Source organism: Pan paniscus, chromosome 2, assembly GCF_029289425.2.
Source record: "Pan paniscus chromosome 2, NHGRI_mPanPan1-v2.0_pri, whole genome shotgun sequence".
NCBI classification, from domain to species: domain Eukaryota; kingdom Metazoa; phylum Chordata; class Mammalia; order Primates; family Hominidae; genus Pan; species Pan paniscus.
The window spans coordinates 182,026,819-182,091,808 of NC_085926.1; the positions used below are offsets into that span (position 1 = coordinate 182,026,819).

Consider the following 64,990-nt stretch of genomic DNA (forward strand, 5'->3'; position numbering starts at 1 on the left):
TCCTGGACTGCAGAGGAGTCGCCGATCCCACTTGGGTCCGGAGTCAGGGCCTTCAGGGGTCCGGGAACGCCGCCATCCCGGTGAATCTCCCCTTCCGTTTCTAGGGACCCGGGACCGGAGCGCCGCGGCCCGGCCAGTGGGCGGGAAACCCAGCCATCTGCCGCGACGCCGGCGCCTCTCCGCGGCGGCCGGGGGCGGGGCGCGCCGGGGCGGGGCCGCGCCGGGCCGGAGGAGGGGAGCGGGCCCGGACGAAGCCCTGGGCCGGGAGGGCCGCGGCCACCGGAAGAGTCGCGGTCGCCAGTCCAGTCGGGAGAGTGGGGAGCGGAAGTGGCGGCCGCGGCGGCGGCGGGCGGCGCTGGGACCCGGTAGCGGCCGGAGAACAAGGGAGCTGGCGCCGCCAGCAGCCGCCGAGCTGGGTTGAGCCGCTGGGCCGCGCCGCGCGCCGCCGCCGTCTGGGAGGCTCGGCCCGGCCGCCCGAGCAGGCCGCGCGCGGGCCGCCGGGCCCGAGGCCGGAGCCATGGGCGAGACCAAGATCATCTACCACTTGGATGGGCAGGAGACGCCGTACCTTGTGAAGCTGCCCCTGCCCGCCGAGCGCGTCACCTTGGCGGACTTTAAGGGCGTTTTGCAGCGACCCAGCTATAAGTTCTTCTTCAAGTCTATGGACGACGATTTCGGGTGAGGATGGCCCCCGCCCCGCCTCCGGGAGCCCCGGCCGCTCTGGCTTCTAAGGGACGACGCGGTCCGTTTCGACTTGCCTCGCTACACCGGCTCCTAGCCCCGCTCTGACTTCTAGGGGCGACTCGGCCCATTTGGGCCCCTTTGGTTCCAGCCCCAGTAGCAACTCCCGTTTACCTCTGAAGAGGGGACGTTGGCCTCCCTTGTTTAAGGGGACGTCCAATTCCCCACTAGCAATCAGAGTTCCTGCCGGTGCGGTCCCCTTACCTCTTCAGAGAGCAGTGGCCCACAGAGACAGACACACCCCCCCTCCACCTAGTTTCAGAGCCCGAGTCCCCCATCCTCCTCCTGCCGAGGAGCCAGAGCCACCTTTTTCCGCACAGACTTGGGTCGTGTGGCCCTCGTTCTTCGCCCCCTTCATCTTTTCAGCAGCACAGCTCCCAGCCATATTTGGAGTATGCTGCATCTGAGGGCTCTGCTGGGACTTTGAGCTGGGGGAGGGGTGTCGGGGGTGCTCGGGCGCCTGGCCGCGAGCGGGGTCTGCAGATCTGATGTTTATCTAGCTGCCTGCCCTCTCCTTTGTGGGCTGTTGTGGGTGTTGTCACCGGAACAGAGAGCCTGACCCCTGCGGAGTAGTCCTCACAGACCCAGGTGCTGATCTTTCCTCCAATTCGGGCTTTTTTCCTCCAGTTGGTGGCCAGTGGGGAGACGTTGGGAAGGGCCTGGGGCCTGGGTGGGATAGCCAGGAAGAGTTTCTTGGTGTTCTCTATCTTCCCCTCCCTGGTGGGGTCTTCCCTTCCACCCAGCTGCAGAGATCTGGACAGGCACAGTTTGGAAGCAGTCACTTTCCCTTTAAGAGGGGATGGAATGTTGGAGCCGGAAGGTTCTGAAGCAGCTGGCCTGGGAAGAGGGGGGCCTGGCTGATCCCCTCGAACCCCCCCCAACTCCCAGGAGACTGGGGGAGGGGGAGGCGCCCACACTTGCCTGCCGCCTCACTAACTGGGCGCTGGGCCTGGAGGCGGTGGGGAAGGCCCCTTCAGGCCTGAAGGCTGCCTCTCCAGCCCGAGCCTGAGGCCTGCACTGCTCTTTGGAGCTGAGGCCCCACAGCCAAGAGAAGACATTCTTCTCCCCAGTGTTCATCTGTCTGGCTTCTCTCCCAAGCCCCTGGCCCACCTAGCACTAGGAAGCAAGCACCTTCTGTCTAATGCCTGGCATGTTTTGCTGTCACCTTCTGCCCTGGAACTCAGGGTTGGATGAGCCCCTGAAATCATGTGTGTGAGAGTGCTTTGTACAGTGGGCAGTGCTTTGTAGATTCTAACTATTCTTGTTTCTGTTGTTGTTCCTGCCCTGGGGTGGGGTGCTCCTGTGTGATAATGATTGTCTGCCTTCAGCCCAGAGACAGACACCTCTAATTGGAAGATTCTGAGGAGGGATGGATCTAGAAGGGGTCTGGGTGAGGGGGTGGATACTTTGGCCTGGCAAGAGAAGAATAGGGTTAGAAGGGATCAAGCTACTGCCTCCACATAAGGAATGGGGGAAGATGAGCCAGAGTCCAGTGCCCTGGGGCCACCTCAGATCCAGACGCCTTGAGGGACGAAGATAGGCTGTCTCTCCACCCTGTACTTATCTCCAGACCCACTGGACCTGGCCCCTGCCTCCTAAGCCTGGACAACTCTGGGCTGCTCTCCCAATCCCAAGGCCTAACTGCAGTTTTAAGAGGGCCCCCATTACATCCAGTCACTGTTACTTAATATTTTTCTTTAAATCCATTGTCAGTCCACTTACTGTTTTTCTTAGCTTGAACCAAGCAATAATATGAAACCATAGGTCTGACTTTTCTGTTTATATTTCTTTCTAAAATATGTTTAACATAAATATTTAATGATTGAACTAAGCAATGTTAATCTGTGTGCCACCTGAAGCCATCTTGCAAACATCGGTGGTACTTGAACCAAAATCAGAGTTGGACCATTTTAGCAGGGTTGAAAACAGTATTAAAAATGAAGTGGAGGAGATGGACTCTGTTTGTATCCCCAGAAGGATAAATGAGCAGGGGACCTGATAGGGCTGTCTTGTCACAGAGGACTAATAGCTGAAGAGCGTATATATATGTTTCATTTATTTAACACACGCCTTTTATGCTTAGTGTGCCAGGGACTAATCTAAATGCTTTTCAAATCTTCACTCATTTAATCTTCGAAACAGCCTTATGAAATAGCATAATAGTATCTCCAGTTTACAAATGAAACTCTGTGAGGCATGGTGGCTCACACCTGTAATCTCAGCAATTTGGGAGGCTGAGGTGGGAGGATTGCTTGAGGCCAGGAATCTGAGACCAGCCTTGGCAACATAGCAAGACCCCATCTCTACAAAAAAATTTTGTAATTAGCCAGGCATGATGCTTTGTGCCTGTAGTCCCAACTTGGGAGGCTGAGACAGGAGGATCACTTGAGCATAGGAGTTTGGGGCTGCAGTGAGCTGTGATGGTGCCACTGTACTCCAGCCTGGACAATAGAGTGGGACCCTGTTTCAGAAAAAAAAAAAAAAAAAAGGAAACTAGAGCACAGAAAGCTTAAGTAACTTGCCTAAGGTCACACAGCTAATAAGAGGCAGAGCAGAGCTTGCTTTGACATCAGGAATCTGGATCCAAAAATCTAAATCCTTAATCGCACAATTTTAGGTGTCATTATTATCACCATTTTACTGATGAATCCTCTCTGAGGGAGGTGGTAAGCCTTGGAAAACTTAGAGGTGATAAGGCCACCATTTCTCCGAGCCCCACAAGAGGAAGGTCAGGCGGAGGTCAGTGACCCTAGCTGACGGAAGGGAAAGTGGGTCAGAGGAGGAAGGCTGCTGTCTCTCCAGTTTCTCCACTCCTGGCTCAGCCTTTGAGGTGCTGGTTGTGAGGCTCCTCAAGTCCCATCTGGTCTCCAAAAGTATTTGTCAAGCTCAGGGTAGGCCCAGCCATCTTTTTAAATTTCTTTTCTTTTTTTTTTTTTTTTTTTTTGAGGAGTTTTGCTCTCGTCACCCAGGCTGGAGTGCAGTGGCGCAATCTCGGCTCACTGCAACCTTCGCCTCCCGGGTTCAGGTGATTCTCCTGCCTCAGCCTCCCAAGTAGCTGGGATTACAGGCATGAGCCACCATGCCCGGCTAATTTTAGTATTTTTGGTAGAGATGGGGTTTCACCACGTTGGCCAGGCTGGTCTGGAACTCCTGACCTCAAGCAATCCACCCACCTCGGCCTCCCCAAGTGCTGGGATTACAGGTGATGAGCCACCGCGCCTGGCCTGCCATCTTAAGTTATTTGAGACATGGAGGAAAGATAAACATTTTCAGCATTGAGGGCATGGTGGATGGTTCATAGAAGTAAGGTACCTACTGCTAGTCTGGCCTTGAGCTGTGAGAGAGGGCAGCATGGCGATCAGGTCATTAGCTGTGTGGCTTCCTGCTCCACTGTCCTCCCTCTGGGCCTTCCACCTGCAGACTCTTCTTCCCCTGTCTCCTCCAGGTTCAAATTCTCCTGTCTTCTGGGTTGAGCTTTTCTGTGAGAACTGTCATGGCACTCTCTTATTTTATCCTTTTTTTTTTTTTTGAGATGGAGCCTGGCTTTGTCACCCTGGCTGGGGTACAGTGGTGCGACCTTGGCTCACTGCAACCTCTGCCTCCCGGGTTCAAACGATTCTCCTGCTTCAGCCTCACAAATAGCTGGGACTACTGGTGTGTGCCACCACACCTGGCTAATTTTTGTATTTTAAATAGAGATGGGGTTTTGCTACGTTAGCCAAGCTAGTCACGAACTCTTGACCTCAAGTGATCCACCCACCTTGGCCTCCCAAAGTGCTGGGATTACAGGTGTGAGCCACCGTGCCTGGTTTATTTTATCTTTATATCCTGACACATGTGTAACACTCAGCAGATGTCTATCCATTGAACACATGTGCTGCTCCTACGGCTCCAACCACTTCCTGGATTGCAGTATATTTCCATGAACTATCCACTGGACCATAGTCTGTCTGAGAACAAGGCAGGCTCTGGGTCTGATGTTTCATGAGAAAACCTACAATAGCAAGCTCAGGACCTGAAACCCACTGGGCCCTCAGCCAAAGCATTTTATTTTATTTTATTTTTATTTTTTTATTTTTTATTTTTATTTTATTTTATGTTTTTTTGAGAGGGAGTCTCGCTGTGTCGCCCAGGCTGGAGTGCAGTGGCACGATCTCGGTTCACTGCAAGCTCCGCCTCCTGGGTTCACGCCATTCTCCTCCCTCAGCCTCCCAAGTAGCTGGGACTACAGGTGCCCGCCACCATGCCCTGCTAATTTTTTTTTTTTTTTGGTATTTTTAGCAGAGATGGGGTTTCACCGTATTAGCCAGGATGGTCTTGATCTCCTGACTCATGATCCGCTCACCTTGGCCTCCCAAAGTGCTGGGATTACAGGCCTGAGCCACCGTGCCCTGCCAGTCAAAGCATTTTAATTGGATGAACAATGAACGATGAACAGGTTTATTTGCTTTGCCCTTAAAAATGTATACATAGTTAGAAATAGTGTATGGATCCTGCTAAAAATTGACAATATAATTAGCTTTTACTGTATGCCTGGATCATGCCAGGCATTTAAGGATCCCTTTTACCAGGATGAGACAAAGGCTTGGAGAAATTAAGAAACTTCTCTAAGATAAGAGGGCCAGTAAGTGGTAGAATTGGAATTTGAGTCATTATTTGTTTGACTCCATTTGGGGTGTGAGTGTGTGTGTGTGTGTGTAAGTGCTATGTAAACCCCAGCCATTCAGCTCCATGGTGGGAGAGTAAGACCTGTCTGAGGTTCCCCAAAGCTGCTGAAGATCAGCTGATTGTTTTGAGTCAGCAGAGCCTTGGTGGCCTGTCGATGACCCCCAGAAAGAGAGGAAACATGTAGTGTGGAGCAGTGTGGTGGGGCCTGCCAGGGGAGCAGGGAGGTAGGGACTCAGCAGCAATTTCCCCCCGACAGGCAGACCCTATCCAAAGCAGGCTGTGCCATGTGGCCCACATATTCCCTTTTCCTTTGAGCCCTGTGGGGCTGCCAACCTGGAGTACCCTGTGGCCAGAGTGGCTGATGGGTCTGAGCTACCTCTGTGTCCCTTCTTTCTAGCCTGTTCTTTCTACACTTTCTGCCATGGTGGGCCGCAGTAGGATGATTTGGGCTGCTTTCCGAGGGTCGCTGTGGCGCTGGGAATGATAGAGGAGCCAGAGCTGGATGGGAGTGGGGAGGGCAGGCTTGGCCTGTGAACTTGGCTGTGAGTCCAAAAATGTGAGCATCACAAGGGAGCCAAGCACATTCCCAGCTCTGGGCAGAAGCTGCTCTAAAAACAAGGGGGGCCAGGCACGGCGGCTCACGCCTGTAATCCCAGCACTTGGGGAGGCCGAGGTGGGCGAGTCACCTGAGGTCAGGAGTTCAAGACCACCCTGGCCAACATGGTGAAACCCTATCTCTACTAAAAATATAAAAATTAGTCGGGCGTGGTGGCAGGCACCTGTAATCCCAGCTACTCGGGAGGCTGAGGCAGGAGAATCACTTGAACCCGGGAGGCGCAGGTTGCAGTGGGCTGAGATTGCACCACTGGACTCCAGCCTGGGTGACAGAGCGAGACTCTGTCTCAAAAAAAAACAAAGAACAAGTGGGGACTGAACTTCCTAACCTCCTCCTTGCTGTCTTCCCTCTCTGCTCAGAGCTCCTGGCATGCGTCATCTTACCCTTGGTCATGTCTTCCCATCTCTGTACTCCTGGCATATTTGACAGTCTGAGGGTCCTCAAACTTTTCCACTCCCCTTCCCAGCCCCAAACTGTAGTTACTGCCTGACTTCTTGCCTCACCACATTCCCCAGGCCAAACTACATGCCCCGTGACCACATTCCACACCCTTCATGCCTCACATCATTGTCCTCCAGCACCCACTCTCCACATAGACCCACGTTACCTCTGTTATTATATAGGAAAGAATGTGAAATACAGTGGAAAGAGTATGGATTTTGGAGTCAAGCCTGGGGTGAAATTCCAGCTCTGACATCTACCAGTCCTGTGACCTTGGACAAGTTAACTGAATACATCTCAGTTTCCTTATTCATGAAATGAAGATCATAGTCTGCCCACTGAGGCTGATGTGAAGATTATAGGTTCTAACTATAGGAAGATAAGGTGGTGTAATGGTAAGAATGCAGATGTTAGAGTCAGGCTAACCAGGATTCAAATTTCAGCACTTTAGGAGAATTACTGAACCTATTGAGCCTAGTTTCCCCATTGTACCTGCTGCCTTATAGCATTGTTGTATTAAATGAAATTATATAAGTAAAGTGTTTAGCATAGTGCTTGGCCCATAATACTCATTTATGCTCAATAAATGACAGAAATTTTTTTTTTTTTTTTGAGACAGGGTCTTGCTCTGTCACCCAGGCTGGAGTGCAGTGGCACAATGATAGCTCACTGCAGCCTTGAACTCCTAGGCTCAAGCGATCGTCCCACCTCAGCCTTCCAAGTAGCTGGGACCACAGGCACACGCAACCACACTTGGCTAATTTTTGTATTTGTTTTGTTTTGTAGAGCCGGCACCTCGCTATGTTGACCAGGCAGGTCTCAAAACTCCTGGCCTCAAGCGATCCTCCTGCCTTGGCCTCCCAAAGTGCTGAGATTACCAGCGTGAGAAAGAGCAATTGTTACTGTTAATTATCATAATGGCATGTGGAAAATGTTCAGTAAATGCCTTCTCCCCTTCTCTTTTTCTTTTTCTTTTTTTTTTTTTTTTTGACACGGAGTCTCACTCTGTTGCCCAGGCTGGAGCACAGTGGCGTGATCTCAGCTCACTGCAACCTCCACCTGCCGGGTTCAAGTGATTCACCTGCCTTAGCCTCCCAAGTAGCTGGGATTACAGGTGCACACCACCACACCCGGCTAATTTTTGTATTTTTAGTAGAGATGGGGTTTTGCCATGTTAGCCAGGCTGGTCTCGAACTCCTGACCTCAGGGCGATCTGCCTGCCTCAGCCTCTCAAAGTTCTGGGATTACAGGTGTGAGCTATCGCGCCTGGCCTCCCCTTCTCTTTTCTAATTTTCTTAAATTCTTTGTCCATACCTCCCACAACAATGTTAGGATTCCCACTTAAGAAAGGAAGGACAGTTATAATTGTATGCTTTTTTCCAATTAGGGATCAGAGGGAAAGAGAAAGTCTAACCCAGGAGAGTCATGTTGGGGATGGGTAGAACACTTTAGAGATTTTAGGGAGTGGCATGGGGGACAGTGATGTGTCAGTTGTAATTTGCAATCACCTGATGACTGAGAGGATGCCCCAGGTAGGTATCTGGCCTAGGCAGGGCTGGTGTCTTCCTGGTGGTGCCAAAGAGCTGTCCCTGGGTCTCCCCAACCTCTGCTTTCATTTGAACAGTCTTGTGCTGGTGGTTTGATTCCCAGTTTAGAATGGAGGAGCCCCTGAGAGTTGGGATTTGAGGATCCTCCATTTGCACCCTAGAAGGTTCTCTGTGACATCCCCCTTTCTCTGCAGAGTGGTGAAGGAGGAGATCTCGGATGACAATGCCAAGCTACCATGCTTCAATGGCCGGGTGGTGTCCTGGGTAAGGAGCCCTCAGCCTTCCATCCACCTGCATCCCTGTGCTGGGCTGGACGAGGGAAAGGCATCACTGAGATTGTAGCTGGTGGTTTTAAGCTTCAGTATCTGAATCTTTCTTTAGTTTTGCAAATGAACTGCTTCTCACCCCAGATTCTGTAACCTTGATGAAAAGTGAGAAATCAGTGGGAAGGGGGAAGAGGGAGAGACGGAAGCACACAGTGGAGACAGTAACGTTTCCTATGCCTTTCAGACACTTGCCTCAGGTTTCCTTCTGCCATCTGCTCATCTCTGCCTTAGACCTCTGAGCCTTGTTCTTTGTCCCCATTCCACTTCACCACCCCATGCCTTCCAACAACCCCATCAATAGCAGGAAGTGGCAGAGGGGCCACTGTTCATCTCAGCCACCCTTGCACAGCCCTGTCTTTTCTCCCTCGATATTTCCTGCTTCCTTCCTCTTAGGCCTTCATGCCTTGCTGGAAGCGAACTATCCCCTTCTCCTTGATGCTCCTGTAACATACTACTCACTCAGTTTCTCCCTTTCAGCTGGTGTCAGCTGAGGGCTCACACCCAGACCCAGCCCCCTTCTGTGCTGATAACCCATCGGAGCTGCCACCACCTATGGAGCGCACGGGAGGCATCGGGGACTCCCGACCCCCATCCTTCCAGTGAGTGTGACCTGAGGGTGGGGAGGGCCGCATCAGTTCAGCCCAGGGCTGGGGGAGGGAGCCCCCAGCCTGCCCCCTCCCCCATCAAGTCTCTTCCCTGCAGCCCTCATGCTGGTGGGGGCAGCCAGGAGAACCTGGACAATGACACAGAGACGGACTCTTTGGTGTCTGCCCAGCGAGAGCGGCCACGCCGGAGGGATGGCCCAGAGCATGGTATATCTTCCTGAACACGGACACTGTCCGCACCTCACACCCTCCCCACAGTTTCCACCCAGCTACCCACCTTCTTGCCCTACTTCCCGAGCTCAGGATATGCCTGGCCCCAGTGCAGCCCCTGGCTTGCCTCTCTCCCTCCTTCACCCCTGCACTGGGCACTGTGTAAACCCAACTGCTTCCATCCCCTGCAGCAACCCGGCTAAATGGAACTGCGAAGGGGGAACGGCGGCGAGAACCAGGGGGTTATGATAGCTCATCCACCCTTATGAGCAGTGAGCTGGAGACCACCAGCTTCTTTGACTCAGATGAGGATGACTCCACCAGCAGGTGGGGCTTGAGTTTCATGGGTATTGTGGGGCAGGTGACCCTGGAGGAGCCCTAAACCCTGAGGATGCGGGGCCCCTGGGAGGCTTATGGGCTTTGTGTTGGGGACCCAGGCCCTGCAGTGCCTCCCCTCATGGGGGCAGGGCTGGGCCAGCCTGGTGGGGAACGACTGTGGGCCCCACAGGTTCAGCAGCTCCACAGAACAGAGCAGTGCCTCACGCCTGATGAGAAGACACAAGCGGCGGCGGCGGAAGCAGAAGGTTTCTCGGATTGAGCGGGTATGGGGTCTGGGAGGCTAGGGATGGGTGGAGGCAGATTGTGAGCCCTTCCTACGCAGGGCCAAGGCTTGTTCTTCCTTAGATCCCATCCCCCTAGTGCAGTGTTGAGAACCTTGGGGCTGGGGGCTGCACCGGGGACTCACCTTGAGGAGGAGTCAGGTGGGAGTGAATTCCTGCCACCTCCACCTGCTGCTCAGGGCCTCTGTCTATTCCAGTCCTCGTCCTTCAGCAGCATCACGGACTCCACCATGTCACTCAACATCATCACGGTCACTCTCAACATGGGTGAGTCTGAGGAAACAGCACTCTCAAGCACCTGCTATATGCCAGACACTGGGCAGACTTGAGGAGTTCAGAGAGCGTAGAATATGTTCCCTGCCCTCAAGGAGCTCTCTTTCGTAAACATCAGCTGATACATAAACTGATCATTTTAGTATCTCACCATCAGGGCTATGACAGAGATAAGCACAGAGAGCTGTGGAAGCAGAAAATGGTATCAGGGAAGGCTTCCTGGAGGAAGTGATTTCTGAGTGCCCACTCCTTCACATCTCTCAGCCATTGCATCCTTGCTGTCCAATTTCTGCCCTAGGTACTCTCTTTATGAGACAGCTGGATATAGTAAAAGGAGCCCAACTATGGGATTTAAATCTGAGTTTGATTCCTGGCTCTGCCACTTACTGGCTTAGAAAAGTCATCTTCTAAGTTCACTGAACCTCAGTTGCCTGCTCTGTAAAATGGGACTGAGTCCCTACCTTATAGCCAGCAAGGATTCCATGGAAGCATGTTTGAGCATGCTGAGTGCAGTGCCTGATTCAGGATCAGCAAATGTCAGTTCAGTTCCTGTCCCTTTCCATTTTCTAATGGGCTGGGAATGCGGGTAGGAACCTTGCTCCCCCTTAAGGTCTTAAATTACTCTCTATAGAAAAATATAACTTCTTGGGCATCTCCATTGTGGGCCAAAGCAACGAGCGTGGTGACGGCGGCATCTACATTGGCTCTATCATGAAGGGTGGGGCCGTGGCTGCTGATGGACGCATCGAGCCAGGAGATATGTTGTTACAGGTATCAGTGCCCATCCTAGGCGGTGGTGTGGATAGAGGGCAGGGAGGTGTCCTACCATCTGTACCCTGCTCCTTCAGAGGCCCCTTCTTGGTTGGGGGAAGACTCCCTGACCTACCAAGTTGAGTTCCCTTTTCATCCTCCCCAACACAGCTGTTTATCCCACTCCTGGTCCTTTCCCAGGTAAACGAGATCAACTTTGAGAACATGAGTAATGACGATGCAGTCCGGGTACTGCGGGAGATTGTGCACAAACCGGGGTATGGATGGAATGGGGCACTGGGCAAGGGGCTTGGTCTGGCCTATACACATCCTGCCTTCACTAGGACACCCTTGTTTTCAGGCCCATCACCCTGACTGTAGCCAAGTGCTGGGACCCAAGTCCACGTGGTTGCTTCACATTGCCCAGGAGTAAGTGGATGGGAGAGACTCAGTCCTAAAGCTGGTGCTTACATACGTGAGCACTGTCTCTCCTTTCTTCTCTCACCCAGAACCCCCATACCTATCCTGTTGGGCCCAGCAGTGGGTGGGGTGGGTAGCCCATGACTCCTCATCCTCCCTGCAGGCGAGCCCATCCGGCCCATTGACCCTGCGGCCTGGGTCTCCCACACTGCAGCCATGACCGGCACCTTCCCTGCATACGGCATGAGCCCCTCCCTGAGCACCATCACCTCCACCAGCTCCTCCATCACCAGTTCCATCCCTGACACAGAGCGTGAGTGTCCAACCCTGTCTCCTGGGCCCAGCAGACAGGGCCAGGTGGGGGGACTGATGAGGGTCCATGTGGAGACTCTTGCTTGAGCATCAGAGAGGGCCGGAGATGGGGCTCGGCTCATTCCAGCAGCCCCACACTGCAACTCCCCCACAGCGGGCACTCCAACCCTCACTAAACAGTGTTTGCTTCTGAACTCGTATGAGCACCCAAGGCGCCTCAGTTTCCTCTTACAAAATGGGACTCACGATATAAACTTTACCAGGTTCCTGTGGGTTTAATGAGAGGATCTAAGTGAAGCACCATTGCGATGTGTGGTGTAAAGTAAGCATTCAGTAAACGGCAGCCATTTCGATTATCATCACATGCACATCGTACACTGGCCAAGCACCTGCATTTACATTATTTAATCCTTTATTCAAATAGCCTTGTAAAGTAGATATTAAAATCCCCATTTTTTACAGAAGGGGAAACTGAGTGTCCAAGAAATCAGTAATTTTCCCAGCATTGATCCCATAATTACTAGATGGTAGAGCTAGAATGCAAACTCTTGTTTACCTAACTCCAAAGCCCCTTTCTGCCTCACCATTCTGCCTCCCACCCCCAGGCCTAGACGACTTCCACTTGTCCATCCACAGTGACATGGCTGCCATCGTAAAAGCCATGGCCTCCCCTGAATCAGGGTTGGAGGTCCGTGACCGCATGTGGCTCAAGATTACCATCCCTAATGCTTTCATCGGTGAGAGAGCCCCATGGTGGGATGCAGGGTGGGTGGGGAGTGATGGGGCAGGGCAGGCCGGAGGGCCCAGGACTTCCCTTGGACCCTTCCTTTGATCTGGAGCCAGCCCCAGCCTCATAGCTTCTGTGAGGCCAGATGAGTCCAAGTCAGATGGGCCTCCCCATCAACTGGCAGCCTTGTCCCCAGGCTCAGATGTGGTGGACTGGCTGTACCACAATGTGGAAGGCTTCACGGACCGGAGGGAGGCCCGCAAGTATGCCAGCAACCTGCTGAAAGCTGGCTTCATCCGCCATACCGTCAACAAGATCACCTTCTCCGAGCAGTGCTACTACATCTTCGGTGACCTCTGCGGCAGTATGTGCCTCCCTCATCTTCTTGCCCTGTCTCCTGGCTGGGAGTGGGGAGGTAGCCAGGGAAGTGGCAGCAGACTCTGGGGAACCCAAACTGGGGGACAGCAGAGCCAGGGGCCCAACTCAAGGCCTGAGAGTTCTATGGTGGAAGAAGAGTCCAGTTTAGCCTCTTCACCTGGCCCACATCTCCCTCTTGGGCCTGGCATTTTCCAAGTGCCTGCTCTGCCTGGTACCATGTTGGTTGTTCCTAAAGCATCATCTTACTCAATATTCACAACCTCCCAGAGGCCCAGCTCAGGAGGATACTGCCAGAATAGGCCTTTTCCTTCTCACTCGTCAAGGTCTCAGCTAGGGGTGTTGCAGGCTTAAAGGGAAGAACTGGAGGCCTAGGTAGCCCCGAGGAGCACACAGTCATTCCCTCAAAACAACAGCCTGGAGGCTCACGTCATCACCAGCTCTGGGCAACAGCTGACAGACCACTGCTTTCCTCCACCACCACTCCCCATGCTGGCTGCTGGCCTCTTGACAGGTTGATGGCTGCAGGCTCCACAGGCAGCCTCAGAGCCCTGTCTCCTGACTTCTCTCCTGGAAGGCTGGGGCTGGCTCTTCTGAGGGCTGGGAGGAATGTCTCATCTTAATAGGGCCGGTGGCCTCAAGGGCAGTTGTAGCTCTCTTGGAGCTCTGGGACCTGGTACCGATAGTGTGTGAGCAGAGGGTGTCCCAGGCAGGTATTCAGTCCTGGTGGCTCCTTATATTCTCTTCAATGTAGTTCCAACATTGCTGGGAGTAGCCTTGCCCTTAAGGAATGTATAATTTCCCCGGGGGCGCCAGGATCGTGAGATGAGTAATGTTGGTGGAGTGAGACAGTGCTATGAAGAGCTAGGCCTGGCTGGGAACGGGGTGGAGAGCAGTGGGGGAGGCACCTAAGTTGTTCTTTCCTTCTGGCCCCTTCCCACCCTACTCACCCTGCCCAGCAGCACTGGGAAAGTATAATCAGGGCCAAGTACCTTCTATATAGGGAATCTCTGGAAGGCCCTGCACTCATTCTAGGCTTTTAGTGGGTATTTAGTTCTAGGTGAAGGGGTGGGTAAAACTTTACCTAAATTTCCCAAACTGCTCCTTGTCCTAATTAATGACCTCATCTGAGAAGGTAAGGAGAAAGTAAGCTACTCTTCACTTCTGTTCTGATTAGTTTAGGCTGAGCTGAAGGTAGTGTTCGCTATTGTGCCTCATGAACTTCAGGTGCGACATACCTGGTGGCTGTCTAGTATTTCAGCCTTCCAAATTCTCCAGTCTTGCACCAGCTGAGTGAACGGAAGAGAAAATGGCCACATAAGAGTTTTGCAGGCCGGGCGCAGTGGCTCACGCCTGTAATCCCAGCCTTTTGGGAGGCTGAGGCGGGCAGATCACCTGAGGTTAGGAGTTGGAGACCAGCCTGGCTAACGTGGCAAAACCCTGTATCTACTAAACATACAAAAAAAAAAATTAGCCAGGTGTGGTGGTGCAACCCTGTCAGGCGGCTGAGGCAGGAGAATCGCTTAAACCAGGGAGGAAGAGGTTGCAGGGAGCTGAAACTGTACCACTGCACTCCAGCCTTGGCCACAGAGTGAGACTCCGTCTCAGAGTTTTGCCGCTTCTAGCCCACTGAGGCCAGCAGAGAAAGTGCAAAAGCTTGGCCAGGGCCTTCAAGGGATTGGGAGGTACAGCTTTGGCTGATAACCTAGAATGATGACTCAGGGTTGTCCTGAGAAGGGTCTCCCCAGGGCTGGCTCTGGTGGTGGCAAAGGGGGTCTGCAGAAGGGGGGAGCTCTCTGGGCTGTGCCTCCTCTCATTCTAGCCAGAAACTACCACGGTCTCTCTCATCCAGAGCCCACCTGACCTAGGCTAGGGACCTCTCTCCGGAAAGACCTAGCTCCATCCGGCCCTCCCCTTCACAGACATGGCCAACCTGTCTCTCCACGATCACGATGGCTCCAGTGGCGCCTCTGACCAGGACACACTGGCCCCTTTGCCGCACCCGGGGGCCGCCCCTTGGCCCATGGCTTTCCCGTACCAGTACCCGCCACCCCCGCACCCATACAACCCGCACCCGGGCTTCCCGGAGCTGGGCTACAGCTACGGCGGGGGCAGCGCCAGCAGTCAGCACAGCGAAGGTAAGGTAGAGGGGCCGTGGAGGAAGGCTATAGGTGGGCCCCAGGCTTCCCCCGCCCGCTTAGCCTGCCCCACCCCGGCCCTGTTTGCCTCCTACAGGCAGTCGGAGCAGTGGCTCCAACCGTAGCGGCAGCGATCGGAGGAAGGAGAAGGACCCGAAGGCCGGGGACTCCAAGTCCGGGGGCAGCGGCAGCGAATCGGACCACACCACACGCAGCAGCCTGCGGGGGCCGCGGGAGCGGGCGCCCAGCGAGCGCTCAGGGCCGGCGGCCAGCGAGCACAGCCACCGCAGCCACCATTCCCTGGCCAGCAGCCTTCGCAGCCACCACACACACCCGAGCTACGGTCCTCCTGGAGTGCCCCCTCTCTACGGCCCCCCCATGCTGATGATGCCCCCGCCGCCCGCGGCCATGGGGCCCCCAGGAGCCCCTCCGGGCCGCGACCTGGCCTCAGTGCCCCCGGAACTGACCGCCAGCAGACAGTCCTTCCGCATGGCCATGGGAAACCCCAGTGAGTTCTTTGTGGATGTGATGTGAGCAGGGCCCCTCCCCCAGCTCCATTCCGCTCCCACCCCAGCCGGCTGCGTTCCTCTCTCCATCCGTCCGTCTTTTTTACTTTGTCTGGTACCTGAAAGGGAAATAAAAGGAACTAAATCCAGGTGCGCTAACTGCTCGCAGGGTGCTGCGAGGGTGGGGTGCACCTACCGATTGGCTCTGCAGCCCCCTAACCTGCCTCTGGCCCCAGTTCGTTTCCTCTGCCCACTAACCCCTGCGCAGGACTTCCCAGGACCCCTTTTGTCTCTGGGACCAGACTTGTTGGTGCTACCCCTTACTCCCCTCTGCAACCCCCATTTTGGGAGTTGACCCCAGCAATGACCTTGGTGGCATGCTCACTCCCTCATTCTCTCGTTTCCCCTTTAGCTCCCTTTCACCATTTATTCAGCTACATCATCCCTCTATTAACCCCACCCCATCAGGCACGTGTGCAAACCTCTTGACTTTACCCCACATTACTGAAACCAAAATATATTTGCTTCATCTGCCCCTACTAACCATCCCCCTGCCTGCTGCCTCAGTCCTGCAACCTAAAGCTGTAGTCGCCTCCAATAGCCATCCATGCCATCCCTGCCTGTGCCTAGATCAGAGGCCCAGAGGGCCCCCTCAGTTGCCTGAGCAGCTGGTGGCTTCCAGGGAGCATCTCTGCTCTACCCCTGCCCCATGCCTGCCCTGCGTGCTGGTTCCTTCAGACCCCTAACCCTACTAACCAGCAGGCTCATCTCACCTCCAGGCCTGAAACATTTCTTTTCTTTCTTTTTTCCTCCCCCAATTTTCCCTGGGCCTGGAGCAGCCAAGAATTTCGGGCTGTTTGACTTTCTGTGAGCCCCCAGCGAGGGGAGGCCCAGCCTCCGAGGAGACCAGGAACCCTGCTTCAGCAGCCCCTCAGGGCTTCCCAAGGATGTCCAGCCCCCACACCCACACGTTAACATAATGAGTCACTAGGCTTCTGGGGAGGGCCCAACTTCACCCATGCATGAGAGACTCTCCTCCTTTCCAGAGAGAATCGGATCGCACCACGTGTGGCAGCCTGCGGCGGGGGGAGGGGGCCTCTTTAGCTCTCTTTATCTTTCTCTCTCACTCATGTACGCATACATGCACAGAGATGCACACACAGGTGCCTATGCAAGTTCACTTAAGCCTCAGGGCTGGTCCCTGCCCAAAGGGCTGGACCCTCCTAATCCTCTCCTAGGTTGTGGGGCTGGTCCCCTGACACCCTTCTCCCCTTCCTGGTAGACCTTAAACCTCGCACACATGTCCCCAGCATTTTCTCACCTGGATAAAGCCCGTAAGCTGGGTCTCAGGCTGGGCTCAGCAAAGGACCCGCCTTGCGACCGACAGGCCATTCCCACCCCCACACACAACCTCCCCTGTTTTCACATTCACCATGGCATCCCAGAGCAAGGACACAGGAGCCCACAGGCCAGTTGAGGTTGGGCAAGGAGACTTCCAGGACTTCCAGACAGAGTACCAGGTTTTATTTTTCACCTTATTCTCTACTTTAAACAAATCATAACTTTCTCTTTAAGCCTCTGCTATAAATTCTCCTGGCTCTCCTGGGCTTCCATATTTTGGGGACTGGGGTGTCAAAAGTGAGATGAAGTTCTTAGCTCCAGGTTTTGGGGTAAACCAAGGTAGGAACATTTTGGCATTTATTTCAATTAACAATACTTCCTTGGACGGGTGCGGTGGCTCACGTCTGTAATCCCAGCACTTTGGGAGGCTGAGGCAGGTGGATCACTTGAGGTCGGGAGTTCGAGACCAGCCTGGCCAACATAGCAAAACCCTGTCTCTACTAAAAATACAAAAATTAGATGGGTGTTTTGGCACCTGCCTGTAATCTCAGCTACTCAGGAGGCTGAGGCACAAGAATCGCTTGAATCCAGGAAGCAAGCGGAGGTTGCAGTGAGTTGAGATCGCACTCCAGCGTGGGTGACAGAGTGAGATTGTGTCTCAAAAGCAAACTAACAAAGAAAAACAATACTTCCTGGGGTTTTGGTGTGCAGAGGGCTTTGTTGGAAGTGTGACTCAATCTTGCCTGCCTTCTGGGAGCTCTAGAATTGTTCCCAACCCAGTCCATGGCTTCTAGCCACCACTACAGGGCTGTTTCATGTACTTCTCTCTCTGACTCTGTCTTGTCCGACTCTCTTGAGAATTTCTCGACGATTGCTCATGCCTGTCAGTATCAGTGCTTCCATCTTTCCATCTTTGATTCACTTCTCTTTCCTTTCTATTTACTCCCAAAATGGAGTCATTCATCCTGATGTCCTCAATTGCTGCTGATATGCTGGTGATTCCCAAATACGTAGCTCCAACCCCAACTTCCCCCAGACTTTAGATCTGTATTGGTATTACCTACTGGACATCTCTATGGACAGTTCCGTATAGACTCAACTCATCTGCCCAACCAAGTATGTTCCTCCTGAATTCCTCTCCTGGTTACTTCATCACAATCTACATAGGCTCACCAGCTAGAAACATTTATGAGCTTACATTCCTTCTTCCCATATCTTATCAGCATATCATATCCATTTCACTCCAACACTCTGTCTTGAATTTGGCCCTCCCTCTCCCCTCTCTACTTTAATTCATTGGAGCATGGGATTTGGAGTTAGGTGGTTTTGGGTTTGAATTCCAGCTCTACTATTTTTGGTTGTGTGATAGAGTTATTTAACCTCTCTGAGCCTCAGTTCCCTCGTATGTAAAATGATGATAATAATACCTACCTCACAGGGTTGTTGTGAGGATTTAAATTAGATATTGTACGAAAAGTGCCTAGCACAGTGCCTGGCACACAGTAGAGTAGGTGCTCAATAAATGGTAGCTATTATTATTATTATTTTATCATTATTATTATTTACTCTAAATTGGTAGCAGTTTAGGGTATTTTTGGAAGATAAAGCTTTTGCAAAGGTAGGAGTGAAGCCTTGAGTGCTGGTTCAAAAATTAGAAGTGCCTGTATTCAGTCACTTAATGACTTCAGGCCGTGACTATGATGTGAGAGAGGTCAGATCTTCATCCTGCCACATCGTGGCTTCTGGCTGGAGGCTGGGAAGGACTGTAACATTTGCAACCAGATCTGTCCTTTCTTGCCCTTCCTTCCTCCCACGACAGGCGTAGTCCTGCCCAAGGAAGGCAGCAGTTTATCTCTGCCTACAGAAAGAGAAGAGCCCACAGATTTTCTTAAGACTCTGCAAGAACCAAGCAGGCCTTTCATGTTTGAGGGTTGGGTCTGTCTCCTCAGCTTGGATGTAAAGATTCTGTTTATCAAAGAGGGGATTTCAAATCCCATGTCAAACTAAATTCAACTCTTCGAACGTCTTCTAAGCAACATATATGCCTGTCACTAGAAGGCATACACAGTCGCATCGGTATAGCTAAGGAGAACATCGGCTCGTTCATGAAAAGTTGTAGCTGACCTCCAGGAAGAGTGTACAGTCATGGACTTATTTGTGAAAAGGTTTAGTTTCTTCCAAGCAGTCGCCTCCTTCCTCCCCGCTCCTCTCCTTGGGTCTTGATCCCTTGGAAAAAGCTCATGTCCGGAACAAATATATGAGAAAAGCTTGAGAGAATCAGAGGTGGTGTTAGAAAGCAGTAAATTCAGCACAAACACTTCTACTGCCCAGTTGTATTTATTTGTGTGTAAAGTGAGGACAGCCAGTCCTGGGACTCTGGAGACAGAAAAAGCCTACAGCAATCCAAGGCTTAACAGATGTGCTTCCACAAATGGCATTAATATCCCAAAGCTCTCCAGAACACACATAGGAACAGGAGGAAGTGCAGGGACTACAATTCCCAGAGCGCTCAGTGAAAAAAAAAAAAAAAAAAATGAGGCGGGTGGAGCGGTGTATGCTGGAATGTGTATTTCTGGTAGGGCCGACTAAGGCCACGCCTACCCCTTCCTGAGGCGGGGGCGGTTTCTCGAAGGCAGTCGGTAGTTGTAGTTTTGCTAAACCTAGAGAGCTTCAAATTGCAAGCAAGGAGGCCGCGAGGCCTGACGGGATTTGTAGTCGGCGCTAGACGCCGGCGCGCACGCGCAGCCGGGGCCGGGGCGGGGCGGCGGCACTGCGGTGAAAGCCGAGGCAGCGGGCAGACGAGCAGGGGGCGGGCGGACATCTTGGGATCCGGAGAGTGGCCGGGCCGGCAGAGCAGGGGGCCGCGGACACCAGGTGAGCCGGGGATCTGGCCTTATGGCGTGGGGGAGGACGCTGCGGGTCGTCTGCCTCGCCGCGCAGCTTTGTCCTGCCCTGCACTGAGCTGGCGGAAAGCTGCCCACACCCGGGAGTGGCTTCAGCCTTCGGACCCGGGAGCTAGCTGACGGTGGGGCGGGGGCGCCCGGGGCGCGATTGCAGGGCTGGCGGGGAGCGGTGCCCTCCACCTGACCCGCCTGGCGCCTCCCATGAGAGGGATACCGCCTGGAATCCTCCCAGAGCAGGAACGCTGCGCAGCGCCCCCTCCCTAGGATCGTGCCAACCCCTTACCCCTCCGCGCAAGGACAATTTCCCCGTCTCGTAGGACAGTGACACCCCCTTGTGCCGCCGCCTTGCACCGTGACAGGTCTCACGCCATGCGGCACCCCCTCCTCTTAGTTCAGTGGCACCCCGCGGCTCTTCTTCCTTAGACCTGTGACAGCCCCCGCACCCCCATGGCACCATCTTTTCCCACAATGTCCTCCCCAAGGCGAAAAGCCCACCACCCTCTCATTACTCTGCACCTGAACCCCAAGCAGGCTCTGTCTCCCCAGCTTTCCCTTATTCACCACTGTCAGTTCCCCCGGCCGGTTTTTCCTTCTTAAAGCCTTGACCTTTTCCATACTGGAAACCCTTACCTTTAGGTGCACTCCACCAGCCCAGTTTGCTGCTGTGGGCTCACCTGAGGACGCTGCCTGGCTTTCACTGAAGGTCTTTCCCCTTAACTAAATGTTCCATTCTTGCCCAAGGCCCCCCTCTGGTTCTCGGGTGCCCTTCGCTACCTATCACTCGATACCTGTGGACTTGGTTCTTTGCCCCAGGCTCTACCTCCATTTTGCATCTCCTCTCCCAGCCTGTTTGGGACTGAGGGATGGGATGAGTCCACCACCTTGAGAGACCGCTCACCCCTCTGGAAGACCTTGACAGCCACAGGAAAAGGCTTTATTTTCCAGTTTAGAAAAGTCCTCTAAAGTACTCCCTGTGAAATTAATACCAGGGCTAATCCAGGAAATCTAAAACCAAATTAATGCCTTTTCTCAAACAGTCTAAATTAATTTGACCCAAATAATTTGGATAATTCAGGCATCCTGACATCCCTGCTTCTTGCTTATAGGCACCCAGGCCAGAAATGAGTTACTTCATGGGCCTGGAATCACGATTTCAGATGGAAGGATTTCTTAATTTTATGAGCCTGCACCACCCCCACCCCCCAGTCCTTATTTTTATTGCATTCCAGAGCTTTTTGAAAGGGGGGTGGTAATCAGAAATAACTGTAATAAGCAGCTTGGGTGATGGAAGTGTAGTCTGCCAGCCCTAGGACCTTCCTCCTGTGCCCTTTGCCTGCTTATTCCACTGCCTGGAAGAGGTTAAGCCACACTCCCGGGTCCACATTAGGGCCTAAGGGCTCCCTTCTCTTCTCCTTATACCCTTTCCTGGAATGTTTGAATTCTGTGAATTAGAGTGCCGGAAGTTCAGGCCCTGCGACCTTCTCTGAAGGGTAGTGGAGCCCAAGAGACTGGATGCTGTAAAGGTTATGCCTGGGGGCCCCAGGCCTGAACCAACTGGAGTAATTCCTACCGCCATTCCTGCAGCCGCAGGCAGGCAGGCAGGCAAGCCTTAGTGAGTCACTGGCGGGAGCCCGAGAGTCTGCACAGGAGGGGGCCGAAAAGGATCATTCCTGAGCTCAGTGCTGGGGAGAGGGGGCGGGGGTTACTGATGCTCAGCCCCAGGAAAGGGAGGGTCAAAATGGCCTTAGAATCCTGGGCCTAATCTCTCTCTGTTTCTTTCTCCCATCTAGTGTGGAATAAACAGGAACTGGAGCCTGGCTGAGGGGAGGGGCATGTCTGGGAGGGCTGCAGGGTCACTTGCTAAAGGGTTGAGTCAGGAAAAAAGCTCCAGTGACCTGCACAGCTCCACAGGGGATGTTGGCAGCGATTCTGAGGTCTTCTTTTACCCTGCCCCCGCCTGTCCTAGGTCTGTTCTCAGAGCGATGGGCTGCGGAGACTGATCTGCCGCCATGATTGGAGGCTTATTCATCTATAATCACAAGGGGGAGGTGCTCATCTCCCGAGTCTACCGAGATGACATCGGGTGAGTCCCCTGGCGGAGCCAGCTGTGCCCCACCACTCCAGCCCCCCAGCCCCAGCATGCAGGATTAGGTCTTTTCCCACCATTGGCTTGACTTGGGCCACCCTGACCCCTGGCTGCACCCTGGAAGCTCAGCTAGTGTAGCCTGGCTCCCATTAGGTCTGGTGGTATTGGCCCGGCAGCCAGCCTGCCAGCCCCTAGGTGGGACCTGTGGAATGGCATGGTCCCACAGCTTTAGGAACTCCTTCCCTTCCTGCATCCTGTTTCTCTAGTTACAGTGCCTTTGCCCAGGCTGGTGAATTCCTTCTTTGAGGAGGAGAAGGAGAACTGTCTCCAGTGGGTGGGGTTAGTGGCCACGCTGGAGGCACTAATCAAGCCTTGCTCTCAGAAGCCCTTCCCATATCAAACGCCTTCACTGGATTCTGTCGAAAGCCCCTCCAAGCTGCCCAATCCTCTCCTGCTCCCTTTCTCAGGAGTCGTCAGGCTGCTGACTCAGCTGTCTTCAGTTCCTCTGGGCCATTCCCTGGGGAGAGGCTGGGAGGAAGCATGAGGCACTCTCTGGGTCACTGTGGGAGGGCAGGGAAGCCATGCTACCCTCTCAGTAGACCCAGAGCAGCTCCATATCCTGGGCCTTCACACAGAGCCACAGCCTGCCTTCTCATTCTGCGCCCTCTTGCACGCCCTTGTTCTTTGCGACTGAAGGGACCTATCCTAGCCTCCGAGGCGCTAAAGAGTAGGCTCCTCTGGTTCCTGCTGCCTGTTTTTCTTCCTCAGAGAGCTTGAGATAAAGTCACAGAATGGGCCTGTGGCAGTGCTCTTCATTTGGCTCCCTGGCTGATGGGCTGGCTTGGCCCTTGCGGGCGTTTGTCCATTGGCTGGTGGTGTGGCATGAGCTAGAGCTGCAGCTGTGGCAAGGCCTGGCCTGTCTGAACCTGGCTGGCTACACCCCCCACCCCGGACCCCCTCCTGCCTTGGATGGACTGGGCAAGCCAAGGCCAGGTCACACGCCGCCTTGCCTGTCTTGTCTGCTTCTGCCTCACGGTGTGTGCTGCCCTCCCGGTGTGTTGTGTGTCTAACCCTCTCTCTTGTTGCTGTCACTCTCCTCTTCTTGCTGGCGTCATTTCTCTCATCCCATCTCATTGGCTGCCGTAGCAATAGGTAAGCGGCCTCTCAAGCTGCTGCCCAGGTACAGGTGGGTGGGGGCCTGCCCCCATCGTTTTCCTGCATCCTTTTTCATTCCCTCAACTTGCTCTGGAGTTGGATCCTGGGCAAGAATGGGTAGCACAATTCCATGGCCCCTTGGTACTTCTCCCTCCTTTGTGACTTCTGAAGCTATGCTGGCTTTGTCTAACATCTGGAGGAGTCGGCCCTCCCCACTGGTGGGATCACTAGCGGGAGGACTGAAGAAGCAGTGTCTCTTTCTGTCCTGGACCTGGGAGCTTACAGGGAAGCTAGATAAAGCTGGGAAATTAGGGCCAGCCCTGGGAGTAAGGAATATCTGTCTCTAAACCTGATGAACCTCACTTTATTAAGGTTACATCAGCCTTAATAGTTGACTTCCCTATTTCTTGTGGCCTTTAGACACTAGCCCAGCTCAGGCGCTCTTCCCATGCCTCCACAGGGAGTCATAAGAAGGGAACCACTCCAGTGGTTTAGGCATTGGCTTTCTTTAGAGTGTGTGTGTCAGACTTCTGCAGAAAGGAGGGTGGGGCTGTTAGCAGCTGTGGTTGATCCTTATGGGGTAAGGTTCGCCTGGGTGCTGAGTAGGCCCTATGCACTCTTTTCCCTCAGGAGGAACGCAGTGGATGCCTTTCGGGTCAATGTTATCCATGCCCGGCAGCAGGTGCGCAGCCCCGTCACCAACATTGCTCGCACCAGCTTCTTCCACGTTAAGCGGTCCAACATTTGGCTGGCAGCAGTCACCAAGCAGAATGTCAACGCTGCCATGGTCTTCGAATTCCTCTATAAGATGTGTGACGTGATGGCTGCCTACTTTGGCAAGATCAGCGAGGAAAACATCAAGAACAATTTTGTGCTCATATATGAGCTGCTGGATGGTGAGGCTGGCGGGCTGGCACGGCAGCGGGCGTAGGGTGGGAAAAAACCAGGCTGGGCCTGGCCTGAAGGTGGGTGTAGGTCCGAGGCTCTGGTACACTCTGAACTTTCTTTCCTGAGTATCTGGTCTCTTGGGCTAGGATCTCTATGCCCCTCAGAAGGCCAGTTCACATCCAGACCTAAAGGCTGGTCTGAAGTAGAACACAGAAATAGGCCAGCAGGTGATCTTCCAAGGGGCTAGGAACCTGACTCAGGTTTGGTGGCTGAACCTCCTGTATTCATCCTCTTTCCTTTGTGGCTTGGACCTTAGTTCACTAACTGTCCACCCAGTTTTCCATCTCAGCAGCTGCTTCAGAGCCTGGGGGAGAGTGAGATATTACAAGCCTCTTGGGGTGCACTGTTATCTCTGTTCCTCTGTAGAGTGTGATCTAAGAGAAGGTGAATACTTCCACCTTCCCAATGTCTATTTTCTGGAGAAAACGGCTCAAAGCTTCTTGACTTGCCACCCACTGGCCATGTGACTCTTCTATTGATTTCTTTTTTTTTTTTTTTTTTTTTTTGAGACAGGGTCTTGCTCTTGTCACCTACGCTGAGTGCAGTGGTGCAATTGCAGCTTACTGAAGCCTCGACCTCCTAGGCTCAAGCAATCCTCCAGCCTTAGCCTCCTGAGTAGCTGGGACCATAGGCACATGCCACCATGCTTGGCTCATTTTTACTATTTTTTGTAGAGCTGGGTCTCGCTATGTTGCCCAGGCTGGTCTTGAACTCCTGGGCTCAAGTGATTCTCCCACCTTGGCCTCCCGAAGTGTTGGGATTACAGGCATGAGCCACTGCACCTGGCCTTAATTTCTCTATTTGAAAAAAATCAAACATTTGAATTGTTTTCCTGTAAAGCACAAATCACAGAATAAATGCTACAAAGCTAGAAGACTTTGTTGCGGATGATCCCACATGGGCTTTGGGAGCTGTGCCGGTCAGATGTGTAGGCCCAAGTAGGGGCTGGAATGAAGAAGCTCTGTCCAGGGGCTGATGGTTCCCTTCTTTTTGCAGAGATTCTAGACTTTGGCTACCCACAGAATTCCGAGACAGGCGCGCTGAAAACCTTCATCACGCAGCAGGGCATCAAGAGTCAGGTACTTGAATTGTGCAGACTATAGTCAGGGTGGAGTCCAATCTCCCTTCATCTCAGCTGGCCCCTGAGCCTTGTCTGAGCTGACTCATGAGCCCTCCCATGACAGGAAGTGCTGGCCTGAGCCTCCTGCCATGATTGCAGGCCTATTTTGCTCTGTGTGGTCCTCCCACTGCAGGAGCAGCCAATTCAGCATCTCTATTACCAGGAATACAGCTCAAGCAGTTTCCTTTTGCACTGAGGGGTGGGGGAGGAGGCCTGGTCTTGAGGCCTGGTGTTCCTCAGGAGGAGCGAGCTTGGGCCCTCTCCTCTAGGATCCAAGCCTCATAGCTTTCTCCTCCTTTTCTGCCTCCCTTGCTGCTTCATGTGGGCACCTCGTTGGCCCTGCGGCCTCCAGCATCAGGTAAGCTCTTCCCTCAGCTTCCACCCTTGCAGCTTTGCTTTGTTTCTCCAGGCCCTGCCCTTTGGGGCTTATAGGGCAAAATGGATTACAGGTGGGGACTAGAAGGGGAATGAGGGTGGAGTGGGGATAGAGACAGGATGATTAAAGGGACAGAGGAGTGAGGCCATTGCTGTTTGTTTCTGCCCTCATGTAGACAAAAGAAGAGCAGTCACAGATCACCAGCCAGGTGACTGGGCAGATTGGCTGGCGGCGAGAGGGTATCAAGTATCGCCGGAATGAGCTCTTCCTGGATGTGCTGGAGAGTGTGAACCTGCTCATGTCCCCACAAGGTGAGGCCCCTCTCACGACAAAGTTGGAGGGGGCCCAGGGCAGGATCCTGGGCCTGCCTGCCTGACTCCGCTGCTCCCCATTTATCTGTTCCATCACCAGGGCAGGTGCTGAGTGCCCATGTGTCGGGCCGGGTGGTGATGAAGAGCTACCTGAGTGGCATGCCTGAATGCAAGTTTGGGATGAATGACAAGATTGTTATTGAAAAGCAGGGCAAAGGCACAGCTGATGAAACAAGCAAGAGGTGCCTGAGGCAGGAGAGCTGGTGGGAGAGGGTGTCCCTTGGAGGGCTCAGTGGGGTCTAGTGAACCACAAGTTTCTTCTGGATTTCATTCCCACTGTAATTGCAAACTCTGTTCCTGACGGTAAGCCTGGCTGTTCGCTCTTGACATTAGTGCTACGAGAGATGAGGGGATCGTCCTCAGAGAGCAAGCCCCTTTGTTTGGTCCCTAGGACCAAGGCCTTTTCTGTACATACTGACAGCCTCTGCCCAGTGTGCCTGAAACACCCAGGTCCCTAGCAGAAGGAGCCCCAAGAGATGAGCTTGCAAGGCTTCCCTCTCATCCCAAGCTCTGGGGCAGACCTCCGAGTCACAGAGCTGCATTCTAGCAGCTTTTCATAGTCTCTGGTGCCAGCCTGGGGTGGAGTGGTCTCCCAGCATGACAGCTGTCATTCTCCTGTACCAATGAGACCTCTTCTGCCCCTGCTTGCAGCGGGAAGCAATCAATTGCCATTGATGACTGCACCTTCCACCAGTGTGTGCGACTCAGCAAGTTTGACTCTGAACGCAGCATCAGCTTTATCCCGCCAGATGGAGAGTTTGAGCTTATGAGGTGCCATTGGGGTGTGAGGAGGCAGCTAGTGCTGCTGGCAGATTGGGGAGACGAAGTGGGTCAGCTCTTTGGTAACCTTGCTTCCCATCCCTTAAGGTATCGCACAACCAAGGACATCATCCTTCCCTTCCGGGTGATCCCGCTAGTGCGAGAAGTGGGACGCACCAAACTGGAGGTCAAGGTGGTCATCAAGTCCAACTTTAAACCCTCACTGCTGGCTCAGAAGATTGAGGTGAGGACAGGGGGCTCAGGGAGGAGGAAGAACTTGTCCCTAGGAATAAAGGTAGCTGATGTCACAGCTTGACAGAGCTCCCTGACAGGTGTGTCACTTCTAGGTGAGGATCCCAACCCCACTGAACACAAGCGGGGTGCAGGTGATCTGCATGAAGGGGAAGGCCAAGTACAAGGCCAGCGAGAATGCCATCGTGTGGAAGTGAGTCTTTCCTTCATTAGGCCACAGCAGGGCTCAAGATCCCAGTATACCCTCTTGTTTTCAGCTTTGATCCTTCTGAATGAGGGGCAGGGGAGCGTGCCTGTTTGCTTTTCTAGGAGCCTCTGCTTGTACTGTCAGTCTTTATACCTCCATGTGAGTATGTACACGCCTGCATTTGGGTTCATGCACGTGCTTATTTTTTAAGATGCTTTGGCATTTCCCTTTGTAATGTATACATTACAAAGGGAATACATTGCCTTTGTAATGTATCTGTGAAGCAGACAAAGCAAACGATAGCATGCCAAGTGTCTAGGCAGAAACTGCATCCTGTTGTTCTAAAGAAGTAGACCCAAGTTTCCACAGCAAGTGATTAGCAGGGTCCTGACCACTTCTCCTTGTTCTGGCACCTCCTGCAAGCTCCTGGGCTCTCTCCTTGCTTGAAATGGGCAACTGCCCTTGAAACTCCTCCAAGCCCCAATGGGCTGCCCATTGTCCCTGTGTTCCCAGGATCAAGCGCATGGCAGGCATGAAGGAATCACAGATCAGCGCAGAGATTGAGCTTCTGCCTACCAACGACAAGAAGAAATGGGCTCGACCCCCCATTTCCATGAACTTTGAGGTATGGCAGAGGAGGGGCCTAGAGTCATGCCAGGGTATGCTGGAAGACCTCTTAGAGATCATTCCGATTAACCGCTGCACCTTAGAGGTGAGGAAACTGAGGCCTAGAAAGAAGAACTGGCTTTAATTCATAGATCCATTCTTCCCCTTTCAAGCCTCTTAGTAGAAATTACTATTTGTAATGAGGCAAATCTTTTACTTCTCTCGGCTTGTCCTAACACAGTTCTTTCAAAAAACTTAGATTGTTTAAATGCCAGGTAAGACACAAAGTTTACTTACAGACAGGATAATGGGCTGACTTTGCTTTGCGCATGTTAGACATAATTTTCTCCACCTTATTTTTAAGTTCATAATATTGAGCAGGATAAGTATGTTCTAAAGCAGTTCTTTGGTTGCTGTCTCCTGCTGATTAAAGGAACTGATTCAAGGTGTCACAGGTAGGGCTTTCTTCTTTAGTCACCTCTTAGGTCCCACGCCGCCCCAGCTTCTTTCAGGACCCCAGCCATTCAAACACCTGTAGTAGAGATGAAGTAGGGCAGGGCAACGGGACTTCCCAGAGGAGAGCGGCTGTAAGAGGAAGGCCACATTTCTAACTAGCTCTCCTTGCCCAGGTGCCATTCGCGCCCTCTGGCCTCAAGGTGCGCTACTTGAAGGTGTTTGAACCGAAGCTGAACTACAGCGACCATGATGTCATCAAATGGGTGCGCTACATTGGCCGCAGTGGCATTTATGAAACTCGCTGCTAGCTGCCACTAGGCAGCTAGCCCACCTCCCCAGCCACCCTCCTCCACAGGTCCAGGTGCCGCTCCCTCCCCCACCACACATCAGTGTCTCCTCCCTCCTGCTTTGCTGCCTTCCCTTTGCACCAGCCCCTGAGTCTAGGTCTGGGCCAAGCACATTGCAAGTGGGACCGGTGGAGCAGCCCCTGGGCTCCCTGGGCAGGGGAGTTCTGAGGCTCCTGCTCTCCCATCCACCTGTCTGTCCTGGCCTAATGCCAGGCTCTGAGTTCTGTGACCAAAGCCAGGTGGGTTCCCTTTCCTTCCCACCCCTGTGGCCACAGCTCTGGAGTGGGAGGGTTGGTTGCCCCTCACCTCAGAGCTCCCCCAAAGGCCAGTAATGGATCCCCGGCCTCAGTCCCTACTCTGCTTTGGTATAGTGTGAGCTTCATTTTGTACACGTGTGACTTCGTCCAGTTACAAACCCAATAAACTCTGTAGAGTGGAGTTGCTGGCTTAGTGTTGATGTGGGAGCTACATGGGGAGGGAACTGGTGTTGCTCTCTGCGCAGTTTTCTGTACTGAATACTCTAAAGGCTCTTTCCTTGTCTTGTCCCAGTTAGGCCCCTCCTGGGCCATCCAAGCCCTTATCCTTGTAGGTTCTGGGCCCAGGTTTCCTGGCTCCTCTTAGAAAGCCTCAAGGGCAAGCAGCCGCAGCGGGCCCCAGTACCCTGGGGATAGATTCTTTCCCTAGCTCCTTTTTATTCCCCCTGGTCCTCGGACTCCTAGGCTCAAGAGATCTTACCTGCCTCAGCCTCTGGAGTAGCTGGGATCACAAGCACGCACCACCACAGCACCCAGCTCTTTCTCTAATTCTTAGGCAGATGTTTTCTAATTAGATTAAGCATAGATTAAGTGTGAAGTTTACATTTGGTCTTGTAGCCATCCTAAGAAATTGACCTTTTAATTCCATCATTTACCCAAGCTTCCCAAATCTTGCTGACTGGGTGGTAGGAGGAAAGATTTGCAAGGAGAATAATATAATGGACTGGGCACGGTGGCTCACACTGTAATCCCAGCACTTTTGGAGGCCGAGGCGGGTGGATCACCCGAGGTCCGGAATTCGAGACCAGCCTGACCAACATGGGGAAACCTCGTCTCTACTAAAATTACAAAATTAGCCGGGCGTGGTGGTGCATGCCGGTAATCCCAGCTATTCGGGGGCTGAGGCAGGAGAATCGCTTGAACCCAGGAGGTGGAGGCTGCGGTGAGCCAAGATCACGCCATTGTACTCCAGCCTGGGCAACAAGAGCGAAACTCCTTCTCCAATTAAAAAAAAAAAAAAAGAATATAATGAATCTTCATGTCTCATCACCCAGCTTCAACTATGATCAATGCGTGGCCAGTTCCTTAATATCACATCCAGTCTGTGTTCACTTAACCAGGTGTCTTATCAAATTTTTCCAGATAAGGTCCATTGTGGTTGGTTAATGCTTCTCAAATTTTAAAAATTGATGTTTCCCTTCAGGTCTTGCAATTTTGTCGAAGAAACCAGAGTTCTGTAGTTTACCCCATCAGAATTTGCCTGTTGTCCCCATGAAGTCACTTAAAATATTCCTCTTTACCTGTATTTCCTGTAAAATGGTTCAATATCGGGATTGATTCCTCATGATGGCAATGTTTAATCCAAAGGGATGAATGGGTAATAATGTAATTTTCGGTGCCACTTTTAGAGACCAATTGGAGGAATATTCACGTTAAATATAAAGCAGTAGCATCATTTTGGAGGAAATTCCTAACTTCCCGAGGGAATCGGTGAAAGGAAATAGCCTTTTATTGGCATTTATTGAGTGCAGAGAAGTCTGCTCAGGGTGTAGGTAGGGAATAATTTATACAGGCCACGTTGTCCTGGTTTTCTTGCCCTTTGGCGGTGGATTTGGTCGTGCCCTGGGGTGGTGGAAGAACTGAATGGGCTTAATTCACAAAGGTCGGCTGAATTATACAGTGAAAAGGCGGTCGCGGCGGGGAGGCGGGTGGCGCTGGCCACCAGGCTGAGGAGCCCGTAGGGTCTGGGGACCCGCGAAAGCAAAGCACTGAGCAGGGGGCTTCTGAGAGTCAGGGACCGGGGTGAGTCAGCAAAGCTCTGGGCAGGCTCCAAAATGGGCCTGACTGGGTACGCACCAGCAGCAGACGCGCCTCCAGGGAGCGCATAAAACCTGGCAAAGCCAAAGTGCTTTATCAGCCGCCTGCCTCTTGGGAGGCTCCCACCCGCCAGACCACGGGTGCCTCGCGGCCCCGATAAACCTTGAGCTCCCAGCCCTTGCCCCACCCCTCGCTCCCGGAACTCCACCTCCCAGAAGGCAGCGAGAACCGCACATGTGGCTAATCTTTCAGCGGAAAAGATGTCGCGCACGCGCAGAGAGCGCGGCTCCGGCGCAGACTCGGCGCCTCTCCTCAAGGCCCCGCTCGCCCCGCCCACCGGGCTCCACGCACTCCGCTCCTTTCCTGCGTCACCGCTACACATGCGCCTTGCAAGGAAGGGCGAGATTTCGGGGGCAGGGCGGGGGGCGGGCCTAGGCCGGGGTCTCACAGCGACTGCGCGGACGGGTTCCTGAGTGGAACATGGCGACTTGCGCCGAAATCCTGCGGAGCGAGTTCCCCGAAATTGACGGACAAGTCTTCGACTACGTGACCGGTAAGCAGAACTGAATCGGCCGGCTGGGGAGACCGAAGTGGAGGCCAGGGAAAAGTCTAAGCGAGCGTCGTGCCTGGGACTGTTGCCAGGCCTCTCCTCTGCATGACCTCTTGTCCCGGGGGCTGGTTGGGTCTGGAGCCTGGACTGGGGCCTCTGTCTGGGGACTGAAACTGCTTGTGTGTCCACCCTACCCGATACCTTCCTCGTTCTACCACGCCCTGCCCAGGCGTCTTGCACAGCGGCAGCGCGGACTTCGAGTCTGTGGATGACCTGGTGGAAGCTGTAGGGGAACTATTGCAAGAGGTGTCCGGGGACAGCAAGGATGACGCGGGCATCAGGGCCGTGTGCCAGCGCATGTACAACACTCTGCGTCTGTATGTGCCAGGGAGTAGGAGTTGATGGGGGCGAAGGGACGGCGAACGGTCCGGAGACAAGAGGTGGGGGAAGAAGATCTGATGGCCATAGAGCTTTTCCCTCAACTCCTAACTGTGCGCTTTCTATCCCTACCCACATAGGGCTGAGCCACAAAGCCAGGGAAATAGCCAGGTGCTACTGGACGCCCCTATCCAGTTGTCAAAGATAACGGAGAACTACGGTGAGAGTGAGGGGAGGTTGAACTAACTGCCCCCCTGTGCTTTTCTCCGCCCCCAACCATCTGCTGCCTGCAGCTTAGGGCTCCTACGTCTTTTCCACAGGACAAGGTTGTAGGAGCTAGTTGATGTCTTTACCGAGGGCAGAAAAGCCCATGATGGGGGTGGGGAGGAGGTTGGAGGGTTCTCCCTCCAGGCTCTTGGGTAGGGTAGGAGGCATAAGAGCGTGGAGCTGGACAGACGTGCTTTCACCCCCAGTTTTGCAACTTGCTAACCAGCTGCATGATCTTGTAAGAGTTGGTTATCTGTCCCCAGCCTCGTCTATGCCTCTGTATCCTTCTACGTGAGTTTTGTTTTGTTTTGTTTTGTTTTTAGTGCAGGGAAGATAATAGCCATCTATCTGCAGTATTATAAGGTTTTGTAGAAAACGTCTGTGTCTGTGCCTGGTTCATATTAGTCACTCAAAATGTTAGTTTCCCTTCCCTCAGGGAGAAGGTGACTGCTTTTCTTATCGCTTACAGACTGTGGAACCAAACTTCCAGGACTGCTAAAGAGGGAACAGTCCTCGGTGAGGAGGAGGAAGCAAGGGAGGGGACTGTCTGTGATGGGGTTGGGAGTTGACTGTCTAATTGGAGTATCTTTTGGGGGGATTTCTGACTATGTCTTTTCCTGAGCCTTTGAGTCTGTTCATCATGGGTAAGTTAAGAGGGTTTACTCGAGATGTTCTCTCTTGGGGTTCCTTTCTGAGCCTACACCCGAGAGTGAAGTCGATGTGTTTGGACCCTTAGACAGTGAATGCAAAGAAGTTAGAGAAGGCCGAGGCTCGACTTAAGGCAAAGCAGGAGAAGCGCTCAGAGAAGGACACGCTCAAGACCAGCAACCCTCTGTGAGTGGGGGAAGCATGGCTCAGAAGAGAGCAGAGCAGCTTTTGCCTGGACAGAAGGTGGTGGGGAGCACTAAGAGCTGTCCATTTCTCCCTTTAAAGAGTCTTAGAAGAGGCATCAGCCAGCCAGGCAGGCAGCAGAAAGGAGAGTCGGTTGGAATCATCTGGCAAGAACAAATCCTATGATGTGCGAATTGAGAACTTTGACGTGTCTTTTGGCGATAGGTGAGGGAATAGTGGTGGCAGGGGTTGACTTTCTTTTTCTAATTAGAGGACAATTTGGAGAGGTGAAACGGGGCTATAAACAATGTTAGGTTTGTCGTTAAACTTGCTGTGCACCTATTTCTAGAGCATCTTTGGTCTCCTTTCTCCACTCCTGCAGAGTACTGCTGGCTGGAGCGGATGTGAACCTGGCATGGGGCCGCCGTTACGGGCTGGTGGGGCGGAATGGGTTGGGGAAGACAACGTTACTGAAGATGCTGGCCACCCGGAGTCTGCGGGTTCCAGCCCACATTTCCCTGCTGCACGTTGAGCAAGAGGTTGCTGGAGATGACACTCCTGCCCTGCAGAGTGTGCTGGAGAGTGACAGTGTGCGAGAGGATTTGCTACGGAGGGAGCGGGAGCTCAGTGCCCAGATTGCTGCTGGCAGGTGAGGACTCCCGGCTAGGGAGTAACTAGCAGCCGCTGTCGCTTACAGAGCGCCTGCCATCCTGGAACAATCCATAATTTGCATGTACATCCTAGTAATCAGCAGAGCTTAGAACTTGGCACTCTGGGACTCAGAAGCCCTTGTTCTTTCCACAGTGCCCATTGCCCTTTCTTGTTCTTTCCACAGTGCCCATTTCCATAGTGCCCAAGGTAATGAGCACTGTGCAAACCCTTCCTGTATTCTCTTCCTCTTCCAGCCACAAGGTAGCCAATGGCCTTTCCAACGGTATAGGGTGCAGGACATCCTCCTAGACTGCCCCCGCTTAGGCCAATTGCTGTTTCTCCTCCCTCCAGGGCGGAGGGCTCTGAAGCTGCAGAGCTGGCAGAAATCTATGCCAAACTGGAGGAGATTGAGGCTGACAAGGCACCTGCCAGGTATTTAAAGCTCCCCCTCCCTCCTTCAGATTTCCTTTCCCTTCTGTGGACTGTTCCACCTGAGTTCTTCGATTTCTTCTCTACTAGGGCATCAGTCATTCTCGCTGGGCTTGGCTTTACCCCTAAAATGCAGCAGCAGCCCACCCGGTGAGTGACCCTTGCCATTCTTGGCTTTGAACCCTGTTGTCTCAGCCCCTTCCTGCCCTGATGAACACCCACCCATAATGTGACTCCATCATTCTTTAGGGAGTTCTCAGGTGGCTGGAGGATGAGGCTGGCCCTGGCCCGGGCCCTCTTTGCTAGGTGAGTCTTCTGGGCCAGTGTATGAAGCCCTATGGAAGATTGGTCTTAGCTCTTGGGAGGTGGCATGAGTTGCTGACCTAAAACCTCAGGCCATGTATTCTTTTTCATAGGCCAGATCTTCTGCTGTTAGATGGTGAGTTTGAAATGGGGCACCCTGACTTTAGGATGGGCAGGGGTGGTAGCATCCAAGTTCCTAGTTCTCCAGCCCTTCAATCCCAAGTGTGTGCTCCCCTGCTTCTCCAGAACCTACAAACATGCTGGATGTCAGGGCCATCCTGTGGCTGGAGAATTACCTGCAGGTGAGTGCCTGTGGGTGCTGGAGTGTGTTGGGGAAAGGCGGCCTCCAAGATACCTGGGGGCCTGAGAACTGACTGCCCTCCCAAACTGGGCCTGCTGTCCTGTGACCCCTCAGACGTGGCCCTCCACCATCCTAGTCGTCTCCCACGACCGCAACTTCTTGAATGCCATCGCCACAGACATCATCCACCTGCACAGCCAGCGGCTAGATGGTTACCGGGGAGACTTTGAGACCTTCATCAAGAGTAAGCAGGAGCGGCTGCTCAACCAGCAGCGTGAATATGAGGCGCAGCAGCAGTATCGCCAGCACATCCAGGTGTGGGGCCTGGCAGGGCTGGGGGTCCCATCCCAGGGGTTCCAGAGTGGGGGATAGTGGGAGAATTTGACCAATGCCTACACTCCTCCACCTGCAGGTTTTCATTGACCGGTTTCGCTACAATGCCAACAGGGCCTCTCAAGTGCAGAGTAAACTCAAGATGCTGGAGAAGCTGTGAGTACAGCATCCTTGGCCAGGGCCTGACTCCTGTTCTCTTCTCTCCTTCCGCATTTGCAGGCCACCCTTGCCCTACCATTCTAGGTCTCTCCTTCGCTAGAAGCCAACTGTGACTTCCTCCTCTGCTGGGAAGCAGAGTATTCCACACTGTTCTTGGAGGGCTAATCTTGACTAGCACATGGCAACCACTAATTTACTTTCTGTTTCTGCTTCTATGTATCTGCTTATTCTGGGCATTTCATATAAATGGAATCATACAATATGACCTTTGTGCCTGGCGTCTTTTACCTGGCGTCATGTGTGAGGCTCGTCCATGTTGTAGCGTGCGTCAGAGCTTCATTTCTTTTCGTGGCTGGATAATATTCTGTTGTGTGGATATACAGCATTTTGTTTATTGAGTCATGAGGGGCCATTTGGGTTGTTTCCATTTTGGTTATTATGAATAATGTTGCTGTGAACATTGGTGTACAAATTTTTGTGTGGACATATGTTTTCAGCTTGCTTGGGTGTGTACCTAGGCGCAGAATTGCTGGGTTACCTGGTAATTCCAAATTAATGTTTTGAGGAACTGTCAAACTGTTTTCTAAAGCAACAACATCATTTTACATTCCTACCAACAAGGGATGAGAGTTCCAATTTCTCCATGTCTTTGGCAGCACTGTTATTGACTTTTTTTTTTTAGTTTTAGCCATCCTAGTGGCTGTGAAGTGATAGCTCATTGTGGTTTTGATTTGCATTTCCTTAATAACTAATGATAATATGCATTGGGAGTTTAATTTTGAAGTACCCTTTCTATAAGTGCTGGCAGGAAGCTTAAAATCATAAAGCTTAGATGTTTGCGACGTGGAAACATATCACAATATAGTAACTGGGGATAAAAAGTCACAAAAAGCCTAATTCTATTTTTTAGCATACAGTAAATGAGAAGAATGGACTCTAATGATACCTGAGTGGTAGGAGTACAAGCCCTTTCTAAGTTTTCTCTGAACATATATTACTGGTGCAGGAAGTTATTTTTTTAAGTAATAAATCTAGTCTACCTCATCTCTTCTCCCAGGCCTGAGCTGAAGCCTGTGGACAAGGAATCAGAGGTCGTAATGAAGTAAGTGCTGGGCCAGTGGGGCTGGTGGGGAATTGCTTGCTTCCAGCTGCCCCCACATCCTCACCCCTACCTCCTGCAGGTTCCCTGATGGGTTTGAGAAGTTCTCGCCGCCAATTCTGCAGCTAGATGAGGTGGATTTCTACTACGATCCAAAGCACGTCATCTTCAGTCGCCTCTCTGTGTCTGCTGATCTCGAGTCTCGCATCTGTGTGGTAAGGCTGCTGTTTCTCTGTGCTGTGAGCTGGGACTCTCCTGTCTAAGTGTGTGGTGTGGATTGGCCCAGATCCTCAGGCTGTAAAGGGATGAGGTCTATGGAACAGGAGTGAGGGCCCGGGCTAAGGATTTTGCAGGACTTACACTAGCCCTGTCCTCTGGCCGCACAGCGCTGCTCTTCAGGGAGGAAGAGCCTGGTGTATAGTGTTTTAAAAATACTTAAAGCAGTGCTTTACCTTATTGGTCTCGGTTCTGAGTTTTCTAAACCTGGAGACATTTAGGAGAGAGCATGGGCTTCAGGGTCAGACTTCGGATCTTGACTATGCTATTTCCTAGCTTGGTTACCAAGCAGCTTCCTAACTCTTAAGATGGCGCTGACATCTACCTCACTTGGTTCTTGGGAAAAGTAAGTCCCCAGCACTTAGCAAATACTCAAGTATTGCTCACCTTAGTATATGCATTTTTCTGTAGAGTTCTTTTTTTTTTTTTTTTTTTTTGGAGACAGAGTCCTGCCCTGTTGCCCCGGCTGGAGTGCAATGGCACAATCTTGGCTCACTGCAGCTTTTGCCTCCCGGGTTCAAACAGTTCTCCCTCAGCCCCACAAGTAGCTGAGATTACAGGCACCCGCCACCATGCCCAGCTAATTTTTTGTATTTTTAGTAGAGATGGGGTTTTACCATATTGGCCAGGCTGGTCTCAAACTCCTGACCTCAAATGATCTGCCTGCCTCAGCCTCCCAAAGTGCTGGGAATACAGGCGTGAGCCACCGTGCCCGGCTAGAGTCCTTAAAAATATTTTTTTGGTTGTTGAAGGAGTCATCGGGACTGGGGACTGCCTGGGACCCCTTCTAATTTCCTTCTCCTCTGTGTTACACACAGCGGTGCTCTTTTTATTGATACATAATTGTACATATTTATGGGGTACAGATGATACTTCCATGCATGTATACAATGTGTAATGATCAAATCAGGGTAATTAGCATATTCATCATAAACATTTATCACTTTATGTTGGGAACATTCAGAATCTTCTAGCTTTTTGAAAATGTACAGTCTATCATTGTGAACTGTAGCGTCCCTGCAGTGCTGTAGAACCCTAGAACTTATTCCTCCATTCCTCCTATCTAGCTGCAATTTTGTTTCAGTTAACCAACCTCTCCCGAACCCCTCTCTCAATTCCCCTCCTCCCCGCTTATCCTTCCCAGCCTCTAGTAACCACAACTCTGCTCTCTACTTCTATGTGCTCAACACTTTTTAGTGCCCACATATGAATGAGAACATACCGTATTTATTTTTCTGGCACACACTGTATGACATTTTCATGTTTCTTAAGGTTGGAGAGAATGGGGCTGGGAAGTCTACCATGCTGAAGCTGCTTTTGGGGGACCTGGCACCTGTTCGGGGCATCAGACACGCTCACAGGTCAGGCCCACCCGCACCCCTGCCCCCATGAGCACATTTGCAGGCACCCATGCTGCCTGCGCTCCTTCGTGGCCATTGCCTTTGTCTGCTTTTCCACCTCGGCTTCTGCCTGCAGGAATCTGAAGATTGGCTATTTCAGCCAGCACCATGTGGAGCAGCTGGACCTAAACGTCAGTGCTGTGGAACTGCTGGCACGCAAGTTTCCTGGTGAGTTAGGGATTTGAGTGGGGGGAAGAGTTTGAGTAGGGAAGAGGGCTGAGGCTGACCCCAGCAGCTAGGCCTGCCTTGGGGTGCGTGCAGAGCAGCCCCGCCAAGCCTAGATGGAAGGACATGGGGACTTGGAGGTGTGGCTGGAGGGCACAGGGAGGGTGTTGGGCCAAGAAGCCACCTGATCTGGGGAGTCCTTTTCCAGGGCGGCCTGAGGAGGAGTACCGTCACCAGCTGGGTCGGTATGGCATCTCCGGAGAACTGGCCATGCGTCCTGTTGCCAGCTTGTCTGGGGGCCAGAAGAGCCGAGTGGCCTTTGCTCAGATGACTATGCCCTGGTGAGGCCTCATTTTCCAGAGCTCTTCCCCTCCCATTTCCCCTTCTTGCCCAGTAGAAAACTGTATCAGAAGGCTTTATTTTCTCTCACCACACCCCTTCACTGCCCACCTTCCTGGTTTTGCCTTCCAGCCCCAACTTCTACATTCTGGATGAACCCACAAACCACCTGGACATGGAGACCATTGAGGCTCTGGGCCGTGCCCTCAACAATTTCAGGGTGAGTGTGCCTTCACCCTGACCACTCCTCCCAGGCCTCAGTGCCTCTTGTGTCCCCCTGAGCACCTCCTGCTCTCCTGTCTTTCAGGGTGGTGTGATTCTGGTGTCCCACGATGAGCGCTTTATCAGGCTGGTGTGCCGGGAGTTGTGGGTGTGCGAAGGAGGCGGCGTCACCCGTGTGGAAGGAGGATTTGACCAGTACCGCGCCCTCCTCCAGGAACAGTTCCGCCGCGAGGGCTTCCTCTAGGGCCATCAGGCTGAGGACTCGCCCAGGACATGGACTGGTCTCTCAGACCCCTGGGCCACCACATAGGCCACCACTCCAGGCCGTGGACTTCCCCCAACTTGGGGACAGCCTTATTCCCAAATGTCTCTATCCTTTTGACTGGAGCATCTTCTGCACAACCTTGGGAGCCCATCCAAGGGTTGGTGAGGACTGGTCTCCCGGGGGCGGGGGTCTGGGGGGTACCCTCTGGGGTTATAGATTCCCCCACTGCCCCAGCTCTGACTGGACCCCAAGTGGCTGCTATGTAAATTAAATCTCTCCCCGCGTCTCCTTTGCCTCATGTCTGCTGCTCCCTGGGCAGTGGTTGCCTCCTACTGAGGGCTGTGGACTCTCGGATTGGCGTTTTCCTGTGGCACTTGTATCCCTCACGTGTAGGAAGCAATAGCAGCACCAGCCTTGCCTCTAGAAGAGACATTGTCAAGCTACTGGGGCATGGAGGTCATCTGCCTGCCTGACCTTGGGGTGGGCTGAGCCAGTGGAATGAAGGGCAGTGTATTGGCATCATTGCGGTGCTGTTAGCCCTAGCCTGGGCTCAGCCTCAGCTGAAGGGGTCTTGGGTTCTGTCGTCACAGCCCCCACTGATGGGCAGTTGAACTGATTGTGTAACCTGGCCTCACACGTGGCCAGCTGCTTTCTCCAGTCGTATCTAGCTCCGGCTTGCCCTGCTTCTCTGCTCTCTAGACTCAGCACTGAAGAGAAACCATCATTGTCCTCACTTTGCTTGGGTGATTGCATGTTCTTTATATTTCCTCTAACCATATAGGAGGGGCCTGGGAAATAGGGAATTTAGGACAGGGTCTAACAGGAAGGCATAGAACACTTTGTTTTCAAATGAAGCAATCTTTAAGAGGGGAGAGATGTTGAACACAGGTAGTATCGTTTATAAATATTATTTCTTGAGGAGTTAGCTGTTATATGTCATTGTTATGCAGAGGACGTTAAAATAGAGACATTTGAGCTGAGCACAGTGGTACACACCTGTAGTCCCAGCTGTTGGGGAGGCCAAGGTGGGAGGATTGCTTGAGCCCAGGGGTTTGCGGCCAGCCTGGGAAACTTAGCAAGACCACTTCTCTCAAAAGAAAAAAATAAAACAGACATATTGCGTTGCTCTCAGTGACAACAAAGTCAGCAGAAAGAACTTGCCGCCTTCATGCAGATTGTAGTCAAAAAGCTCAACCAGGCCAGGAGCAGTGGCTCACGCCTGTAATCCCAGCACTTTAGGAGGCCAAGGTGGGCAGGTCACCTGAGGTCAGGAGTTCAAGACCAGCCAGGCCAACATAGGGAGGCCCCGTCTCTACTAAAAATACAAAAATTAGCCAGGTGTGGTGGCACATGCCTGTAGTCCCAGCTACTCGAGAGGCTGAGGCAGGAGAATAGCTTGAACCTGGGAGGCGGAAGTTGCAGTAAGCTGAGATCGTGCCATTGCACTCAGCCTGGGCGACAAGAGCGAGACTCCTTCTCAAGAAAAAAAAAAAAAGCTTGACCAAAGAATCTTAACTCTGAGCTGCTGAGGGTAGCATGGTATGGGTCGCTGGGGAGAGAGCCCTGTTTCGGGGGTTAAAGAAGATAAAGACAGCAAGGCTCTGTGGACTGGTGAAGCTGGCAGAAGGACCACTAATGTGCCTGCCTCCTTGGCATCCTTCCTCCCATGTCTGTGGCCATGGGCACCCTTAGCTCAGCACTCCAGAGAGCTTGCTCACAGCCCTCATAATTCTCTTCCAACTTCAGACCTGCAGGTGGGTGTATCAGGGAGCCATCCGTTATAGGATCATGCCTGCCTACTTGCCAGGCTTCCAGCCTCTGAGCCCCTCACCAGTAGTGAACCCTAGAGGAGTTCTCTCAACTCCTTAGAGTCCTTGGGAATGCATCTGGAGGGTTCTGTGATGCCAAATCTGCTTTTGTGCTTCAAGAGCACTGGAGTTGGAGTCGAATATCAAATCTCAGCTCTGTTGCTGGTAGCAGAAATAACCACAGCTGGTAGCAGAAGGTAGCCACAGCAAATTCCTCAACCTTTCTGAGCACCTTCTTGGTTTCTTTATAGGATTGTTATGAGGATTTGCTGACAAGAACAATGTATCAGCACTCAAAAAAGTGACTCTTGTGTGACCATCTGATTTGAAGGACTATCATATGGGAAAAGAAGTGATATTTCAATCAGTGACTCCAGAGATAGATCAGTTTGGGCTCAAAGGAAAGAAAGTGACTAGCTCAGGCTGTCTTCTGAGAGTTCCCAGTCAGTGGGACTGTTCGGCCCTGCCAGGCTGTGGAGAAGGGCCCTCCCTGAGGTAGGAGGCAGCACTAGATGGGCCTCCGGGGTGGCTTCCAATTTTATGATTCCATGAAAGTCGTGTGAGCAGCCTGCATGTATGGCAATACAGGCCGGTGCTGCAGGACTTCAGAGAGGCGGGATCAAGGAACTGGAGCCCCTGAGAAAGGCCTAGCTTTTGGAGGTGAGAGGGGAGTCAGCAGAAGATAGTTGGTTTGAAGGATGGAAAACGTGGTGTCAGCCAGCTCCATTTTGGAAAGCACAGGACAGAGAAGGGAGAGAGAGGAACCTGGCGTGGAAGAGTGGGAGGTCACTCCTGCTCACTCTGGACTGCGCATCACGGCAGCCTCCTCTTCACTCGCAAACCCCACTTAGCTGGGGGGCTGTCTTTCCACAGCTGCTGACTCTGGAGCTGCTCTGCTGACATTAGGCCTCAGTCCACAGATTCTTCACTGAAATCCTGGGCTCCCTGTTTCTCCTGGCCAGACCACACTCACCAACACCTTCGTGGGCAACCTGGCTGGTCCCCAGTAGGGCCTGGACTCCCTCAATTCCAGCCCCTCCAACCAGGCTTCATTGCACTTTGTGCTAACCCCAGCGAGCTGCATGAGATCGCAGTTCCCACTTGGCCTTGACATTCTTGAAGGCCAGACTGTGGCTTAGTCATCTCTGCATCTGCTGTGCCTGTCACAGGTTGGGTTCCTTGGGAAGCGGCTTGGAGAGGCCAACATGCAGGGCATTTATTGTGGTTGCTCCTGGGATCAACACCCAGGAAAGCAGGCCCAGGAGACAGACTGGAGCAGAGGGAGAGGTTGAGCAGCAATGCAAGCCCAGTGTGCGCCTCCGCCAGCTTAGCCCGGCAGAGTTGTTCTAAGTCAGGGCAGGTGGTCAGGCTTCCATTCTGCTCAAGTGCTCAGCCTTTGGGTGCCAGCTGCCACCAGGAGCATGGCCTTGGGAGAGGACTTTTTTTGTTTGTTTTTTGAGACGGAGTCTCACTCTGTCACCCAGAGTGGAGTGCAGTGGCGCGATCTCAGTTCACTGCAACCTCTGTCTCCCAGGTTCAAGAGATTCTCCCACCTCAACCTCCTGAGTAGCTGGGATTACAGGCGCCTGCCACCACGCCTGGCTAATTTTTGTATTTTTAGTAGAGACAGAGTTTCACCATGTTGGCCAGGCAGGTCTCAAACTCCTGACCTCAGGTGATCTGCCCGCCTTGGCCTCCCAAAGTGCTGGGATTACAGGTGTCAGCCACCGCGCCCAACCTTAAAAGAGCCTTTTTCTTTTGAGACAGGATCTGACTCTGTGGCTCTGGCTGGAGTGTGGTGGCAAAATTCTAGCTCACTGCAGCCTCAGACTCTCCAGTAGCTGGGACCACAGGCACGCACCATCACGCCCTGCTAATTTTGAAATTTTTTTGTAGAGACAGGTTCTCGCTATGTTGCCTAGGCTGGTCTTGAAATCCTAGCCTCGAGTGATCCGCTTGCCTTGGCCTCCCATGGTGCTGGAAATACCAGTGTGAGCCACCATGCTCGGCCAGGGACTTTTTTTTGTTTTGTTTTAACTTCCCCTTGTTTCAAGACAATGCTAAGGAACTTTAAAATTGTAGCAGTTCATATTTGCTGGGCTCTTACTGTGTAGTGGCAGGGTTGTAATTGCGCTACCTATATTAACTCAGTCAATCCTTACAACAGCCCTATATGACTGGCATAATTATACCCTTGTTTTGTGCATGAGGAAATACAGGGAATTGACATACTGGATGGCAGGGCTGGGACTCAAGGACAGTCTGACTCTGGAGCACAGCTCTTTTTTTTTTCTTTTTTTCTTTTTTCTGTGTGTGTGTGTGTGTGTGTGTAGGAGAGAGAGACAGAGTCTCGCTGTTGCCTAGGCTGGAGGTGCAGTAGCTCAATCTTGGCTCACTGCAACCTCCACCTCCCAGGTTCAAGGGATTCTCCTGCCTCACCCTCCCCAGTAGTTGGGATTACAGGCGTGTGCCACCACCCCCAGCTGACTTTTTGTGTGCGTGTGTGTATGTTTTTTTTTTTTTTTTTTTGAGACGGAGTCTCGCTTTGTTGCCCAGGCTGGAGTGCAGTGGCGCAATCTCTGCTCACTGCAAGCTCTGCGTCACGGGTTCATGCCATTCTCCTGCCTCAGCCTCCCAAATAGCTGGGACTACAGGTGCCCACCACCACGCCTGGCTAATTTTTTGTATTTTTAGTAGAGATGAGGTTTCATCGTGTTAGCCAGGATTGTCTTGATCTCCTGACCTCGTGATCCACCCACCTCGGACTCCCAAAGTGCTGGGATTATAGGCATGAGCCACTGCGCCCGGCCGACTTTTTTTTTTTTTTTCAAGACGGAGTCTCACTCTGTTGCCCAGGCTGGAGTGCAATGGTGAGATCTCTGCTCACTGCAACCTCCACCTCCCGGGTTCAAGCGATTCTCCTTCCTTAGCCCCCCGAGTAGCTGGGACTACAGGCGTGCGCCACCACACCCAGCTAATTTTTGTATTTTTAGTAGAGACAGGGATTCACCATATTGGCTAGGCTGATCTCGAACTCCTGACCTCAGGTGATCCGCTTAGCCTTGGCTTCCCAGAGTGCTGGGATTACAGGCATGAGCCACTGCGGCCGGCTGAGGAGCACAGCTCTTAACTGCCACACTGTGCTGCCACCTGCCTTTTAATGTGCAGAAGAGTCGTGGCTTGTTAATTCCATCACTTAAAACTCATCCTTAGTGGCAGGGGCAGGGACCTTGAACACACTTCTCTCAGGAGAGCAAGCCGGTGAGTAGGAGTTCCTGGGACAGTGGCTGACACATGCTAGGTGGTCAGTGAGTAGTTAGTTGTTCGTGAAATAAATGGGGCTGGGCACGGTGGCTCACACCTGTAATCCCAGCACTTTGGAAGGCCAAGGTGAGCAGATCACTTGAGCCCAGGAGTTCAAGACCAGCCTGGGCAACATGGCAAAACCTCGTCTCTAAAAAAAATACAAAAATGAGCCAGATGTGGTGGTGTGTGCATGTAGTCCCAGTTACTTGTGGGGCTGAGGTGGGAGGATCACTTCAGCCCAGGTGGTTGAGGCTGCAGTGAGCTGTGATCATGCCACTGTACTACAGCCTGGGGGACAGAGCAAGACCCTCTCTCAATAAATAAATAAATAACACACAATTCACGGAAGAGTCATGCACTGGGATTAGCCCAGCTCTACAGCTGATGGTCTTAGGCAAGTGCACCTCTCTTGGAGTAAATCATTCTAACCGATAAAATGGGTATAACAGTTCGTCTTGCCTGCTTCTTTTGGTAATTGGAAGGACTGAATGAGACAAGGTCCTGTGTAAACAGAATAAAAATTTTTGTAAAGTCTTATGGATCTAAGAGGTGTTATTTCATAAGGAGAGAGCTGGCTCTGGGGTCAGCAGCCTGGAGCCTCCTTGAGACACATGCTTACACACATGCACATAAATATTCCAGGCCATCCTCACGATGATCACCCCAAGACAGCCCCCATAGCCTCCATGTCTGCTGAACCAGGCATCAGAAAGCATGCGCGTAGCTGGATGTGGTGGTGCAGAACTGCAGTCCCAGTTATTGAAGAGGCAGGGGCAGGAGGACCACTTGAGCCCAAGGCTGCAGTGAGCTATGATCTCATCACGTCATCCAGCCTGGGCAACAGAGCAAGTCTGTCTCTAAAAAATAAGGCCAGGCTCACGCCTGTAATCTCAGCACTTTGGGAGGCCGAGGCGGGCAGATCACTTGAGGTTAGGAGTTCGAGACCAGCCTGGCCAACATGGTGAAACTATGTCTCTATTAAAAATATAAAAAATTAACTGGGCATGGTGGCGGGCACCTATAATCCCAGCTACTCAGGAGGCTGAGGCAGGAGAATCGCTTGAACCCGGGAGACCGAGGTTGCAGTGAGCCAAGATCGTGCCACTGCTCTCCAGCCTGGGTGACAAGAGCGAAACTCCGTCTCAAAAAATAAAAATAAGTAAGCATGCACTCTGGCTGCTCAGATGTGACGGAAAAAAAAAAGCGTGCACATAGAAGTGCCGCATGAGGCTCTGCCTGGCACCCACTGATTCCCATGGCGTGAGGCAGAAATCACCATGCAGTTGAAGCCTGTTCTAATAATATGTATAGATCATGCCCTGTCAGTAATTTTAGGTTTCTTTTTTCTTTATGTTAAATAAATACGTAGTTTGGAAGTGATTTCTGTTTTACTGTATATAGAGAAACCTGTGAAACCCTAAATTAGAATAAATATTCGTCAGCCCATACTACAGCATTTTTAACACTGGGGAATGCTTTCCCAAATTTTTTTTTTTTTTTTTTTTTTTTTTTAAGACAGAGTCTCATTCTGTTGCTCAGGCTGGCTGGAGTATAGTGGCTCGATCTCAGCTCACTGCAACTTTCGTCTCCTGGGTTCAAGCGATTCTCATGCCTCAGCCTCCCAGGTAGCTGGGATTATAGGTGTGCACCACCACACCCGGCTTTTTTAAATTTTTAGTGGAGACGGGATTTTGCTGTGTTGGCTAGGCTGGTCTCAAACTCCTTTGCTTAAGTGATCCACCTGCCTCAGCTTCCCAAAGTGCTGGGATTACAGCCGTGAGCCACCACGGCCTCCGAACCTTTTCTTTTGGTCCTCTCAAAAGCCAGGCGTGGCGGCGGGCGCCTGTAATCTCAGCTACTTGGGAGGCTGAGGCATGAGAATCGCTTGAACCTGGGAGGCAGAGGTTTCAGTGAGCCAAGATCGCACCACTGCACTCCAGCTTTGGTGACAGAGCGAGACTCCATCTCAAAATACAACAAGAGGAGTTTGGGGCTGAAAGATGTTGTTTTGCTTGGTTTAAATACCTGTGTGTGCAGAGATGGGGCAAGAACCCAAGTATCTGGGTCCCAGCCTTTTTACATCCAGGTCAACTGGTCTCAAATTTGTTTTGAGCCCCCTGTGGGGCTATACATGCAATGGGTGACATTCTCATGTCCCTCATGCCTTTGAGCACACCCAGGGGCATGCCCATCTGTCCTTTTAAGGAAGTATTTTGAACCCAGAATGAGGGATAGTGAATCTGATTTAATTTGTTTTTAACTTGTAAATTAGGGAGCCCACTCTAGAGTCAGGAAGAACTGCATTTGAGTCTGGATTCTATTATGTATTGGTTGTGTAACCTTGGCAAATGAAGCCTCTCTGCACTTCAGTTTCCTGTTCTATAAAATGGGAATGATAATAGTCCCTGCACTGAAGAATTATGGTGAATATTAAATAAGACAATACAAGCAGGCCAGGCACAGTGGCTCACGCCTGTAATCCCAGCACTTTGGGAGGCCGAGGCGGGTGCATCACGAGGTCAGGAGATCGAGACCATCCTGGCTAACATGGTGAAACGCCGTCTCTACTAAAAAATACAAAAAATTAGCCAGGCGTGGTGGTGGGCACCTGTAGTCCCAGCTACTCAGGAGGCTGAGGCAGGAGAATGGTGTGAACCTGGAAGGTGGAGCTTGCAGTGAGCTGAGATCGCACCACTGCACTCCAGCCTGGGCGACAGAGCGAGACTCCATCTCAAAAAAAAAAAAAAAAAAAAGAAACATCAGGTTGACTAGGGCACAATAAGCCAAAGAAGAACACAGTGATTGGAAGAACACGTGAGGTATGATCGGATCCTGCAATGGGGAAGGGTGTGACGGAGTGAGCTGTGGTCACGGGATCCCCAGCCCTGCCTTGGAGGAGGCAGACCCCATCTAGTGACTCGTCCCGCGAGCAGGACTGGGCAAGGCCCTGGGTGCCTCAGTTCATCAGAGCTTGACACCACTGGCCCCTGAGCTCCTCGTTCCCTAACTGCATTCCACTCTCGTGTAGCTCCTTTGGTGTATGACTCGGCTTCTGGTGTAACTTCTCACCCACAGAGGATGTGCTGACTTAGGAAGATGGACTTTCAGGCCACCTGTCAGCTGCGTTTCTAATGATGAATTAATAAACTGGCATCTAGCTTACATATTAGTCTCTATGTTTCACCAGTATAAGATAGAACCCCTTAGCTTGATCCAATAATAACACAAGCACTCTGTACGAAGCATTGTTCTAAGCATTTAACATGAATTAACTCATTTAATCCTTACAACAAGCCAATGAGGTATGATTTACACCCCACCCTTTTTTTTTGAGACAAAGTCTCACTTTCTCTACCAGGCTGGAGTGCAGTGGCACAATCTTGGCTCACTGAATAGCCTTAACCTCTCTGATTCAAGCAATCCTCCCACCTCAGCCTGCTGAGTAGCTGGGACCACAGGCACACACCACCACGCCTGGCTAACTTTTGTATTTTTTGAAAAGACGGGGTTTTGCCATGTTGCCCAGGCTGGTTTCAAACTCCTGATCTCTAGCGATCCTCCTGCCTCGGCCTCCCAAAGTGCTGGGGTTACAGGCATGAGCCACCACACCTGGCCTTATCCCCATTTTATAAATGAGAAAATGGAGACCCAGAAAAGTTACATAAATGAATGTTTGCTCAGGTCTGCCCAGCTAGTAAGACTCTGTGTTGGGCCTTGAACTAAGGTCACCTTGGGCCCAAAGCTTAAGCATGCCGAGCTTTAAGCACAGCGAGACACCCCAACCACGGACACTGGGGACGTGAGGTAGAGGGACCTGGTGCTCTGTGCTGTGGTGACCTCTGAAGGTCATATCTGAACAGCCTTCCTGGGGCATACCACGTTTCAAAAGACTTTATCTATGAAACAAACCTAATTTGTTAAATAACAATTATTTTCCATAAAAATTTCATCAACTAATACTAATCATGGTTTCTGATCAGCCTTAAATAATCACAGTTGTCAACTCAAGTTATCTAATATCAGCTTCAAGAAAATAAATGTGGGCTGGGTGCAGTGGCTCATGCCTGTAGTTCCAGCACTTTGGGAGGCCAAGGCGGGTGGATCACCTGAGGTCAGGAGTTTGAGACCAGCCTGGCCAACGTGGTGAAACCCTATCTCTACTAAAAATACAAAAAGTAGCTGGTCATGGTGGTACACACCTGTAACCCCAGCTACTTGGGAGGCTGAGGCAGGAGGATCGCTTGAACCTGGTGGGTGGAGGTTGCAGTGAGCCAAGATTGTGCCACTGCACTCCAGCCTGGGTGATAGAACGAGACTCTGTTTAAAAAAAAAAAAAAAAAAAAAAGAAAGAAAAGAAAAGAGAAAAGAGAAGGAAAAGAAAAGAAATGTGGCCGGGTATGGTGGCTCACACCTGTAACCCCAGCACCTTAGGTGACTGGGGTGGGAGAATCGCTTAAGCCCAAGAGTTCAAGACCACCCTAGGCAACACAGTGAGACTCCCATCTCAAAACATTCTCATTCACACTTTTTTTTTTTTTTTTTTTTTGAGACAGAGTCTCGCTCTGTCACCTAGGCTGGAATGTAGTGGCATGATCTTGGCTCCTCATTCACACTTCTTAAAAACTGTCTTGAGGCCGAGTATGGTGGCTCACACCTGTAATCCCAGCACTTTGGGAGGTCAAGGTGGGTGGATCATTTGAGGTCAGGAATTCGAGACCAGCCTGGCCAACATGGTAAAATCATGTCTCTAGTAAAAATACAAAATTTAGCTGGGCGTGGTGGCGCACACCTGTAATCCCAGCTACTGGGAAGGCTGAGGCATGAGAATTGCTTGAACTTGGGAGACGGAGATTGCAGTGAGCCAAGATCCTGCCACTGCACTCTAGCCTGGGCCACAGAGTGGGACTCTGTCTCAAGAAAGGAAACAAATAAAAACCTTCTTGAACTTTTTTGCTCATTATATACAGTAGCTTTATTTTTCTGCAGTATCTTAGAAATCTCATTTAGGGAAATTATCATGCTAGGAATTGTGAAATCATCTCTCTTTCTCCCCCTTCCCCCTAGTCCATCTTTATCTCTGTCTCTCTCTTTCTCTCTCTCTCTCATGGCGTTGTTTTCCCTGAAGCTTGTTGAGCACCGGAGATCCTATGTTTCTGAGACAGTGAACACTTAGACAAGTTTTGTGCAGCAAAATACATTCAGCCCCATAGAAAAGGTGAAATTAGGGTTGGCGTGGTAGCTCACACCTGTAATCCCAGCACTTTGGGAGGCCAAGGTGGGAGAATTGCTTGAGGCCAGGAATTTGAGACCAGCCTGGGCAATACAGAAAGACCCCATCTCTAAAAAAATTAAAACCCGCAAAAAAAAGAAACCCCTTCCTCCTGAGTAGTCTCTCCCCCTCCTCCTCTGGCTTCCTATGGCACTTTGGTTCCACCCCTCTTGGTGAACTGGTTACTTGCGGCCTTAAAGGACCATCCTCTGCATACAAGTTGCAAGACAAGAGGCCCTGTCTGATTCATCTTTGAATCCCCTGTGGGGCCAGCATTGAGCCAGGAACACAATGGCAATACTCAAAAGTATGTGGAAAGGAATATTCTTAGGTCTCCATAGCTGCACTTCTCTAGCCTTATGGGTCTATATCCCAGCAAGTCCATGGAAGTATTTGTACAATTAACAGTGCTGTGTATGGTTCCTTGCGTTGGAACAGCTCGTGCAGCTCCTTTGAAAGAAAGACTATGGCAAGCACTTATTTAGCATCCTCCCTCCTTCTCTCTGTCTCTCTCAGTCTCTCAGATTGCTGTCACCCAGGTTGCCACTGAAGATATTAGTTGTGCATTTCTGCTACCGCCTAATTTCAGGTAAAGCTTTCTCCTGATTTTGTTTTTGTTTTGTTTTTTTATAAGAGCAATTAGCACACTGGTTGGATTTTTGAAAATTAAAAAAGTCCTGCTTCTTCTTCTTCATTCTTCCCCTTCCCTTCCTGAGTAATTCAGTCCTGACGCCATTAGGTGGAGAAGAATGGGGTTAGGTATCTGCACTAGTGTTGGGGGCTCCCTTGGTATTTCAGAGCAGGATGTCCGACCCTGAGGAGGGCATCTGTGTAGGAAGGTTGCCCAGTGTGAGTGTCAGAGCCTGAGCAAGGTGAGGACATCCATGTATGGCCTGGTACCAGAGCGTCAGAGACTCAACAGCGTGAACCTGCAGCAATGGGGTGGGAGTGAAGCCCGGTGTGGAGAGTCAGAGCCCAGGAAGGGCCCAAAGAGGGCATTGCTGAGGAAGGAAGGGCCAGGGCAGGGTGTCTGGCAAGGCTGGGATGCAGAGGGCATTCATCATTTATCATAGGTGATGGGGAAAGCAACCCAGTGCAACCCAAGACTGAACAAAGTGAGAAGGGCACTGAGTGTGGAAGCGGGAGCAATGACAGGAGACTGATCTAGAGGTAAACGTGTGAAGGAAAATGACAGCCAAGATTCTCACGGGTGGAGAAAAAATTACAAATATAGAAAGAAGAAAACTAGAATGAACTCTGTGGTGCTGGATCAAAAATGTAGATACTGGTGTGAACTCACGATTTTCAATACAAAGAGGCAGATATAGAAATAAATACAGATTTAAGTGTGTATGTAAGCTCTGTCCCAGCTCTGTCCATTGAGAGGGTCTTGGAGAAGTGACACCCACGCCCCTCTCAATGAGCACACCCAGCGTCCAGATCTTGGGTTCCTTTATTTGAGATGAAGTCTCACTCTGTCACCCAGGCTGGAGTGCAGTGGCAAACATCTGTCTCCTGAGTTCAAGCAATTCACCTGCTTCAGCCTCCTGAGTAGCTGAGATTACAGGCGCCTGCCACCACGCCCAGCTAATTTTTTGTATTTTTAGCAGAGACAGGGTTTCACCATTTGTCTGGGCTGGTCTCAAACTCCTGACCTTGTGATCTGCCCGCCGCGACCTCCCAAAGTGTTGGGATTACAGGCGTGAGCCACCACACCCGGCCCCAGATCTTGGCTAAATGCCATTCTCTACTATAAGGTACCAGGGCTCCCTGGTGAAAAGCCTGAGACAGAAATTACAGGATGAGTCTAGGACTCTTATACTAGAAAGCAAAGAAACACTGAAACAATGATGGAGACATCTAAAAAGGATACAGGGCTGGCACAGTGGCTCTTGCCTATAATCCCAGCACCTTGGGAGGCGAAGGTGGGCAGATCTCTTGAGCCCAAGAGTTTGAGACCCCTGTCTCTGCAAAAAATACAAAAATTAGCTGGTGGGCTGGGTGCAGTGGCTCACGCCTGTAATCCCAGCACTTTGGGAGGCTGAGGCAGGTGAATCACCTGAGGTCGGGAGTTCGAGACCAGGCTGAACAACATGAAGAAACCCTGTCTCTACTAAAAACACAAAATTAGCCAGGCATGGTGGTGCATGCCTGTAATCCCAGCTACTCAGGAGGCTGAGGCGGGAGAGTCGCTTGAACCTGGGAGGCGGAGGTTGCAGTGAGCCAAGATCGCACCATTGCACTCCAGCCTGGGGAACAAGAGTGAAACTGTCACCAAAAAAAAAAAAAAAAAAAATTAGCTGCTGTGGTGGCGTGCACCTATAGTCCTGGCTACTCAGGAGACTGAGGCAGGAGGATCAATTGAGCCTGGGAGCTCGAGGCAGCAATGAGCTCTGATTGCGCCACCGCACTCCCTGTCTCAAAAAAAAAAAAAAGAAAAGAAAAGAAAAAAAGACAAAAAAGTCAGCTTGAGGTGCTCCCACTTCAAATTAGGGACTGTTTGAGCATCAGCATAAATAATGATAAGTCTGAGGGTAGTGGCTCATGCCTATAATCCCTGCACTTTGGGAGGACGAGGTGGGCGGATCACTTGAAGTCAGGAGTTTGAGACCAGCCTGGCCGACATGGTGAAACCCCGTCTCTACTAAAAATACAAAAATTAGCCAGGTGTGGTGGTGTGCACCAGTAGTCCCAGCTACTTGAGTGGCTAAGGCAGGAGGACTATTTGACCCTGGGAGGCGGAGTTTGCAGTGAGCCAAGATGGGGCCACTGCACTCCAGCCCAGGCAACAGAGTGAAGCTCTGTCTCAAAAAAGAAAAATATATATATATATGTATGTATATATATGTACATATATATACACATATATGTGTATATATGTACGTATATATACACATATGTGTATATGTGTACGTATATATACACATATATGTGTATATGTGTACGTATATATACACATATGTGTATATGTGTACGTATATATACACATATGTGTATATGTGTACGTATATATACACATATATGTGTATATGTGTACGTATATATACACATATGTGTATATGTGTACGTATATATACACATATATGTGTATATGTGTACGTATATATATACATATATGTGTATATGTGTACGTATATATATACATATATGTGTATATGTGTACGTATATATGTGTGTATATGTGTAAGTATATATATGTGTGTATATATGTAAGTATATATGTGTATATGTATGTGTATACACATGTGTATATGTATGTGTATACACATGTGTATATGTATGTGTATACACATGTGTATATGTATGTGTATACACATATGTGTATATACGTGTGTATACACATGTGTATATACGTGTGTATACACATATGTGTGTATATACGTGTGTATACACATATGTGTGTATATACGTGTGTATACACATATGTGTATGTATGTGTGTATACACATATGTGTATGTATGTGTATGTATACACATATGTGTATATGTATGTATACACATGTGTATATGTATGTATACACACGTGTGTGTGTATGTATACACACGTGTGTGTGTATGTATGTATATATACACGTGTGTGTATGTATGTATATATACACATATGTGTGTATGTATGTGTATATACACATATGTGTGTATGTATGTGTATATACACACGTGTGTATGTATGTGTATATACACACGTGTGTATGTATGTGTATATACACACGTGTGTGTATGTATGTGTATATACACACACGTGTGTGTATGTATGTGTATACACATATGTGTGTATGTATGTATACACATATGTGTGTATGTATGTATACACATATGTGTGTATGTATGTATACACATATGTGTGTATGTATGTATACACATGTGTGTGTATGTATGTATACACATGTGTGTGTATGTATGTATACACATGTGTGTGTATGTATGTATACACATATGTGTGTGTATGTATGTATACACATATGTGTGTGTATGTATGTATACACATATGTGTGTGTGTATGTATATATGTATGTGTATATAATGATAGCAATGAATTATAACCCCTGAATAAAGTAGAAAACCACAGGTTCATACTGATATATATAAATACATTAATACAGTAAAAATTTAATGAGAAATGAGATACATATGTTGAACATACCTCCACCCCAAACATTAATTCACTATGGGGGTGGGGAAGAGTCACTTTGCAATGAAGGAGCCTGGCAGACACCGCTTTAATCAAGTAATCGAGTGAACATCATGAATAACGGGATAAATCAGCATCTTGTGCCACCCGATAGGAGGCAGTCAGAAGAACACAGCATTGCTTCTGTGATATTCTTGCCAAAGTTGCATAACCTGAATCTAAGCCCAAACTGAGGGACGGTCTACAAAATAAACATCCTGTACTCTTTCAAAATGTCAAGGTCAAGAAAAGACAGATAAATTGTTCTGGAGTGAAGAAGAGATTAAAGAAATATAACAAAATGTAGCATGTAATCTACACTGGCTTTTTTTGTTTTTTAAGAGACAGGGTCTCACTCTGTTGCCCTGGCTGGAGTTCAGTCATGAAATTATAGCTCACTGCAGCCTCAAACTTTTGGGCTGAAGCAATCCTCCCAGCTCAGCCTCCCAAATAGCTAGGGCTACTGGCACTCACCACTGTGCTGGGCTAATTTTATTTTTGTAGGCATGGTGGGAGGTCATGGTTTGCTGTGCAGGCTGGTCGTGAACTCCTGGCTTCAAGCGATCCTCCCACGTTGGCCTCAGAGCGCTGGGATTACAGGCGAGAGATACAATGCCCAGCCAGGAATTTTTTTTTTTTTTTTTAAGACAGAGTCTCACTCTGTCACCCAGGCTGAAGTGCAATCGTGAGATCTCGGCTCATTGCAACCTCCACCTCCCAGGTTCAAGCACCACCATGCTCAGCTAATTTTTGCATTTTTAGTAGAGACAGGGTTTCACCATGTTGGCCAGGCTGGTCTTGAACTCCTGACCTCAGGTGATCCGCCAGCCTCCGCCTCTCAAAGTGTAAAGTGTTGGGATTATAGGAGTGTAATCCCAGGCCCAGCCAATTTTTTTTGTTTTGTTTTGTTTTGTTTTGTTTTTTAGTCTCGCTCTGTCGCCAGGCTGAAGTGGAGTGGTGCGATCTCAGCTCACTGCAACCTCCGACTCCCAGGTTCAAGTGGTTCTCCTGCCTCAGCCTCCCAAGTAGCTGGGACTACAGGCACCCACCACCATGCCCAGCTAATTTTTGTATTTTTAGTAGAGATGGGGTTTCATCATGTTGGCCAGGATGGTCTCAATCTCTTGACCTCGTGATCTGCCCACCTCGGCCTCCCAAAGTACTGGAATTACAGGCATGAGCCACTGCGCCCAGCCAATTTTTTTAAATTTAACTTAATTTATTGAGACACTAAACAAAACTGGAATGAAGTTTGAGGATTAGATGGTAGAGATATATCTAGGTTAATGTCTTGATTTTGATGGTTGTGCTGTGGTTATGTAGGAGAATGTTTGCATGAAATATACTGAAGTATTCAAGAGTGACAGGGCATCAGATTGGCTACTTACTTGTAAATGGTTCATGGGGTAAAAAAGCTATTTGTTCTGGGACTACAGGCGCCTGCCACCACGCCCAGCTACTTGGGAGGCTGAGGCAGGAGAATGGCATGAACCCGGGAGGCGGAACTTGCAGTGAGCCAAGATCATGCCACTGCACTCCAGCCTGGGTGACAGAAGGAGACTCTGTCTCAAAAAAAAAAAAAAAAAAAAAAAGAAAGAATAAAAAAAGCTATTTGTTCTGTACTTCCATTTTTCTGTATGCTCAAGATTGATTATAGCTCATTGCAGCCTTGAACTTCTGGACTCAAGCAATCCTCCCATCTCAGCCTTTCAAAGTGCTGGGATTATAGGCATGAGCCACTGTATCCAGCCCAATTTTCTTTATAGAAAAATACAAACAGCTGGGCGCGGTGGCTCACGCCTGTAATCCCAGCACTTCAGGAGGCCAAGGCAGGCGGATCACCTGAGATCAGGAGTTTGAGACCAACCTGGCCAACATGATGAAACTCAGTCTCTACTAAAAATACAAAAATTAGCTGGGCGTAGTGGCACACACCTGTATTCCTAGCTACTTGGGAGGCAGAATCACTTGAACTGGGGAGACGGAGATTGCAGTGAGCCCAGATCCCCCCACTGCACTGGGGCCTAGGGGGTAGAATGAGCCTGGGGCCTGGTGGATAGAATGAGACTCTTGTCTCAAAACAAACAAACAAAACAAAAAAACAAAAAACAATGTTTTTTTGATTCAGGATCCAATTCAGGATCCCATATTGCATTTAGTCGTTACATCTATTTAGGCGTCCTTTTATTTGGAACAATTCTTTAGTCTTTATCTTTCATGACCTTGACATTTTGGAAGAGTGCAGGGCATTTATTAATTTGGGCTAGTCTGGTGTTTTCTCATGATTAGATTGGGGCTATGCATTTTTGGCAGGAACACCACGGAAATGATGCTGTTCCTTCTCAGTGCATCTTATCAGGAGGCATGTGATGCCAATTTGTCCCATTACTGCTGATGTTAACTTCGATTACTTGGTTAAGGTGGTGTCTGCCAGGTTTCTATGCTGTAAATCACTATTTTTCCCTTTGTAATTAACAAGTTTCCTGTAGAGAAGAAATATGTAATTTTTATCTAATACAAATTATCGATGTTTTGCAAGAATAATTTGTTCTTTTGAAGCTTTGAGTCCTTGAGATTTTCTACACCATTGTTTTCTATTGATAGTATCATTTTATTTTTATTTAGGTCTTTAATCCATCCAGAATTCACCCTGTACGTACTGTTGTATAGGAACATGGTTTTCATTTCTCTCCATAGAATGAGCTAATTTTTCCAACATTACCTATGAAACAGTCTGTCCTCTCTTCAGTGATGGTGATGCCACATTTACGCACATGATATTCTCATTTATATTACATTGTGGGTCAGGTTCTGTTTTGGTCTCTTTGTTCTTACACCCGTACCATACTGTTTTGATTACTGTAGATTAGAATCTTTTTTTTTTTTTTTAAGACAGAGTTTCACTCGTCTCCCAGGCTGGAGTGCAGTGACATGATCTCAGCTCACAGCAACCTCTGCCTCCCAGGTTCAAGCAATTCTCCTGCCTCAGCCTCCTGAGTAGCTGGGATACAGGTAAGCGCCACCACACTCGGCTAAATTTTTTTGCATTTTTAGTAGAGATGGGGTTTCACTATGTTAGCTAGGCTGGTCTTGAACCCCTGACCTCAAGCAATCCGCCCACCTTGGCGTCCCAAAATGCTGGGATTACAGGTCTGAGTCACTGCGCACGGACTGATTACTGTAGTCTTTGGTCTTGTAGTATGTCTTGATATCTGGTAGAGCAAGCCTCATTCTTTTTTTTTTTTTTTTTTGGAGTTGGAGTCTTACTCTGTTGCCCAGGCTGCAGCGCAGTGGCACAATCTGGGCTCACTGCAACCTCTGCCTCTCAGATTCAAGTGATCCTCCTGCCTCAGCCTTCTGAGTAGCTGAGACTACAGGCACATGCCGCCTGTGCCACCACGCTCGGCTAATTTTTTGTATTTTTAGTATAGATAGGGTTTCACCATGTTGGCCAGGCTGGTCTTGAACTCCTGACCTCAGGTGATCCACCCACCTCGGCCTCCCAAAGTGCTGGGATTACAGGTGTGAGCCACTACACCCTGCCCAAGCCCCACTCTTTACTCTTCTTTTTATATATTGACTTTGCTAATTTTGAAAATGAACTTCCGCAAATAAATACTAAAGTAAGTTTAAGTTTTTCAGAAAATTCCCATGGATTTTAGGTGGAATTGCATTGAATATACACATTAACTGGGGAGAACACTAATATCATTTGTTATTAAGCCATTCTGTCCAAGATAATGAAATATCTCTCTATTTTATTTGGATCATCTTCTGTGCCCTTTGAGTTTTTTTCCCCCATAACGCTTCTATTGGACTTTGAGTTTTAATGTTTTCTTCAGAGTTTGCTGTGTTTTGTTTTGCTTGAGATGGAGTCTTGCTCTGTTGCCCAGGCTGGAGTGCAGCGGTGTGATCTCGGCTCACTGCAGCCTCCACCTCCCGGGTTCAAGCAATTCTCCTGTCTCAGCCTCCCAAGTAGCTGGGATTACAGGCACCACCACCACACCTGGCTAGTTTTTGTAGTTTTTAGTACAGATGGGGTTTCACCATATTGGTCAGGCTGGTTTCGAACTCCTAACCTCAGGTGATCCACCCGCCTTGGCCTCCCGAAGTGCTGGGATTACAGACGTGAGCCACCACACCTGGCTATAGAGGTCTTATATTAATTAAGTTCCTAGATACTTTATAGTTTTTGTCATTATTGTGAATGGCTTCTTTGATTGTCATTTTCTAGTTGGTTACACCTGGTATAGAGATACGCTATTGAGGCCGGGCGCAATGGCTCACACCTGTAATCCCAGCACTTTGGAAGGCCAAGGCGGGTGGATTACTTGAGGCCAGGAGTCCAAGACCAGCCTAACATCGTGAAACTCTGTCTCTACTAAAAATACAAAAATTAGCAAGGTCTGGTGGCGGGTGCCTATAATCCCAGCTACTTGGGAGACTGAGACAGGAGAATTGCTTGAACCCAGGAGGCAGAGGTTGCAGTAAGCCAAGATCAGACCACTGCACTCCAGCCTGGGCAAGAGAGCAAGACTCCATCTCAAAAAAAAAAAAAATAGATACGCTATAGATTTTTGTAGATCTTCTATCTGGCTACCTTGGTGAATTCTCTTACTAATTACAACAGCTTCTTGACTCTATTGGTATTTTGAAGTATACCACATAAATAATTACGGTGTTATGTATATGAATACATACCTATAAATATTTTTATATGTGGCTATCTATATCTACAGTAAGCTACACATGGATTCATACTGATGACTCCAACTCCAATCCATTACTGCATGGATCATTCTGACCTTTCCCCCTTGCTCACCTATATGTTCTCATTCTTCTTTTTTTTTTTTTTTTTTTTTTTTTTTTTTTTGAGATGGAGTCTTGCTCTGCCACCCAGGCTGGAGTGCAGTGAGACGATCTTGGCTCACTGCAAGCTCTGCCTTCCGGGTTCATGCCATTCTCCTGCCTCAGTCTCCTGAGTAGCTGGGACTACAGGCGCCCGCCACCATGCCTGGCTAATTTTTTGTATTTTTAGTAGAGACGGGGGTTTCACCGTGTTAGCCAGGATGGTCTCGATCTCCTGACCTCGTGATCTGCCCACCTCAGCCTCCGAAAGGCTGGGATTAGAGGCGTGAACCACTGCGCCCAGCCTATGCTCTCATTCTAACAGCAAAAACCTGCCTCTTGGCTGGGCACAGTGGCTCACGCCTGTAATCACAGCACTTCGAGAGGCCAAGGAGAGCAGATCACTTGAGGTCAGGAGATCGAGACCATCCTGGCTAACATGGTGAAACCCCATCTCTACTAAAAATACAAAAAATTAGCCAAGCATGGTGGCGGGTGCCTGTAGTCCCAGCTATTCGGGAGGCTGAGGCAGGAGAATCACTTGAAACCAGGAGGTGGAGGTTGCAATGAGCTGAGACCTCATCACTGCACTCCAGCCTGGGTGACAGAGCAAGACTCCGTCTCAAAAAAAAAAAAAAAATCTACCTCCCACCATGCACCACTGGAACTTAATTGTTCAAATCCAGGATACACGGGGAGTGATCTCAACAATTGTTAACCTATTTCCTCAAGGAAACAGCTGTATCCACAAGAGTACAGTACTTGTGTACAGTTCATTTTACCTTTAGTCTTACGGACTCTACACATTTCCAATCGACTGAGGTCAGCACCATTCTCCCCACTGCTCTTCTTCAGTGAAGTTATTTCACATGTTTGTAATACAGGTAGATTCTTTTATTCCATTCTTCACTCCATCCTGGGATCTCTCAATCTCCTAAATGATTTTTTTAAATTTGCATACATGATGTTTTACTCTTTGAGCTGTAAGGGTCTATGGGTTTCCACAAACACATAGTGTCACGTATCTACAATCACAGTATCATACAGAAAAGCTTCAATGCCCCCCTCCGAAATTTCCTGTGTTTCCTCATTTAACCCTCACTGCCCCCTCCCTCCCAAACCCTGGCAACCACTAATTTGTTTGTTATTTCTATAGTTTTTCCTATTCCAGAATGTCATATAAGTTACATTATACACTCGGTAGCCTTTTCAGACTGACTTCTTTCGCTTAGCACCGTGCATTGAAAATTCATCTATGTATTTGTGTGGTTTGATAGCTCATTGCTTTTTATTGCTGAATAGTATTTCATTGTAGAGATGTATCACAGTTTGTTTACCCATTCACCTATTGAAGGATATTTTGGTTGCTTCTACTTTTCAGCAATTTTGAATAAAAATGCCATAAACATTTATGTGCTAGTTCGCTAGTTTTTGTGTGAACACAAGTTTCACATCCGCTGGGTAAATACCTAAGAGTGTGATTGCTGGATTGTGGGTAAAACTGTGTTTGGTAAAACTATGTTTGGCTTTGTAAGAAACTGCCAAACTATCTTCCAAAGTGGCTGCATCGGGCCAGGTGCACTGGCTGACGCCTATAATCCCAGCACTTTGGGAGGCCAAGGCTGGCGGATCACCTGAGGTCAGGAGATCAAGACCAGCCTGACCAACATGGCAAAACCCTGTCTCTACTAAAAATACAAAAATTAGCCGGGCATGGTGGTGGGCGCCTGTAATCCCAACTACTCAGGAGGCTGAGGCAGGAGAATCGCTTGAACCCAGGAGGCAGAGGTTGCAGTGAGCCAAGATAGCGCCATTGCACTCCAGCCTGGGCAACAGAGCGAGACTGTCTCAAAAACAACAACAACAAAAACCGAAGTGGCTGTATCATTTTACATTCCCGCCAGCAATGAATGAGCATTCCTGTGTCTTCACCTCCTTGTCAGCAATTGGTATTGTCAGTTTTCTGATTTTTGCCATTCTAAAAGATGTGTAGCAGTTATTTATGGTATTTTCAAAGTGTTCTTTTTGTTATTTATTTTTAGTTGTACTGCATAATGGTTAGGGAACATAGTCTATGTGACACTGATGTGGATCTAATGGTGGAATGAATTTTGGTCTTTCTTTGTGACCTAATGCATGGCTTATTTTTGTAAATCTTCTGAGTGTACATGAAAAGAGTATTTCCTGTTTGTGCAATCCAGCAGAACACAGGAGTTCAGAGCATAAGCTTTGGAGTCAGCCTGTGTAGTTTCCCATCCTGCTCTAAGGTTAGTAACAATATGAGCTCAGGCAAGCTTTATTCCCTATGCTTCAGATCCTTTAATAAATGGAAATAATAACAATAGTATCTACCTTTTAGAGTTATCGTAAGGATTAAAACAGCTACTATTTGTAAAGTACCTAGAACGGTGCCTGGCACTGTAGTAAGTATGATATAAATGTTTGTAAAATAAACTAATGTATCTAAACTTATTGTATATTTTAAGTCTTTTACTATTTTCTTTCTATTTATTTATTTATTTATTTATTTTTTGAGACAGTCTCGCTCTGTCACCCAGGCTGGAGTGCAGTGGTGCAATCTCAGCTCACGGCAACTTCCGCCTTCCAGGTTCAAGCGATTCTTTTGCCTCAGCCTCCCGAGTAGCTGGGATTACAGGTGTGTGCCACCACGCCCAGCTAATTTTTGTATTTTTAGTGGAAGTAGGGTTTCACCATGTTGGCCAGCTGGTCTCGAACTCCTGACCTCAAGTGATCCACCCGCCTTGGCCTCCCAAAGTGCTGGGATTACAGGTGTGAGCCACCGCGCCCAGCCTGTTTTTATTTTTTTAGGGAGAGGGTCTCACTCTGTCACCTAGGCTTGAGTTTAGTGGCACGATCATAGCTCACTGCAGCCTCGAACTCCTGGGCCCAAGTCATCCTCCCGTCTCAGCCTCCTTAGTAGCTAAGACTACAGGCATGCACCACCACATCCAGCAAATTTTTATTTATTTATTTTATTTCTTACAGACAGGGGTCTTGCTATGTTGCCTAAGCTAGTCTCAACCTCTTGGCCTCAAGTGATCCTCCTGTCTCAGCCTCCCAAAGTGCTTGAATTACAGGTGTGAGCCACTTCACCTGGCCTATGTTTTTGATTTTTCCTCTTTTTTTTTTTTTTTTGAGACAGAACTTCAATCTTGTCACTCAGGCTGGAGTGCAATGGCACAATCTCGGCTCACTGCAACCTCCACCTCCCAGGTTCAAGCAATTCTCTTGCCTCAGCCTCCCCAGTAGCTGGGATTACAGGCGTGCGCCACCATGCCAGGCTAATTTTTGTATTTTTAGGAGAGACGGGGTTTCACCATGTTGGTCAGGTTGGTCTTGAACTCCTGACCTCAAGTGATCTGCCCACCTTGGCCTCCCAAAGTTCTGGGTTTACAGGCATGGGCAAACATGCCCGGCCTTAACTGCAGTTTTCATATCTAAGAGGTCCACAATCATTTACTGAAAATCCATGGGTCCGGGCCCAGTGGCTCATGCTTGTAATCCCAGCACCTTGGGAGGCCAAGGCGGGTGGATCACCTGAGGTCAGGAGTTTGAGACCAGCCTGGTCAATATGGTGCAACCCCGTCTCTACTAAAAAAAAAATACAAAAATTAGCTGGGCGTGGTGGCATGCGCTTGTAATCCCAGCTACTCGGGAGGCTGAGGCAGGAGAATTGCTTGAGCTTGGGAGGTGAAGGTTGCAGTGAGCTGAGATTGCGCTATTGCACTCCAGCCTGAGTGACAGAGCGAGACTCTGTCTAAAAAAAGAAAGAAGAAAAAAAGAAAAAATCCATAGGAACACATATTTTTCAGAATTCAGAATATTTCAAATTTTAGAAAGTTAATACAATAATACTTTAACACAGGAGTCCTAACCCCTGGGCTGCACATCAGTACCCTATTAGGGTGGCCTGTTAGGAACCGGCCGAACAGCAGGAGGTGAGCCACGGGCCAGGAAGCATTATCACCTGAGCTCAGATCAGCCCCGCATTAGATTCTCATAGGAGCGCCAACCCTATTGTAAATTGTGTGTGCGAGGGATCTAGGTTGCCTGCTCCTCGTGAGAATCTAACTAATGCCTGATGATCTGAGGCGGAGCAGTTTCAACCAGAAACAGTCCCCTGCATCCGTGGAAAAACTGTCTTCTAAGAAACTGGTCCCTGGTGCCAAATAGGTTGGGGACCACCGTCTAATGCAATACTGCCTGTTAGGTAACATCCCCAGTGGGGTCTGGAATGGTACTCTGTAATCAGACACATTCTTACTTCTGAAGCAAAACATGAATATTCACCCTGAATGGGATAACTACTATTATTATATAAACAGCCCCTTGTTGGTTCAGATTTTGCTACCCAATGAGTATTGTCCTCAAAATTATTATTATTGTTGTTGTTGTTATTTTGAGACGGAGTCTCACTCTGTTGCCCAGGCTGGAGTGCAATGGTGTGATCTCGGCTCACTGCAACCTCCGCCTCCCGGGTTCGAGCAATTCTCCTGCTTCAGCCTCCCGAGTAGCTGGGGTTACAGGTGTGAGCCACCACATCCGGCTAATTTTTGCATTTTTAGTGGAGACAGGGTTTCACCATGTTGTTCAGGCTGGTCTCAAATTCCTGTCCTCAAGTGATCCACCCACCTCGGCCTCTCTAAATTCTGGGATTATAGGCATGAGCCACCATGCCCGGCTAATAAAACTTCACTTTAGAATGTACATGTTGTTCAGTTTGTTGTCCTTCACCTGGACTCCCTAAGTGTGTGATGATTTTGGCCTGGGAGCTTATATTCCGCTGGGGGGGTCTCAGCCATTCCATCTGGTAGAGGGTGTTGGGAAGCTCTGAAGGCTGTGTCACCCAGTCTATGGTAGTCCTGGTGAGTTCCAGGAAAGAACCCTACGGCAGAGAGCAGCACACTACACGACTAATCACTCCCATTTGCTGCCACCCACCAAGACATTTAAGCCCTTTAAACTCACAGGGAGAAGCAGGTGGGGAGGAGGTAATCTCCCAGCCCTGGGGTTTTAGAAAGAGGAAATGGCAGAGTGGTGCCAAGGTGATTCAGTCCCCTTCTGTTCTCATCAGATCCTCTTGTGGCAGGACTTCTGCACTCTCCTGATATTAGACGTAGTGGTAATTTTTTTTTTATAAAACAGGTCATAAAAGTGATAAACGTGATCTAGAAGACATTGACAATTATTTGTTTTTATAAAAATGGAATCATACTATAAAATCATTCTGCACTCAGCTTTTTAAAATTTTATCGATATACATAAATAGAACCCATTCTTTTTTTTTTTTTTTGAGATGGAGTCTCCCTCTGTTGCCCGGGCTGGAGTGCAATGGCATGATCTTGGCTCACTGCAACTTCCGCCTCCCGGGTTCAAGCAATTCTCCTGCCTCTCCTGATTGGCTGGGATTACAGGTGCCCACCACTACACCCAGCTAATTTTTTGTATTTTTAGTAGAGATGGGGTTTAACTATATTTGCCAGGCTGGTCTCGAACTCCTGAGCTGGTGATCCACCTGTCTCAGCCTTCCAAAGTGCTGGGATTACAGGGGTGGGCAATCATGCCCGGCCAGAACCCATTCTTTTTAACAGCGGAACAAAACTGCACAATATTTTCTGGTATGGATGCACCATCATGTATTCAATGGTTCTCTCTTTGGTGAACATTCAAGTTGTTGCCCTCTTTTTTTGCCCCTTCAGACAGGTTTGTATCTGTGACTATATTCCCTTACCCAATAGTATGCTCATTTCTGTAAGACAGCTTCCCAGTGTATTATGGAAGGATCATAAGAGATACCGATAGCATTAATTACTTCTAGGAGTGGGACAGAGAAGGGAAAGGGGGGTACTTTTTACTTTCCACTGAATACCCATTAAGACTTTATATCTGGAATGTGAACTAATTTTACAATATTAAAAATAATTAAAGCACAACAATGTGAATGTACTTAGTGCCACAGAGGTGTGTACTTAAAAATGGTGAGAACAGTACATTTTATGTCATGTATATTTTACCATTTAAAAATATAAATATGGCCAGGTGCAGTGGCTTATGCCTGTAGTCCCAGCACTTTGGGAGGCTGAGGTGGGTGGATCACTTGAACGCAGGAGTTCGAGACCAGCCTAGACAACATGGCAAAACCAAAAAAAAAAAAAAAAAAAAAAAAGAAATACAAGAAAGCTGGGCATGGTGGCGCACACCTGTAGTCCCAGTTACTCAGGAGACTGAGGCAGGAAGATGTCTTGAGCCCAGGAGGTTGAGGCTACAGCAAGCAGAGGTCATGCCACTGCATTCTAGCCTGGGCAATAGAGCAAGACTCTGTCTCAAAAAAAAAAAAAATATATATATATATATATACACACACACATATATATACACACACAGGTGCACACCTGTAGTTCCCAGCTACTCAGGAGACTGAGGCAGGAGGATCACTTGAACCCAGGAGGAGTTCGAGGTTGCAGTGTGCTGTGATTGCGCCAGCTTGGGTGACAGAGGGTCTGTCTAAAAAAACAAAACAAAACAAAAATAACCCTCCACTAGTTTCCAAACAAGTTTGAAAATCCTTATCAAGGTTCCAAGGCCCTGAGTAATCCAGCACCTCCTGACTTCTCCAGACTGTCTGGCCTCACTCTCCGCTTGCTCTCACAAGAGCTTCGCTTCATCCCCTGTTAGGCTCCAAGCTTCTCTCAACGCATGGCTTCTGCACACACAGGTCCTTGTGCCTGAAAACTTATCCTTCATCTTGTTTGCTTTACTAATTTTTTTTTTTTTTTTTTTTTGAGACGGAGTCTCGCTCTGTCGCCCAGGCTGGAGTGCAGTGGCGCGATCTCGGCTCACGGCAGGCTCCGCCTCCCGGGTTCATGCCATTCTCCTGCCTCAGCCTCCCGAGTAGCTGGGACTGCAGGCGCCCGCCACCACGCCCGGCTAATTTTTTGTATTTTTAGTAGAGACGGGGTTTCACCGTGTTAGCCAGGATGGTCTCGATCTCCTGACCTCGTGATCCGCCCACCTCAGCCTCCCAAAGTGCTGGGATTACAGACGTGAGCCACCGCGCCCGGCCATTTTTTATTTTTTTATTTATTTTTGAGACAGGATCTCGCTCTGTTGCCCAAGCTGGAGTGCAGTGGCATGATCATGGCTCACTGAAGCCTCAACTTCCCAGGCTCAAGCAATCCTCCCACTTCAGTGTGCACCACCACACCCAGCTGATTTTTGTATTTTTTGTAGAGATGGGGTTTCACCATGTTGCCCAGGCTGGCCTCAAACTCCTGGCCTCAAGTAATCTGCCCACCTCAGCCTCCCAAAATGCTGGGATTATAGGCATGAGCCACCATGCCTGGCCAGC

At 50.1% G+C, this 64,990-nt stretch overlaps 3 protein-coding genes across 5 annotated transcripts; all 3 read left to right on the forward strand.

Annotated features, from left to right (window-relative positions):
* Nucleotides 1-205: 205 nt before the first annotated feature.
* Nucleotides 206-18,157, forward strand: DVL3 (dishevelled segment polarity protein 3). 2 transcript variants are annotated; one of them, XM_008955204.5, is made up of 16 exons: nucleotides 209-678; nucleotides 8,208-8,277; nucleotides 8,817-8,938; nucleotides 9,042-9,151; nucleotides 9,346-9,481; nucleotides 9,663-9,756; nucleotides 9,972-10,041; nucleotides 10,679-10,818; nucleotides 10,999-11,075; nucleotides 11,159-11,226; nucleotides 11,381-11,530; nucleotides 12,135-12,266; nucleotides 12,453-12,620; nucleotides 14,554-14,769; nucleotides 14,867-15,277; nucleotides 16,115-18,157. In XM_008955204.5, the coding sequence occupies exons 1-16, from the start codon at nucleotides 518-520 to the stop codon at nucleotides 16,144-16,146; spliced, it is 2,157 nt and encodes a 718-aa protein (XP_008953452.1). In that variant the 5' UTR covers nucleotides 209-517; the 3' UTR covers nucleotides 16,147-18,157. The 2 variants fall into 2 exon arrangements, with proteins under 2 accessions (XP_034813697.1, XP_008953452.1); XM_034957806.3 differs by lacking the exon at nucleotides 14,554-14,769 and having other exon boundaries at nucleotides 206-678.
* Nucleotides 18,158-19,268: 1,111 nt separating this feature from the next.
* AP2M1 (adaptor related protein complex 2 subunit mu 1) lies at nucleotides 19,269-28,620 on the forward strand. Its single transcript, XM_003806591.5, has 11 exons — nucleotides 19,269-19,490; nucleotides 21,486-21,602; nucleotides 23,391-23,656; nucleotides 24,705-24,787; nucleotides 25,380-25,515; nucleotides 25,616-25,757; nucleotides 26,227-26,346; nucleotides 26,443-26,578; nucleotides 26,682-26,779; nucleotides 27,287-27,398; nucleotides 28,009-28,620. The coding sequence occupies exons 2-11, from the start codon at nucleotides 21,529-21,531 to the stop codon at nucleotides 28,141-28,143; spliced, it is 1,302 nt and encodes a 433-aa protein (XP_003806639.1). The 5' UTR covers nucleotides 19,269-19,490; nucleotides 21,486-21,528; the 3' UTR covers nucleotides 28,144-28,620.
* A 2,015-nt stretch (nucleotides 28,621-30,635) lies between these two features.
* On the forward strand, nucleotides 30,636-38,508 carry ABCF3 (ATP binding cassette subfamily F member 3). Of its 2 annotated transcripts, XM_003806576.4 has the most exons (21): nucleotides 30,636-30,807; nucleotides 31,034-31,181; nucleotides 31,323-31,402; nucleotides 31,919-31,965; nucleotides 32,186-32,283; nucleotides 32,383-32,505; nucleotides 32,663-32,929; nucleotides 33,283-33,363; nucleotides 33,451-33,510; nucleotides 33,610-33,666; nucleotides 33,777-33,799; nucleotides 33,910-33,965; nucleotides 34,079-34,279; nucleotides 34,377-34,453; nucleotides 35,514-35,558; nucleotides 35,638-35,770; nucleotides 37,104-37,192; nucleotides 37,308-37,399; nucleotides 37,605-37,737; nucleotides 37,868-37,955; nucleotides 38,043-38,508. In XM_003806576.4, exons 1-21 carry the CDS (start codon nucleotides 30,735-30,737, stop codon nucleotides 38,199-38,201), a joined length of 2,130 nt encoding a protein of 709 aa, XP_003806624.1. In that variant the 5' UTR covers nucleotides 30,636-30,734; the 3' UTR covers nucleotides 38,202-38,508. The 2 variants fall into 2 exon arrangements, with proteins under 2 accessions (XP_003806624.1, XP_034813702.1); XM_034957811.3 differs by lacking the exons at nucleotides 30,636-30,807; nucleotides 31,034-31,181; nucleotides 31,323-31,402; ... (1 more) ...; nucleotides 32,186-32,283; nucleotides 32,383-32,505 and adding an exon at nucleotides 33,186-33,192 and having other exon boundaries at nucleotides 32,685-32,929.
* The last annotated feature ends 26,482 nt before the right edge of the window (nucleotides 38,509-64,990 follow it).

Bases quoted from the DNA above. Each gene is read 5' to 3' on its own strand.
- DVL3 (XM_008955204.5), top strand. From the start codon at position 518: ATGGGCGAGACCAAGATCATCTACCACTTGGATGGGCAGGAGACGCCG. The intron at 11,227-11,380 runs GTAAGTGGATGG...TCCTCCCTGCAG, and splicing joins TTGCTTCACATTGCCCAGGA to GCGAGCCCATCCGGCCCATT. The intron at 11,531-12,134 runs GTGAGTGTCCAA...TCCCACCCCCAG, and splicing joins TTCCATCCCTGACACAGAGC to GCCTAGACGACTTCCACTTG.
- AP2M1 (XM_003806591.5), top strand. From the start codon at position 21,529: ATGATTGGAGGCTTATTCATCTATAATCACAAGGGGGAGGTGCTCATC. The intron at 23,657-24,704 runs GTGAGGCTGGCG...TTCTTTTTGCAG, and splicing joins CATATATGAGCTGCTGGATG to AGATTCTAGACTTTGGCTAC. The intron at 25,758-26,226 runs GTGCCTGAGGCA...CCCTGCTTGCAG, and splicing joins GCTGATGAAACAAGCAAGAG to CGGGAAGCAATCAATTGCCA.
- ABCF3 (XM_003806576.4), top strand. From the start codon at position 30,735: ATGGCGACTTGCGCCGAAATCCTGCGGAGCGAGTTCCCCGAAATTGAC. The intron at 33,966-34,078 runs GTGAGTGCCTGT...GTGACCCCTCAG, and splicing joins GGCTGGAGAATTACCTGCAG to ACGTGGCCCTCCACCATCCT. The intron at 35,771-37,103 runs GTAAGGCTGCTG...ATGTTTCTTAAG, and splicing joins TCGAGTCTCGCATCTGTGTG to GTTGGAGAGAATGGGGCTGG.